This window comes from Gastrolobium bilobum, unplaced genomic scaffold (assembly GCF_033153095.1).
Source record: "Gastrolobium bilobum isolate Gb01-03AN ecotype WA unplaced genomic scaffold, APGP_CSIRO_Gbil_v1 utg3519, whole genome shotgun sequence".
Taxonomy (NCBI): Eukaryota; Viridiplantae; Streptophyta; class Magnoliopsida; order Fabales; family Fabaceae; genus Gastrolobium; species Gastrolobium bilobum.
The window spans coordinates 34,985-107,073 of record NW_026895556.1 but is presented as its reverse complement, the minus strand read 5'-3'; the positions used below and the strand labels follow the sequence as shown (position 1 = coordinate 107,073).

At 38.3% G+C, this 72,089-nt stretch overlaps 1 pseudogene; it reads left to right on the top strand.

Annotated features, from left to right (window-relative positions):
• The first annotated feature begins 33,264 nt into the window (after positions 1–33,264).
• On the top strand, positions 33,265–58,538 carry LOC133316271 (multiple RNA-binding domain-containing protein 1-like; annotated as a pseudogene).
• The last annotated feature ends 13,551 nt before the right edge of the window (positions 58,539–72,089 follow it).

Genomic DNA, 72,089 nt, shown 5'->3' with positions numbered 1-72,089 from the left:
GAATGCCAGCTTTATTTTCTTCGCTGCCAGAAGTGAAACTTTCTGAACGCTGGACGCGTACACGCTTTCCCATCTTGTATTTTTTTAATTACTAATTAAATTGATATTATTATTGTATTCATTCATATATACCCAGAAATTCCCAGCAAATTAACTTGGTCCTGTAATAGAATAATATTGGGTGTCGTTTACTGAAAATAGTGCACTAATAATTGAATTTCAAGTAAAAGAATTATATTTTATGATAATCATGGCATGGGGTTGGAGACTGTCATTGCCAGATAAGCAATGTTGGAAATTTCTGGAGTTGACCAATGCATGAAATACCCATCAACACTTGGTTCAATCCACCTGCGCGCCCACGTGTAGGCCCAAGCAATTTTCATGCTAAATCTTTACATCTTTGTCTTGTTCATCCAAAACTATATCCATTGCTGAATAACAGAATAAGTGATGTATTAATTATTCTCTAAACTGAGATGGTGCTGTGCTAGCTATTTCCCTATTCCATCTGTTGTTTAATTAGTAGTATGAATAGTCTTACTTATACATATTGCTATATGTAGTCACAATAATATCAAATAGTATCAAAATAACCTGATGATCAGTTCGACAAGGAATAAAGAATTTAAGTATATTTGTGTCAAATTAGATTGCTTTAATAGCAGAAAGGCAATCCCTGATATTGGTGTCTCTTACCCTTTTTCTTGAATTTATAGTTTGGGCTAAATTCATATTTGTGTATTTCATTATTCGTATTTGTCATGTATATATGGTGATATGTGCGCTCTTTGGTTTGTCCTTTGTTATCTGATTTGGGAATTTGAAATTTTTACAGGTCACTGTATGCTTCAGATTCCGATACTCCTAAAGCCAGCCACATTAAACTCTATTAGCTGTCTCTGTTGTATCTTTTCGATCCTCTCTTCATTGCAACCAACCCTTCACGAAAACCTATCCTCTTGACTTCCTCTCCTTGCTGTCTCCACATTGAACATACTTCAAAACCCTTGTTTACACTCATCAACCAGATCACATCCCATTTTTCCTAGCTCCATTATTACACTTTTACACTCCACAAAGTTTCTCCCTCTCTCTCACTCACTCACTCTCTCAATATATACAATATATTACTTGGTTCCTTCTCAATATGCAAAGCCAAATTCAAAGTCTTAAACAATAAACCGAGTCACAAAAACCCTGTCTTCATTTCTCCCCAAAGAAACAATATAATGATATCTTCACCCGCATCACCCATCATGATCTACAACAGCATTACATTCCCTCCAAATGGTGACGACTATATAGGCACCGAGAGCTGCATGGACCTTCAAAACGAAACCGAAGTTGATTATCATGACACATCCAAATCCAACGATGCTCCAGCACCAGCTTCAGGAATTCAAGCCAATGCCAAGAGCAGTAGCAAAAAGAAAGAAAAGAGAGTGTTCCCTCCTCCAATACCTTTACTAGCAAGAACACAGAACCTAGCTTCCCACATGCCATGGGTTTTGAAGAGGTACTATTCCAGCGAAGGAAGATTGATCCTCAAGGAAGAGAAGGTGAAGCATCATGAGTACTTTCATGCACACAGAGCCAATGGTAGACTCACCTTGCAGCTTGTTCCACTCGGTGATGACGACAATGAGTTCTTTTGGACCAATGAGGTAGAAGCAGCAGCAGCTAGTCCATATGAAGAGATTAATAACGGTACTCATGATGAGTTTATTGTTACTAATAGGTTTGAAGATGAAGAAAATAAGGCCAGCATTAATGTTGCTGATGAGGTTCCTGTGGAAAATGACAATGGTGTTGTAGTAGGCGATGCCATTAATAGTGGTCTCAAGTGTTTGAATTGCAATAGGGTGAGATCAGCTCCATCATGTATTTTAATTTGGGGTGCCACTGCATCCAATTAGAATTGTTCATGGTTGATTAGCCAATTAATTAAGTTAACCTCTTTTATATATCATATTTAGTTTAATTTCCTTTGTAGAAGCATTTTGTTAAATTTGTCTACTCTATGGATTGTAGTTCTTGGCCTTATAGTTTGGGTTCTTTTCTTAAGCTAAAAAACGAAACTACGCCTGAAGTCTAGCTATTTATATTGTTTATTTGCTCTGCTACTTCTCTTAGGTTTCTTTGTATAAATTTATAATTTTATGCATTATAATAATTCAATTCCATTTAACTTGGTTAGAATGCTACAATTTCTCGTTCCAAAAGTGGAGCACATTTTCGGTGATAAGGAGTAGATACTCCATTTCCCAAAAAGGAAAAAAAAAATATAAAAGAAAATAACTATAAAAATAAAGATAATATAAATATATTATTCTTTTTCATATTTGGTAAAAATTTCTCAAAAGTGTCATCTTTTTATCTGTCTAATGGCAATAACTAATAAAATATTAGATAACTATTTTTTTTGGTTACAGCTATTATATTAATTTTTCAAAAGAAAAGAACGGGAAATTCAATGTAATTATTGCATGGGTTTGACAACTCACTCCAATCAGATTGGAACATGGATGCGTCCAATATATATTTACAAAATAATAGAAAAGCCGAAAGGAATGGATGCCGTTGCGCCTTGAATCCTGAAATAAGATGATTCTTGTTTCTTGTTAAAAGGAAATATAACATGACATTTTACTATATTCAAAATCTCATTCTGCAAACTTATGAAGGGCTACGAGATAGAATTGATTTTAGAAGGATGCTAAAGAAATTTATTTATGTTTAGAATTGATGTTTTAAAAAAATTCGAATTATTAATTTAATATAAATAAAGTAAAAAAAATAATCTCAGAAGCTGTGTGTGTCTTTTTCTTTACTGAAATTTTGAAAACTTTTATGTTGATAATAATATGGAAATATGTTTTTCATGTTATATAAGACAATTTTATTTCATGCAATACATAAAAAGTAAGTGAGGTTCATTTTTTTACTTTCTTTCTCTTTTTCTTAGTGGATCTGTTACGAATGGAAATGCACAACCACGTAGGGAGAGAGTTCCATCATCCAGATTGAGGGACCATTACTGTTAGTTGAATAGGGATGTAAAGTTGTACGTGAATATAGTAAGAAGGGCCACGTGTAGGGTACAAGATGGTAGTGGACACATGTCAGCCATGTAGTTGGAGAACTTAGTTAGTTGTTGTAAAAGATACAAAAGAAAGAGAACAGTGTAACATAATTCATTCATTGAATAATATTGAAGGTTTAAACCCACTTCTTGTTCCTGTTCGTTCAGGTAGAGTGTAACATTGGTGCTTTCATTCTTGATCTCACGATGAGGGTTCAGGAAGTTGCAGATGAAGTAGCGTCACTACATCAACGCTTTGAGGAATCTCAGAATCAAATTGCACTATTGGTGGCTCAGATGCAGCAAATGAATGAATCAATGGTGGCTTTGCAATTGCGTCCGAGAAGTTCACAGGAGAATCAACAAGAACCAGTGATGCATACCACGTCTTCAGAAGGGGGAAATTCACATAATGATAGAGGAAACAAAGAGGTGGTGGATCCAAGATCGTTGTTGAAGTTTGTGAAGATGGAAATTCCATTATTTGACAGTACTAACCCAGATAACTGGATTTTCAAAACAGAGCTTTTCTTCGATTTGCAGAGAATTCCATCAGAGTTGAAGGTCCAATTAGCCGGTTTGAGGATGGATGGCTCGACTTCATCGTGTTTCCAATGGAAGTATCGGAGTGGAACGATTCGTTCATGGACGGAATTTGCTACAGCCTTGCGTCAACGTTTTGGAGTCTTACCACAAAAGCATGTGACGGGTAATCTCTCCAAAGTATCTCAAAAAGGTTCGTTGAAGGATTATTTCTTTGAGTTTGAAAAATTAATGAACCAGACGCAGAACCTAAGTGAAGAGTTATTACTGAGTTTCTTTGTGTCTGGCCTTATATCGGATTTGAGGAGGGCACTAGAAACACATGATCCAAAGTCTTTACAACAGGCTATGGAACTAGAACCAGTGTATGACTCACACTTTTCAGAGTTAAAGGTATCGTTGAATTCGGGAACAAGGAAAGTACAATATCGTGCTTTTCAAGCTAATGAGACAAATATTGGACAAGTTACGGGGTCAGCCACTTATATTGCATCCAATGCAGTATCAACAACAACTAATACGTCTTCAGTAGGGCCAAAAATTCCATTCAAAAAATTGTCGAATGAGGAAATGAGCTGTAAGAGGGAGTTGGGTTTATGTTTCACTTGTGATGAAAAATGGACCTCTAAATATAGGTGTTCGAGTAAAATGTTACTCATGGTGGGTGAAGATCCAGATGGAGATGGGGACGAGGAAGAAGATATTGTTTGGAATTCACAAAGCTTGGTGAAGGAGGATGCAACCTTACATTCCTTGTCAGAAGGATCACTTACTAAGGCTTTCAAATTTGTAACTCAAATACATGGGAAAGAGATACCTATTTTGGTAGATACTGGAAGCACGCATAATTTTCTAAAAACAGAATTAGCAATTGAGCTAGGGTTAAATATGACTCGTATTAAACGAGTGAGAGTGTTCTTTGGAAATGAGGAGTTTATGTTGTGTGACCATAAATGCAGAAAGGTACACATGTGGCTACAAGGAGAGGAGTTTACAGTCGATTTATGGGTGTTGAACCTTGAGAAGCTGGAAATGATTTTAGGGATATGTTGGTTGGAGCAATTGGGAAGGGTGACACATGATTACAATCAAATGGTAATAGAATTCAAATGGAAAAACAAAGAAATTCGACTGACACTATGAAAACAAAAGAAGACAAAGAATTGATCCAGAACGGCCAAGCTGAGTGTTGGGCAATGCAACATGAGCCAAAATAGTCACCTACCATTGAGGTAAGTGCAGATTTATTACTTTTAAAGTCTTCTGTTAATGAATTGTTGTGGAAATTCTCTTGCAATACCAATCTGTCTTTGTTATTCCAAGAGAACTGCCATCTTTTAGAGACACAATACATGCTATTCATTTAGAGCAGGGAGTGGAGCCAGTCAATGTGAGACCCTATAGATATGGGCATCACCAAAAAGAGGAAATTGAAAAACAAGTTTCTGAACTACTCGAATCTGGATTCATTAAGCCAAGCAACAGTCCTTATTCATCTCCAATTCTACTAGTAAAGAAGCAAGACAAGTCATGGCGCATGTGTGTAGATTATCGAGCATTGAACAAAATCACAATTCGAGATAGGTTCCCAATGCCTACAATAGATGAATTGATGGATGAATTGGGTGGGTCAGCTGTATTTTCCAAATTCGATTTGAGAGCTGGATACCATCAAATCAGGATGCTTCCACAAGATGTGCCTAAAACTGCATTTAGAATATATGAGGGGCATTATAAATACTTGGTCATGCCATTTGGTTTGACAAATTCCCCAAGCACCTTCCAGGCAGTAATGAATCAGATTTTCAAACCATTTCTGAGAAGATTTATCATCGTGTTCTTTGATGATATCTTGGTTTATAGCAGAGCGATGGATGAACATGCACAACATCTTAGTGTGACAATACAGTGCCTACACCAGCATAAGTTTTTTGTTAAGCTAAGCAAGTGTGCCTTTGGGGTGGGAGAAATAGAATATTTGAAACACAAGGTGTCACAACAAGGAGTCCACACAGATGAGAAGAAGATCGAAGCCATGTTGTCTTGGCCATTGCCTAAAACAGTCAAGCAACTGAGGGGATTCTTGGGGCTCACAGGATACTACAGGCATTTTGTGAGACAATACGCAACCATAGCAGCTCCTTTGACAGATCTCCTAAAACAAGGAGCATTTGTGTGGTCTGAAGAGGCTCAAACTGCCTTTGATCGTTTAAAACAGGCGATGGTTAACACTCCAATACTCAGCTAACCAGATTTTCAGGTCCAATTTGTGCTAGAGACCGATGCTTCCAATACGGGTATAGGGGCTGTGTTGCTACAGGAGGAGAAGCCAATAGCTTTTTTCAGCAAACTGCTAGGTCCCAGGTTGGTTGTGGCATCAACTTATGTCAAAGAATTATATGCCATAGCTGAATCAGTGAAACAGTGGAGGAAATATTTGTTAGGAGTTCATTTCACAATAAGAACAGACCACAAAAGTATCAAGGAATTATTGGGACAGACTGTGCAAACGTTAGAACAACAGAAATATGTGTGCAAATTAATAGGATACTCATTCACGATAGAATACAAACCTGGGAAATTAAATGTTGTGGCTGATGGTCTTTCCAGAAGTTTGGAAGAAGGAACATAAATGAATGTTGTAAGAGTGGAACCTTCATTTGAGTTGATCAATCAGGTGCAATGCAAGAATGAAGAAGACAGTTGCTTGAAGTCTATACATCAGAAATTAAAGGACGATCCTTGTTCCTTACCGTTGATATCAGTTAAGGATGGAATTCTGTTTCATAAACAGAGAATCCTGCTCAGCTCACAATCCAAGTTTATTCCACTTATCATCTGTGAGGCTCATGATTCTCAAGTTGGGGGAGATGCTGGAGTTCTTCGAACATTGCTGCGAATATCTTCATCTTTTTATTCGGATAAGATGCGAAAACAGGTCAAGGATTATGTCAATCAATGTCAAATCTGTCAACAGATGAAAACTATGACTCAAGCTCTATATGGTCTGTTGCAACCATAGCTGATGCCAAAGGGTGTATTCGAAGATTTGACATTAGATTTTTTTTTGGGGCTACCTCTATCCAATGGACTCACCACGATTCTGGTTACAGTTGATAGGCTTACCAAGTATGCCTATTTTGGTGGATTACCAACCTCTTTTACAGCAGCTAAAGTAGCCCAATTATTTTGCGAATTGGTAGTCCGCAATCAAGGTTTTCCAAAATCTCTAATTTCTGACAGGGACACGATCTTTCTCAGTCAATTCTGGAGAGATATGTTCAAGTTTAGTGGAACAACACTAAAACAAGTACATCTTACCATCCACAAACGAATGGACAGACAGAAGTCACAAACAGATATGTTGAGCAATACTTGAGAATTTTTTGTCATGAACAACCACAGTCATGGTCCAAGATGCTTTGTTGGGCAAAATTCCATTATAACACAGCAACACATTTGGTTATTGGGGTATCACCATTCCAAGCATTATTTGGCAAGAGTCCCACACTAATTCCATTTTATCCTAGAGGTATGGTGAGAGTGGAAGCAGTTGATTTCATGCTAGAACAACGTAATAGACTGCTCTCTAGTCTTAAGAAGAATCTGCAACAAGCCCGCAACAGAATGAAAACTCAATCTGATAGACATAGGCGTGAGAAAAATTTTCAGGAAGGAGACTTTGTAGGGGTGAAGTTACAACCATATCGTAGTGTTTCAGTGGAACGCAAGAGCTGCCACAAACTTGCAAAAAGGTTTTTTGGACCTTTCAAAATCATCAAAGTCATTAGCGATGTGGTCTATCAACTACAGCTACCAAAAGGAAGCAAGATCCACTCCACGTTTCATGTGTCGATGCTGAAGCCATGGTTCGGCCCTCCACCAAATAATCTAATTTTCATGCCATCGTTTACAGTAGATAACAAACCCGTTCAAGTACCTGTAGCAATTTTGAATACCAAAGTGACATCAAATAGAGGTCAGCAGCTAAGGGAGTTCTTAGTACAATGGTCAGAATCGCCTCCAGAGGTTGCATCGTGGGAGTAAGAAGAAGAATTAAAGAAGGTATATCCACAACTTAACCTTGAGGACAAGGTTTTGGTCGAAGAGAGGGGGTGTGTTACGAATGGAGATGCATAACCACGTAGGGAGATAGTTCCATCATCCAGATTGAGGAACCATTACTGTTAGTTGAATAGGGATGTAAAGTTGTACGTGAATATAGTAAGAAGGGCCACGTGTAGGGTACAAGATGGTAGTGGACACATGTCAGCCATGTAGTTGGAGAAGTTAGTTAGTTGTTGTAAAAGATATAAAAGAACGAGAACAATGTAACAAAATTCATTCATCGAATAATATTGAAAGTTTAAACCCATTTATTGTTCCCGTTCGTTCTCTCTAACCTGCCGCTCAGGTAGAGTGTAGCAGGATCTCATCCATTTTTTATGTATTGCATGAGACAAATTATCTCAGGTAACTTGAAAAATATATTCCCCATAATAATATTATTGTAATTGGAAAATGTAACAAGAATTAGAAGAGATACAAAAAGAAGAGAATAGATTATAATGAGCAGAGAATAAAAGCAAGCGACAAGAATGAGAGATTGATTAAGGAAAAAGAGAACTGGAGAATAATTGGGAAGAAATAACTTTCCTCTTGTTGTTCTTTTCATTCAACCAACTAATCTTTTATAACAATAATTTACAATAAAATGGTAATTATAGTAAATAAAATAATCCTAATTGATGCCTAATCCTAATGGATTATAATATAATCCTATTTGATATCAATCTTATCATTTTATTATTTGATATCAATAAAAATTATTTAATATCAATCTAATAATTATGAAATATAATTGTTACATAAAATTTCCTCAATAATTATCTTTTTAAGGGTTTAAACTTTGGTCTTTCTTTTAAGAGTGTGGCTTGCTTACTATCGCACCTAATTTTTTTATACTCATAAAAATATTTATTAATTTGTAATAATAGAAAATTGAAATAATTAATAGTAGTTTTTTTTATATAAAACCCCCCATCAATTTAGTACCAAATAACAAATAAAACTTACCAAGAAATTATAAATTTAAACTTTATAATAATATTAATTATTTAATATCAATCACTTTGAATGTTAATACAAAAATAGAAATAAAAACAAAAACGATCACCTTATTGCTTTATATACTGATTTTCATGCTCAATACCAAAGGTCTCTGTTTGTTTTTGTTTTTGTTTTTCTTCTAATTTTGTTGTACTACGGCTACTGTTTGCTGGCTTGCTCTTTCCCCCACATAAAGGTGCACCAAAAGTCCATGTTACGGAATGTCCCTTCTATAGAGGAAGACCAAACACACGAGAACGGTGCAAGACATACAAAATCAAAAATGGCAAGATGCCAAGTGGAACACATGTATATGTATATAACATAAAAATACTATCAACAACACACCACATTTACTTTATTGCGAGCCACTTTTAACAAATAGCCATATCTTTCCCTTTAATTCCTTTCAAATCCGCAATTCCTTCCGAATTTCATGGATTTATTGAATTAGAAATTAACCTATTCATATTTTATTTAACTTATTGCCAACTATAGCTAATCTATATGCAGTATAGAGTGAGGAATGGGTTAGGGTGGATTATGGCTTTCCTTCAAGATAATACAAACTTTTAGTACTTGTAAGCACCATTTCTGATTTTTCTTAATTATGAGTATCATCTCTGTATTTGTTATTGCACCAATGAGAATATTAACCAAAAAAAACAAAAGCTGAAGAGAGTCTTTGAAATTCCAAAGACCAAAATGATAAGCAAAACTCGTCAATTCATCATAGAGGCGTTGAAAAATCGGTTAAATTATCAAAATCCTCATTGTTCTATCCCGAAACATCTGCACCAAAAACCCCAACGGAATCTTTTGTCCTCCACCAACAACCTTCAAAAAAATCAGCGGTAAAAGAGGCAAACTGCAGGAACCCAAATGAGTCTCGCAGTACTTAATGCAAACCTCCTTGGCCTGCATAACCGCTGCTGATATCATAGCTTTCTGCTCGCCCTCTATTATCTCATCAGTGTCCTTTAGGATCTCGTTCTCGTATTTAGTATGTTGCCAGCAATCGGTGACATACTAGAAGATGATTTCCTCATCGACATCCACGTAGATTTTATAGGCGAGATCCATCTTAAGGGAGCATCTCAAGCGGTAGACCGTCTTCCATTCGCTAACCATCTGATCAATAACGAGTTCAATGATAAAAATCTGAAAGATTTTTTCAATGATATTTTCAACAATGGGTGAAAGGTAGGGTTTTAAAACAGAAAGAGAGAAAATGGGAGAGGTTCAGGAGACCGGGTGAAAGCTGGGGTTTTAAGAGTGAAAAGAAGAAAGGTTCAGCATATAGAGCGAAAGCTAGGGTTTTAAAAGAGTAAGACAAAAAAGAGGAAAGGTCCAGCAGACCTAGTGAAAACTAGGGTTTGAAGAGAGAAAAAGTTCAGCAGACCTAGTGAAAGCTAGGGTTTTAAGAGAGAAAAGAGGAAAGGTTCAGCATACCGGGTGAAAGCTAGGGTTTTAAAATAGTAAGAGAGAAAAGAGGAAAGGTCCAACAGATTATAAGCTCACCCGTCAATAATTGGGTTATTGCGAAAAAAGACATGAGGAAGAAGGGCAGTGATGCGAAAAAAGGGACCCAAAATGTTGTCGTTTTGAAGAGCAAGCCCATTATACACGGGTAGATGTCTAGGAATCCAAAGTTTATGCTCTGGAAGGGACTTTGCACCAATACGAAAATTAATCAAAAACAAAAAAGCTGAAGAGAGTCTTCAAAATTCTAAAGATCAAAATGATAAGCAAAACTCGTCAATTCATCATAAAAGCGTTCAAAAATCGGGGTTAAATTATCAAAATCCCCACTGTCCATAAACATCTGCACCAGAAATCCCAGCGAAATCTTTTGTCCTCCACCTACAACCTTCAAAAAAATCAGCGGTAAAAGAGACAAACTGCAGGAACCCAGATAAGTCTTGTAGTACTTAACACAAACCTCCTTCGCCTGCGTAACCACTACTGATATCATAGCTTTCTTCTCGCCCTCTATTATCTCCTTAGTGTCCTCTAGGATCTCGTTCTCGTCTTCAGCATGCTGCCAGCAATCAGTGAGATACTGGAAGATGAATTCCTCGCCAGCATCCACATAGATTTTATAGGTGAGATCCATCTCAAGGGAGCGTCTCAAGCGGTAGAACGTCTTCCCTTCTCTAACCATCTGAACAACAACGGGTTCGGTGATAGAAATCTGAAAGATTTTTTCAACGATTTTTTCAGCCATGGGTGAAAGGTAGGATTTTAAGACAAAAAGAGAGAAAAGGGGAAAGATCCAGCAGACCGGGTGAAAGCTAGGGTTTTAAAATTAAAAGAGATAAAAGAGGAAAGGTGCAGCAGACCGGGTGAAAGCTAGGGTTTTAGAAAAGTAAGACAGAAAATAGGAAAGGTCCATCAGACCTTGTGAAAACTAGGGTCTTAAGAGAGAAAAGGTTCAGCAGACCTGGTGAAAGCTAGGGTTTTAAGAAAGAAAAGATAAAAAGGTTCGGCAGACCTCATGCAAACTAAGGTTTTAAGAGAGAAAATGGGAAAGGCTCAGCAAACCGAGTGAAAGCTAGGGTTTTAAAGGAGTAAGACAGAAAAGAAGAAATGTCCAGCAGATTATAAGCTCACTGTCAATAATTGGGTTGTTGCGAAAAAAGGCATGAGAAAGAAGGGGAGTGATGCGAATAAAGGGACCCAAAATGCTATTATTTTAAAGAGCAGGCCCATTATACGCGGGTAAAAGTCTAGGAATCCAAAGTTTATGCTCCGCAAGGGACTTTGCACCAATGGAAATTTTTACCAAAAACAGTAAAAGATGAAAAGAGTCTTCGAAATTTCAAATATCAAAATGATAAGCAAAACTCGTCAATTCATCATAAAGGCGTTCAAAAATCGGGGTTAAATTATCAAAATCCTCACTGTCCCAAAACATCCGCACCAGAAACCTCGACAGAATCTTTTATCCTCCATCTACAACCATCGAAAAAATCAGCGATAAAAGAGGCAAACTATAGGAACCCAAATGAGTCTGGCAGCACTTAACGCAAACCTCCTTGTCCTGAGTAACCACTGTCGATATCATAGCTTTCTGCTCGCCCTCTATTCTCTCCTCAGTGTCTTCTAGGATCTCATTCTCGTCTTCAGCATGCTGCCAGCAGTCAGTGAGATACTAGAAGATGAAATCCTTGTCAGCATCCACATAGATTTTATATGCGAGATCCATTTCAAGGGAGTGGCTCAACAGATAGACCGTCTTCCCATCGCTAACCATCAGATCAACAACAGGTTCAGTGATAGAAATCCGAAAGATTTTTTCAGCCATGGGTGAAAGGTAGGGTTTTAAAACTGAAAGAGAGAAAAGAGGAAAGGTCCAGCAGACCGGGTAAAAGCTAAGATTTTAATACAGAAAGAGATAAAAAAGGAAAGGTTCAGCAGACCAGGTGAAAGCTCGAGTTTTAAAAAAGTAAGACAGAAAAGAGGAAAGGCCCAACAGACCTTGTGAAAGCTAGGGTTTTACAACTTACAACTTAAGCATTTGGAATAAATTGGTTCTTGTCAAATGGCTACTTCCAGAAATCCTTGTGCTAAACTGAAGTGAAGGAACATTCAGAGATTAAGTGATGGATCTTACTAGTCATCACATTTTAAATGATAGAAAAAAGAGAAATAGATTCTAAAGGCTGAGTGCTTCCAAAATGGTAAAACATTTATCAGATTTCATTACTGTTGTAAAGAAGACCACACCTCTGAAATTGGAAGCTTGATTTCTTCTTGGCCTGAGCAGAGTAAAAAAAAATAAGAATATGGAAAATACATGTTCATACAGGATGACTATAAAAAAAGATGCAGTAAGAATCATCTACCTCATATAGCTGCATGATTTCCTTTTGCAGACCAGAAAAACTTGCCTCATCGATGTGATCATCCGCTGGAGGAAGCGAATTCTCATTTCTTACCCTTTCCAACTGCAATAATTTGATCACATTGGATCAGACACAAAACAAGGAAAGTAGCAACTCAAAAAAGGAATATGTAAATACTATCTATATTCCCTTATGTATGATATTAGAGGAGGGAAGTACAACTTTTTATGAGTAAAGAAAAAAAAAGGAATTAGTAGAAACTGGAATAAATGAATCATAGAAAACAAAATACCTCCTTGTTCAAGGGGTCCATGCTACATTTCAAACTTTCAGTTAAAGCCATTCACTTCTTGTCTTCATTCTGTTGCAAGTCCTCTTCATTACCAGCATTTTGGTATCCATTTATACCTAAAAATGCAAGAGGATTCTATGCAATGATTATGGGACCCATTGTTAAGGATTACCACTCAAGATAGACTAGGTAAAATAGAGTTTCCTTTCATAGTTAAGATATTGTAAGGGAATCAAAGAAGATGAGGCTGTATTGTAGGGAGAGATTCAGGGAATCTTTAGCTCCACTACCACATGCTGAGTCAGCACCACATATTCACCATTTAGTTAGTACGAGAAACAGTGAGAATATGGTTGATTTGGTGGAATGATGGGAAGCTTCTAGAGCTACAATTCTCTTGCATTAAAAGGGATCATGGAAAGGAATTCATCATCTTCGGGACTAAGACTTAGGCATTTGGAAGAGACCAGGGGCTCTTGAATTCTCTTGGAATATCTTTTCCTTATTCTCGTTATTTTACAATTTTCTTCTTCATTTTTGTTGCTGAAATCTGGCTTTGTTTTGAGCTGTATACCGGTTGAATCAACCATTATCAATATAATTTTCCATGTCTTTTTCTTTTTTAACCTATAATTCTGGTTGGACCTAATCAGATACCTTCATTAGAAATTTGGCACCACCAACATTTTCTGTATTTTAAATTTTTTATATTCTTAATCAATACAAACTCATAGAAATAAGGCAATTTTCCACTCTTGAATCCGAACAAGTAGATCTACTACAAAAAGAAAGTTCCCCGTATTTATAGTCATATGATTATGATGCCAATAATATTTGCAATTTATTAGACAAAAAACTGTCAAAATTCTGCAGATTATCATTCATAGAAGCCAGCCATTAAATTTAGTTCTTATAGATTTTTTCTCTTCTTGCAAAACATATATTTCATCACGGAGATGACCATTGAGGCTCTCTTTTCAAGAAATTCTTCCATATGTACCGCAAACCATGTATTGACTCTCATAACCTCTCACCTATGTCAGAAGAGCTTTCAACTCGTTAATTTTTTCAGTAAGAATATTGTTTTCACATAACAAGAAATTTTAAGCTGCTTCTAAATTTGATTAATGGTGAACTTCTTCTCATTGCACCTATTTTTGGCTGAATAATAACTTAAAATAAGTGTATTGTTGTCAGCTAAAGCACCTTAGATATTGTAACATGGTGACCTTGCTTCAAACAGGAAAAGAAACAAAACAATAAATGTGATATCACTGATCTCTCTAGCAACTTGAAAATTTTTCAACAGATATGCAAGAGTTAGATACCATTTCCATGTAAATAGAAATGTACAACCTAAGAACTCAAACTTATGCACAACTATACAAGTGTTTAAACAAAGAACTAACGAACACAAGATGATATTACACCAGGCAAATACAAAGTTCAGAAATACTCACTTGCAGTGATATTTTCCAAGCCAAAAATAATAAGAATTTAGTTATAAAATAGCATTTTCTGTATATTAATTGCTTTTATTATTTAGTTTTTCCATTTCAGTTTAATTTTCATTTTTTTTATAATTTTTACAGGTTAAAGTACGAAGAAATAGGAAATTGGAAAAAGAAGGAACAGAAAACCGCGCTATCCGCGTGGAAGTTGGCGCTACCCGCGCGGGAATGCTTGCACCATACAAACTCCAAAGATTTGGCGCGGTTGCAGCGCCAACTCCGGGCGACCCGCGCGAACTTTAGCGGGGAGTCAAATTCGGAACGTTTAAAGGACGTTGCAAGAAGAAAAAAAGAGGAATTTTGGGGATGACAGAAGGACAAGGATTCCAGTTGGAGGAGTACATCAAGGGAGCAATTCATCGTTCTTAGTGGATCATCGTAATTTTATTTTGATTTCTCTTTTATAATTGTATGTCAGCTATGTCTATGGCTGACTAATTTCTTTTTTTGTAGTTAGGGTCACAAACCTTATGTGAACCCTTTTTACAATGGATTGATTTATTTTCGCTCGTTTATTTTGATATATTTTATTTTTACCCAGTGCGTATTGTTTATTATTTCTGTTAGACTTGATCAACCTAATAGGAGGTAATAATTTGGGAATTAGGGCTCGCAATAGGAATATTTGGGGTTCTGATTTTGAAAGGGGGTAAAGTAACAATTTATGCATGCTCTAGGGATAGACTTGTGTGAATTGCATTCGTTTAATTTATTGTGGTTAATGCTTAATTTCAAGCGGGGCTGCTAAGGAATTAGGGTTCCAAATAGATTAAAGGGTTAGATTACCAAGGAATTGAGATTTAACTAATTATTTCTAGATGATAAATTGTCTGAGTTATTAAAATGAATGAACATTTTTAATCAATCCAAAGTTTAAAGCGGGGATCATATGGTGCGTGTACCTTAGCTGCAATGTCTTTTATTATTCTCTCAAAAATCCAAATTTAACCATTGCTTATTAAATTAAAAATTATATTTTAAATTTTTATCTTTATTTTATCATCAATTCACTATTTTCCAAAAACAACTGAGTTTTTCAACTTAAGGGGACTGGTTATTGTGGTTCTTGATTTATAATTCCTGTGGAGACGATACTTTACTTACTCATTATATTACTTGTGCGATCGGTACCTTGTCGGTGAGCATCACACAACTATACAAGTGTTTAAACAAAGAACTAACGAACACAAGATGATATTACACCAGGCAAATACAAAGTTAGAAATCCTCACTTGTAGTGTCGTTGCAGCCTAGCATTCATCAAGAGGCAAAGTGATAGTTGCAGGCTTCAAAGCATCAAGAAAATCAGCCAGATTAATATTAACCTCGCCAAGGATGGTAGATCGTTGAAAACCCTAAATGTCAATTAGGCCAAAATTGAAGTTAGTACCGTTCTAACAAGACACTAGCCACGTGTCTGTTATTGGAAAACATACACAGTGCCTAGGTATTTCTGATGCGGAAAGCAACAAGGGACAAGACAGTTATTCTATGGAAAAACATGAAACTAATCATTTTGAATAACAAACTTATTGAATAAAAAATGAACAATTTAACAGTATCTTTGATCATTTTTTCCCACACAATTAGAGAATGTAATCAAGATACCGGAGCACAAATTATGTATAAATTATACAACAAAAAAAGGCTTATACAATGTGGCATTCAACATTAATATCAACAACACCTTGTTTCTCTGTATACGAGAATCTTCAAAGATGACTTATTACTATTGATTCGATGATCCCTATAGTAATTATTGGGGACGGACAAATAGGTTCAGCCATACATAGTGGCATCTAAATTGGAGACACGGATTGATAATTGATTGAAGGCACTTTGGAGACCTTACACTGCTGTTGCCTTTTGTCTGCATATTTTATTGGGATTATTTGTACTTGTAGTCCACTTGTCATTTTACAAATCTCTATGTTCACTTAGTGTTTTACAAGTCTATGATGGATTGGGTGCCTTTGGTTTTGCTAGGATTTCCTCTTCCTTTTGCTATAAATTCTAGTGCACTTAGGGTGCACATGACAACCTTCCCGGAATCATTTTTTTTTTAATTTAGGTTCCCGGGAACAGAAATGGATAGAAAACTCGTTTGGTAAAATCAGTTTATTTTTTTGTTCCCAGGATGAACCGGATTAATTTTTGAGCTGGGGAACAGAAAAAAGAATCGAAAATTTTCTGCTTTTTTGTTCCCGGGCACAAAATGAGAAACACTTATCTCTCTTAATCAATCTCTATCTCTACCATAATCACCACCACCACCATCATACCAGCACGACCACCGCCACCATTGTCGTCACCGTCGTCGTACCACTAGTGCTGTCGTGACCACCCCCACCACCATGATGTCACCGCCACCATCACCACCACCTCCACCCATCACTACCACCAAGCCACCATCACCACCGCCATAATTACCACCGTCGCAACCACCAACACTATCACCATCACCACCATCATCACCATTACGGCCATCATCCACCACCACCATCATTGCAACCACTGCCGCCACCATCGCCACCATCACCATCATTGCTGCAGCCACCACCGCCGCCGCCACCAACCACCACCACCATCGTAACAGCCACTACCACCAACATCGCCAACATTACACCACCATTGCCACTTACCATTATCACCACCGCCACTGCCACCACCACCACCATCTCCATGATACCATCACAACCACCACCACCATGCCACCGCTACCATTGTTGCCGCCACCAACCACCATCTCCACCATCATTGTCACAACTATTGTCGTTACCTCCACCACCGCTGCCATCACCACCACTATCATTGCTGCAGCCGCCGCCGCCACCATCGTTACCACCACCATTACACCACGACCACCACCACTGCCACCTACCGCCACCGCCATCTCCATGATGCCATCACAACCACCACCACTATGCCACCGCTACCATTGTCGCCCCCACCAATGCCACCAACCACCATCCCCACCACCACCATTGCCACCTACCGCCACCGCTACCATCACCACCAATATCATTGCTGCAGCCACCACCACCGTCACTGCCACCACCACCATCACCACCACTTTCACCTACCACCACCATCTCCATGATGTCATCACAACCACCGCCACCTATGCCACCAACCACTATCCCCACTACCATTGTTGCAGCCACTGTAGTCACCTCCTCCACCACCATCCTCACTATAAGAACTCGCACCGTTAATTAAGGAATGTAATTAATTATTTATGAGTTTAATGAGATAATTCTATAATTGACTCTAATAATTATGAGAAGGCTTAATTAATTATAGAAAGTAATCAATAATGCTGAAAGTCGCTTTTCTGACGAAAAGTGCAGATACCGGTTCTGCTCACGGTATAAGTGCGTATTGATGAAGTATCCCGAAAAATTATAATAAGTGCATGAATATTCCTAGAATAATATATAGGACTGTGATTTCAAGATTCAAGTTAAAATAATGAGAATTGGTACTATAACTGATATTGTATATGTAAAAGCGTGTACCGGAAAGATGCTGCGAAAAATAATATAAAAATATGATAAATCCTAGAAAAATGGCTAGTTTCAGGATCTAAAGTTTGAGATTAAAATGCTAGGCGTAGCTATATTGGTTAATACTGCGTGATTAATCATTAATCGCCTATATGTATACTAAGGGCACATAACCCTAGGCTGATACTCAGCCTCCATACGTGACCCTTGTGCCTCCCATTTCTGACTTGGTGTCTCCTCCTCTTGCCACCACCATTTTCTCTTTGGAAAGCCACTATATGATCACCTTTTCTCTTGGTTCTTCCTTGTAAACACCTTGTGGCTTGTGTTGGGTGAGTGAGAGGTATATTTTCTGAGTTGTAGTCTCTGTTTGGTGAGGTCCTTGGGGCTGTCTTCTTGTTGGAGGGTGAGAGAGCCATTCCCTTGGTTGTGGAAGCTTCAAGAGGTGACCTTTGTGAAGAAAGGGCCAACCTTGCTACACATTTTCGTGTACCTTGTTGCCAGCACCTTGGAGCTGACTTGAGAGCTCCAAGAGCATCATTCCTTGCTGTTTTAAGCTTTGGGTAAGTTGTTGAACCTTTGATCATAAGTTTTAATGGGTAAAAGTGGAGTCTTGGCATGTTTTATAAGATAAACAAGTAACCAATGTGATAACTGGCCTATAGGGGTTTAAATATGCATGCTTTAACGTTTAGAAGTGTTAAAAATAGAACATTGGAAGTGATATCTCGCAAAATACAAAAACTGCATTCTGTCGCAAAATATCTGGATATGATATCCGGATATTGATATCCGGATATGGGATCTTGTGATATCCGGATATGGGATATCCGGATATGTCCCCGACAAATATTCGGATATTCTGGGAATTTCGAGACAGTGTCTGTACTGTTCATACAGAACTGTGTTTGGGGGTTTGTGGACCCTAGATTGGTTAAGTTAAACTTATGTAATGATTATTGTAAGTCAGAATCAAAGTGATTAAGGGCTTATGGCTTTGTGAGAAGCCTAAAGACATGAAACGTGAAGGAAAGGCATTGTCTTATGTTGTATGCCTATAGAGTATGATTATTGATATGATTGTTGGTCTTAAACAGATTGTGATTCTTGTTGGATAGTTAGCTTAAGAGGTAAGCTTTTATGTCCTCGGTTTAGCCATTGTTGGTTCCACCATGTCCCATAGGGGGATGGTTATATGCATGATGTGTTTTCATGCTTTGATATTTAAAATGCTATTGAGTTATTAAGTGCAGATGTCTATGATATGTATGTGGTGTTCGCCTAGAAGTGATGTAATCTTGTGGGCAGGTTCGGCATGAGCGTGTACTGTGTGGGTAATAGACGTATTCCTACATTTCTCTGACCAGTAGATTATTTATAACACACATGACATGATTATCTGCTGCATTGCACTAATTTTTGGAACTTATATTATTATATGTTTTTAGAACTTATATTGCACATGTAAGTGAACTTAGGGTGGAAGATCCTTGAGGACCCCTTGTTTTACTGAGATTTATGTTTAGAGATCTCACCCCACGTTTGGGGCGCTTATTTCAGGTCCAGGTAACCCAGGGGTTGAGACCTCTAGCGGCAGGAGGCCGGAGCTTAGTTGATGATTATACGCTGTATGATGACATGACTGGATTGGTTGCTGTTTATGTTTACTGTACTTTTGTTGATTATTGAGTTGAGACTATTGTTGGGCTTTGTGCCTTATTTGGTGAGCATGGGGATTGTCCATGCCACTTTGATTTCTGTTATGTTTAAGTTTGTCTGAGTTGTATAAACTATCAGGATGTTGTGCGGTCTACGTGTTGTAATTCCGTGACTAGAGACACTTTTATGTTATTTAATTTATGAGGTATTTCAGTTAGATGTTTTATTGCAATTTACAAAAGGTGATGTTTTGGAAAATGATTAAGTAATCAAGTTGATAATTGATAATGACGTCATAATTGAAAAGAAAAAGATATTTCGCATATTTAATTAAGCGTAGCTTAATACGATGATATGATAACAAACCGGGTATACACGAGGTGTTATATTTTATGGTATCAGAGCACTTTCTAGGGAAAAGCATGTATGTATTGCAATGATTAGGATGCCTGGTTGTGTCTTGACTTGTGTGTTTGCTCTGTTGGGTTTTGCTATGATGATGCATATGTGACCACATTGCATGGGCCTGATTAACTCATAATTTGTGTAACTTGTGCAGAGTCATGGTAATGCCCAGGAGAACTCGCGAGACTGCTGAGGGTCAACCCAACCCGATCCTGACTGCATTAGCTGAGATGTAGGATGCCACTAGATTGGCCAACGTGGCAATGTTGGACGACGTTCAAGAGGCGAACCAGAAGGCCACAGAGGATGTTCTCGAGGCGAACCGGCTGGCGAACATGACCATGATGAGGGTCATGCTGGAGGAGATGAGGGCTGGTCCTGCTGTTGGCCAGTATCCTCCGCCACCACCTCCACCGCCACCACCGCCATCGCCTCCACCTAGTGTTTAGGACGAGAGCCTGAGTCACGTTGATAGTGTCACTCATGTCACTGGGGTGATGGAGCCCTATCTTGAGCCTGTTGAGGACCGTGACGTGATTGACCGCCGGCTTAATGCTTTCCGCAAGCATAAGCCACCTGCTTTTGATGGGTCTTATGATCCTATTGCTGCTGCAAGATGGCTTCAGGCATTGGACAAGATCTTTCGAGTGATGCAGTGCACCAACCCGCAAAAGTTGATGTTTGCGACATACATGCTAGAGGGCGATGCCCATGAGTGGTGGACGAACACCTCTCACGCATATGAGATGCAGGGTCATGTTATGACATGGCCATTCTTCGAGGACTGTTTTCTTGGAAGGTACTTCCCGTATGATGCTCAGGAGAGGAAGCAGGGGGAGTTTGACCACCTGGTGCAAGGCTCATTGTCTGTAGACGAGTACTTGGCTAAGTTTAATGAGCTGGCTAAGTTTGCACACTTCCGTATCGCCATGCCTACTCCGATGTTTTTGGCTGCTAAGTTCCGCAGGGGACTTAATGAGGAGATTCCTGATCGCATTGCTGGGGCTGCATCCAGAAACTTTGGCACCTTGGTTCAGCAGTGCCGAGGCATTGAGGACATCTGCGTTGTGAGCAAGGACAAGAAGGCCAAGATTGTTGAGGTTAAAGGAACGGGTAGTTCCACTTCCTGAAGGGACAGGAAGTTTGGTCCGAAAAGAAAGGGAAAGCAGTTTGCGGCTAGGCAGGCGCCTGGCCAGTTCAAGAAGGTTTCTTCGCAGCAGGGAGGTTTTGCTAGGCCTCTTTCCACTCCTAGATACTCGGGGTGCAGAAAAGAGCATGCAGGACGTTGTGCTATGGGGCAGTTGATCTATTTCCAGTGTGGCAAGGAGGGTCACTTTTCAAGAGATTATCCATCGTCGACGGCGAGAGCTGCAGCTGTTCAGGCAGTTTCGTTGCAGATGGTTCCCTTGGCACCTTCAGCGGCACCTGCAGTGCCACCTGCTACTGGGCGTGTCTACACTTTGGATAGGTAGCAGTCGGTTAGAGCTCCGAACCTTGTCAGAGGTACTGTGTCTATTGGTGATTCTTCTGTTGATGTATTGTTTGATTTCGGGGCTACACATTCATTTATTGCAACCCCGATTGCTGTGGGGCTTGAGTTGCCCATTGCTGTGCTTTCTCCACCGTTGCGGGTGACTCTCACCACCGGAGAAAAGTGTGATACCTCCAATGTACATCGAAATGTTGTGTTTAAGTGGGATGGCCGTGACTTCTCGGTAGATTTGATAGGATTACCAATGGCTAATTTGGAAATCATCCTTAGCATGGATTGGTTGTCCAAGAATTGTGTTATGATTGACTGTTTTGCCAAGCGCGTGGTGATGTCTCTGTGTGATTCCATAGCCAGTTCCTCGCTATATATTTCTTTATTGCAGGCTAAGAGAACCTTGAGAGCAGGGGCATTTGGGTATGTCATGTTGGGAGGTTTGGTGAGTGGGACAAAGGAGGATATCACTAGCATTCCTGTGATGGGGGAATTCCTTGAGGTGTTTCCTGAGGAGATTCCTGTGTTTCTGCCATAGCGGAAGATAGAGTTCTCCATTGATTTGTTGCCTGGTGTGGGGCTTATTTTATTAGTTCCATATCGGATGTCGCCACCAGAGTTGGCGGAGCTGAAGAAGCACATTGAGGATCTTTCAGCGAAAGACTTCATTCAACCGAGCGTGTCTCCATGGGGAGCACCAGTCATCTTTGTGAAGAAGAAAGACGGGACTATGCGATTATGCACCGACTACAGGAAGTTGAACAAGGTGACGATCAAGAACAAGTATCCCCTTCCTCGCATTGATGATCTGTTGGATCAACTCAGGGGTGCTTGCGTGTATTCGAAGATTGATCTCCGGTTCGCATACCATCAGATTCGAGTGAAGCCGGAGGATGTCCCTAAAACCGCGTTTTGTTCGAGATACGGTCATTTTGAGTATCTGGTGATTCCGTCTTGACTCACCAATGCGCCCGCAGTGTTTATGGATTACATGAACAGGATTTTCCAGCCGTACCTGGACCAGTTTGTGATCATCTTCATTGACGACATTCTGATTTACTCCAAGACTGAGGAGGAGCATGCGGAGCATCTGAGGATTGTTTTGCAAGTGTTGAAGGAGAAAAAGCTTTATGCTAAGCCTTCGAAATGCGAGTTCTGACTCAAGTCAGTCAAGTTTCTGGGGCATGTTATTTCTGCAGAAGGAGTTGCAATGGATCCGAACAAGATCGAAGCCGTGCTAGATTGGGAGAGACCCAAGACGGTTACTGAAGTTAGGAGTTTCTTGGTTTTGGCAGGTTACTACAGGAGGTTCATCAAGGGATTCTCCACGATGCTTCTTCCATTGACTCGCCTTACCTGGAAGAAGACTCCATTTGTATGGACTCACGAGTGTGAGGAGTGCTTTCAGGTGTTGAAGGAGAGATTGACTACTTCACTAGTGTTGATCCTTTCTGATCCTGAGGAGCAGTTTGAGCTTTACTGTGATGCTTCTGGAAAGGGGATGGGCTGTGTTTTGATGCAGACTGGTAGAGTTGTTGCCTACGCTTCGAGGCAGTTGAAGCCTCATGAGGAGAATTACCTGACTCATGATTTGGAGTTGGCTGCGATTGTGTTTGCTTTCAAGATTTGGAGGCATTATCTGTTTGGTATGCAGTTTGCCGTGTTCAGTGACCACAAGAGCTTGAAGTATCTGTTTGATCATAAAGGGCTGAATGTAACACCCCGTATATATCCGATAGTGTTAACATACTATCGTATTAAGCTGCGCTTAATAAAAAAATTGCGGAATATCTTTTTCTTTTCAATTATGATGTCATTATCATTACCAACTTGCTTAATATTCAATTAATAAAAACAATGCCTGTATGTAAATTGCAAAACATAACTAACTGAAATACCTCATACATTAATATAACATAAATTTGTCTCTAGTCCCGAAACTACAACACTTAGCTCGGACCAACTAGCAGTTTATACAACTCAACTCAAAACAATAACAACATAGTGGCATGGACAATCCCCATGCTCACCCAAATAAGGCAACAATGCCCAACATCAGTCTCAACATCAACGACAATAATAACAAGGCGGAAAACATAACAGCAGCATCCAACATATCAGCATATCATCAACTAAGCTCCGGCCTCTTGCCGCTAGAGGCATCAGCCCCCATACTACCTGAACCTGAAATAAGCGTCCCCAAACGTGGGGTGAGATCTCTAAACAAGAAATCTCAGTAAGACAAGGGGTCCTCAAGGATCTTCCACCCCAAGCTCACTTACATGTGCAATATAAGTTCCAAAACAGTTCAACAAATATCATTTCTAAAACAGTGCAATGCAGCAGAATATCATATCATGTGTGTCTAAGTATAATCTACTGGCCAGTGACGTAGGAATATGCCTATTCCCCAATTATAGCACAAGGAATATCGCTTGCACCTCATCCCGGTCTCACCGTCTAGTATGTACTACATACGCAGGCTTACCGTATAGATGGAACACTACATACATATCATAAACATTTGCACTTAACAGCTCAAAAGCATTTCATATATATATCAAAGCATGTAACACAGCATGCATATAACCATCCTCTCATAGGGTACGGTGGAACTATACAATGGCTAAACCGAGGACACGAAAGCTTACCTTGCAAGCTAACACCCCAAGCCAAGAGTCCAACCAACGCTCACAGCCCAAACACCACAGAATCACGATCTGTTTCGGACCAGCAATCATATCAATGCATATCTCAAAAGCATAAACATAAAGACAACGTTTCTCTTTTACGGTTTACGTCTTAAGGCTTCTCACCAAGCCATAAGCCCTTAATCCAATGATTCTGACTTAACCAATTGATACAGAAGTTCAACTTCCTTAAACTAGGGTCCACAAACCCCCAACATCAAATCTGGATGAACAGTACACTACTGTCCCTCGAAATCCCAAAATATCCGGATATTTCTCAGAGGCATATCCGGATATGCAATATCCGGATATCTCACTGTCTATATCCGGATATCAATATCCGGATATCCAGATCCCCATATCCGGATACCACTATCTGGATACTCGTATCCGTATATCAATATCCGGATATTCACAACCAAATATCCGGATATTTCGCGACAGAACCCAGATTCTGCATTTTGCGAAATATCAAACCAAAGGTCCAACTTTTACCGATTAAAGACACTTAAACATGCATTTCTAAGTGTGTTAAGCATTACCCAACGTTATGTTATCATCTTTTAACCATTACATGCCTCAAGGTTCATTTTTAAGCATAAAAACTCAAGATCAAGGGTTGAACCACTCACCCAAGCTTCAAACAGAAAAGAGGGATGCTCTTGGAGCTCACAAACAGCTCCTCCAATTCTGACCTCACCAAGAAAACGAAAATGCCACAAAGCTTGGCCCTTTCTTCACCAAAGAAGCTACTAGGAGCTTCTACAACAAGAACAAGGCTTCGACCACTCAAGATAAAGAAACTCAGCCCACTCTTCAACCAACAGTGGCTGGAAACGCAGAGAAAGATCAACTCCCACCCTCACAAGGTTGCTCTCAAGTGTTTACCAAGGGAAAGGAGAGTAAAGTCAAGCAAAAGATATCACTTTGGCTCAAAGAAGGATGAAGGAGAGGTGGTGGCTGATGAAGGCAGCAGCTCCAGCAACAAGGGTCACGTAGGATGGCACAAATGACCTAGGATCATGTGTCTTATAGCTATTTATAGTCACTTACGTTTTAATCATACAGTATTAACTTTAATTGCTACGCTTAGCATTTTAATCCCAAACTCAGGATTCTTAACCTACTCAATTTTACAAGAATTATAATAATTTTCTTATAATTTTCGGAGTACCTTTCCGGTACGCGCTTTTCCATAGCCAGTATCAGTTCTGGCATCAGTTCTCATTATTTTGACTTGAAACTCGTTTTACAAGTCCTACATATTATTCCCATAATATATAATCACTTTTCATAATTTTCTGAGATACTTTTTCGGTACGCATTTATACCGACTAGTAGAACCGGTATCTGCGCTTTTCTTCCGAAAAGCGACTTTCAGCATTATTACTCACTTAAAATAATTATTAGGGTTAATTATGGAATTATTTCATTAAAACACATAATTAACTGATTAATTACCTTAATTAACGGTGCGGGTTCTTACACTGAACATGTGACAATGGAGATGGATGGAGTTTCTGAAGGACTACGACTTTGAGTTGAAGTACCATCCTGCCAACGCCAATGTGGTAGCTGATGCTCTGAGCCGGAAATCCGTGAGTCTATCCAGTTTGACGATGGGTGACTTCGATATCATAGAGAAGTTTCGAGATCTAAAGGTGACTTCCTTGTTTGGGGGTGCACTTCTCGAGATGGAGACTGTGAGAGTCAAGAATGAGCTAATTGAGAAAATCCAAGATGCGCAAGTGCAGAGAGAGTGCCTTGACTACGTGAAGAACCAAGACGGTGTGTCTTGGAATGAGGATGGACTTTTGTTGTTTCAAAAGCGGATCGTGATTCCTCGAGGTCCGTTGACCGAAGAGGTGATGGCAGAGGCCCATAAGGACTAGTTTACTGTCCACCCTGGTGCGACAAAGATGTATCAAGACTTGAAGAGAAATTTCTGGTGGCCAGGAATGAAGAAAGACATTGTTGTTTTTGTGTCTAAGTGTTTAATTTGCCAGAAGGTGAAGATTAAACACCAGAAGCCGTCTGGTAAGCTTCAACCTCTTGAGATTCCAAAATGAAAATGGGAGAGCATTTCCATGGACTTCGTGGTGGGTTTGTCGAAGACTCGGGTTGGATGTGACTCTATATGGGTCATTGTGGAAAAATTGACAAAGTCTGCCCACTTTCTTCCGGTAAAGGTGAGCTTCACTACAGAGCAGTTGGCCAAACTGTATGTTCGCGAGATTGTGAGGCTTAACGGGGTGCCCGAGAGTATCATCAGTGATAGGGACCCAAAGTTCACATCTCGGTTCTGGGAGGCGTTGCAGGAAGCTTTTGGGACTCAGTTGAGACTGATTACATCCTATCACCCTCAGACTGATGGACAGACTGAGTGAACCATCCAGACCTAGGAGGACATGTTGAGGGCTTGCACGTTGGAGCAGGGTTCAGCATGGGATAGGTACCTGTCATTGGTTGAGTTTTCTTATAACAACAGTTTCCATGCTAGCTTGTGCATGGCACCCTACGAGGCGTTATATGGTAGGAGGTGTGTACTCCTACCTGCTGGTCTGAGGTTGGGGATCGTGAGTTGTTTGGCTTGGACTTTGTCCAAGATACCACCCTGCAGATCCAGATGATCAAGGAAAAGCTGAAGCAGACACAGAATCGCCAGAAGAGTTACTACGATGTCAAGCATCGTCCATTGGAATTCAGTGAGGGTGAGCACGTGTTTGTGAGACTTTCACCCGTCACCGGTGTTTGTCGGGCACTCAGAGTAAGGAAGCTGAGCCCGCGATTTATTGGGCCATACCAGATACTTGGTAGAGTAGGACCTGTTGCCTACCGGCTTGCCTTGCCTCCGAACTTGGCCAACATCCACGACGTGTTTCACGTGTCTCAGCTTCGCAAGTATGTAGCGGATCCTACGCACGTGGTGCAACCGGATGATGTGGAGGTTCGGAAGAACCTAAAGACTCCCGTCGGACCACTCAAGATTCTCGATTGTGGCGAGAAGCAGCTAAGGAGCAAGATCATTCTGATGGTCAAAGTGCAATGGACAGGAAGAACTCCTGAGGAGTGTACCTGGGAGTGAGAGGACGAGCTTCTCATGTACTATCCCGATTTCCAAGAAAGGTATATTCTGATTTTGAGGACAAAATCCTAAAAATGTGGGGTGAATGTAAGAACCTGCACCGTTAATTAAAGAATTTAATTAATTATTTATGAGTTTAATGAGATAATTCCATAATTGACTCTAATAATTATGAGAATGCTTAATTAATTATAGAAAGTAATCAATAATGCTGAAAGTCGCTTTTCTGATGAAAAATGCAGATACCGGTTCTGCTCACGGTATAAGTGCGTACCGATGAAGTATCCCGAAAAATTATAATAAGTGCATGAATATTCTTAAAATAATATATAGGACTATGATTTCTAGTTTCAAGTTAAAATAATGAGAACTGGTGCCAGAATTGATACTGGCTATATAAAAATGCGTACCGAAAAGGTGCTGCGAAAAATAATATAAAAATATGATAAATCCTAAAAAAATGGCTAGGTTCAGGATCTAAAGTTTGAGATTAAAATGCTAAGCGTAACTATATTGGTTAATACTGTGTGATTAATCATTAATCGCCTATATATATACTAAGGGCACATAACCCTAGGCTGATACTCAGCCTCCATACGTGACCCTTGTGCCTCCCATTTCTGACTTGGTGTCTCCTCCTCTTGCCACCACCATTTTCTCTTTGGAAAGACACTATATGATCACCTTTCCTCTTGGTTCTTCCTTGTAAACACCTTGTGGCTTGTGTTGGGTGAGTGAGAGGTATATTTTCTGAGTTGTAGTCTCTGTTTGGTGAGGTCCTTGGGGCTGTCTTCTTGTTGGAGGGTGAGAGAGCCATTCCCTTGGTTGTGGAAGCTTCAAGAGGTGACCTTTGTGAAGAAAGGGCCAACCTTGCTACACATTTTCGTATACCTTGTTGTCAGCACCTTGGAGCTGACTTGAGAGCTCCAAGAGCATCATTCCTTGCTGTTTTAAGCTTTGGGTAAGTTGTTGAACCTTTGATCATGAGTTTTAACGGGTAAAAGTTGAGTCTTGGCATGTTTTATAAGATAAACAAGTAACCAACATGATAATTGGCCTAGAGGGGTTTAAAGATGCATGCTTTAGCGTTTAGAAGTGTTAAAAATGTAACCTTGTAAGTGATATCTCGCGAAATGCAAAAACTGCATTCTGTTGCGAAATATCCGGATATGTCCTCGACAAATATCCGGATATTCTGGGAATTTCGAGACAATGTCTGTACTATTCGTACAGAACTGTGTTTGAGGGTTTGTGGACCCTAGATTGGTTAAGTTAAACTTTTGTAATAATTATTGTAAGTCAAAATCAAAGTGATTAAGGGCTTATGGCTTTGTGAGAAGCCTAAAGACATGAAACGTGAAGGAAAGACATTGTCTTATGTTGTATGCCTGTAGAGTGTGATTATTTATATGATTGCTGGTCTTAAACAGATTGTGATTCTGCTGTTTGTGGACCTTGAGCTTGATTGGACTCTTGTTGGATAGTTAGCTTAAGAGGTAAGCTTTCGTGTCCTCGGTTTAGCCATTGTTGGTTCCACCATGTCCCATGGGGGGATGGTTATATGCATAATGTGTTTTCATGCTTTGATATTTGAAATGTTATTGAGTTGTTAAGTGCAAATATCTATGATATGTATGTGGTGTTCGCCTAGAAGGGATATAATCATGTGGGCAGGTACGGCATGGGCGCGTACTGTGTGGGTAATAGACGTATTCCTGCATTTCTCTGGCTAGTAGATTATTTATAACACACATGACATGATTATCTGCTACATTGCACTGATTTTTGGAACTTATACTTTTATCTATTTTTAAAACTTATATTGCACATATAAGTGAGCTTGGGGTGGAAGATCCTTGAAGATCCCTTGTCTTACTGAGATTTCTGTTTAAAGATCTCACACCACGTTTAGGGCGCTTATTTCAGGTTCAGGTAACCTAGGGGTTGAGACCTCTAGCGGCAGGAGGCCGGAGCTTAGTTGATGATTATACGCTGTATGATGGCATGACTGGATTGGTTGCTGTTTATGTTTACTGTACTTTTGTTGATTATTGAGTTGAGACTGTTGTTGGGCTTTGTGCCTTATTTGATGAGCATGGGGATTGTCCATGCCACTTTGATCTCTGTTATATTTAAGTTTGTCTGAGTTGTGTAAACTATCAGGATGTTGTCCGGTCTACGTGTTGTAGTTCCGTGACTAGAGACACATTTATGTTATTTATTTTATGAGGTATTTCAGTTAGATGTTTTATTGCAATTTACATACAAGCGATGTTTTGGAAAATGATTAAGTAATCAAGTTGGTAATGGATAATGACGTCATAATTGAAAAGAAAAAGATATTCCACATATTTAATTAAGCGTAGCTTAATACGATGATATGATAACAAACCATGTATACACAGGGTGTTACACTCACCACTACCACCGTCGCCACCACCATTACCACCGCCATCGCTGCAACCACTGCTGTCACTGCCACCTCCATCGCCGTACCGCTGCCACCACCACCACAACCACACCATATACAAAGGAAAGTGAAGATCCGAAATTTTTTTATATTTAATAGGAATTATTTTTTATTATATTATTTGTTGTGTTATCTAACGCAATTGTCATTCTCGGAAAAAAAGTGGAACATGTTATCCAACACATTTTTTTCTCTGAAACTATTCCAAGGAACATAAATAGAAAAGAAGTGTTTCTTTTCAGAAATAGTGCTAGGGAATAGAATGGTTGTCATGCACACCCTTAGCGTTTCACAAAACCCTAACCCTAATCCCAAAACACAAGTCTCAACCCTAACCCTAATCCCAAAACACAAGTCCTAACCCTAACCCTAATGTGTAACACTAATCCTAAATCCAGAACACAAGTCCTTTCCCTAACCTTAATTCAAAATCTAACCCTAACCTTAACCCTAATTCCTTATCCATAAACCCTAACCATAACCATAAACCAAAACACGAGTCCTGACCTTAAACATAACCCTACGACACAATCCCTAGCCCTAAGTCACAACCCTTAGGCACAAACCCTACATGTAAGACTTAAATACCTGCTGCAAATATTAACTTTAGGCAAATTATTCCTTGAAGTTTTGATTATTGTAATTTATCTACCTAAACTTTAAATATTTAACAATTCACAACTTTTTCCAATTATTTTGTTTATATGATTAATGTCAAACACGTTAGTATGTTTATCTCTTTTATAGCCATATACTTCCTAATATTAAGAGGCAAAGATGCATTAAACTTAATTTTAAATAAAAAAATATAAATTACTATTTAAAGTTCAATTGGGTAAATTATAAAAGCTAAAAACTTGAAGGAGTAATTTACTAAAAGTTTAAAAATAAAATGAGTAATTTATAATTTAGCTAAAGTCTTTAACATGTAAAAAATATTTTAAAGTTTTTCTCATTTATTATCTTTTTTCCCTTTAAATCATGTTATTCTATGACTTGGCATGATTGAGCAAGTGATTTTATCTAGATTTATTTTAATTGACTTGCCCAACGAGCTTTTAAAATCAGTTGATGCCCTTGCCGTGCTAACAGTTTGTAACGGCAGAATTTTGGTTCCAATTTTCAAAACAAAGATGTACAGAATTGCACAAATAAGAGAGAGATTCGTATTTCAAAAGGGTACAGGATCAAAAATAAAAAAATTATACCATATTTTTTCCTGCCCTTTTCTACACTTGTTCCACACGAATTTTGACTAACCTAGCTTGTTATTTGTTGAACCTTTCAAATAAGAGCAATTGTGCTGACATTGTATTGCCCTTCTTCTTTTTTTACCAAAAAGTGGTAGCTCAATTGGCACAAAGAAGCTGAATAGGTGAGAGTAAGAGTATGTGTTTGATTCTCTCCAATATCACATTTGGGAGGTGTTTAAAGCCTTAATCATGAATCCATCCCAAATCGTACTAGTCGCTGTTAGAAGTATTTTTCAAAAGAAAGAGTTATCGTTCTCTGGGAACGGGAAATTCGGTTTCTATCAGTTATTCTTTTTCAATGAAAATTGGATTTTCTGAATTGTAAACTATATTAAGAATAGCAAGAACACGTTTATAAGAGTAAAAATGAATATTAAAAATTCCAGAATCCTGACTTCAATGACTTTTCCCTGAAAATCGCATGTCTGCGTTTTAACTGCTGTAGCACCTAAAATTGATGGAATCTGACTTTTTGTAGAACCACACTAAACTTTCCCAAATTTAGTTTGTGAAATGATTCACATTAATCCCTTAATTTTGAATCATTTTACTGATGACTTGAAATCAGATTCTTTCCTAGATTATTCCTAATCTAGAAAACTTGAATTAATGAAATCATGAACTTGAATTTCCCAAGTTCATGCAAGAATCTTTAAGTCCATTCCCATGGAACTTAAACCAAAAAAAATTCACTACTCAAACATCAAGAACATGCACAACAGTTCAGATTATTAATGGGTACTTATCATCTCCATCAGAATTCCAGAAAAAAGATTTAGCAATGCATGTTGAAAATTAAAACTAAAATAAAATTTGAATTAAAAGTAAACATGATCTTTATTCTCAAAGGAAAGAAATAGTAAAAGTAGAAGTAACAGACCGAGAAGGTTCTTCATGAATTCAAAATGTAATACTATGAAAAGCTTAAAAACAGAGAAATAAAACTATGAACTGCACTGAAAGTTGATCTTCTTGAATCCCTTCAAGAGTGGTGTTCTTCCTTGTGCATTCGTCTCCAAGAAAACTAAGAAAATTAAGCGCTCAAAATGAAAATCTGATTACAATGAAAAACTAAAACTTAGTTCTCTTAAAACTAAAAAACTCTCCCTAAAATATGCGTTCCCCCTCTTTATTAAAAGAGACTTCTGACTTTTCTTCAAAGCTTCTACAGATGCTGTCCCTTAGATCCAAGGAGTATCTCTCAAACTTGATGAAACTAACATTCATTTTGGAAAAAAAAACCAATCTACTGTTTTCATTTCTCTTCCAAGTATTTATACAAGTGCTGTTTTACATCAGAAAAAAGTAAGATAAAAGCGCGGGAAAGTCTAACAAGAACCTAATTCTGTTTTGCCAGTCCACGTGGCATAATCTTAACAGCATTAGCAACACTAGTTTGATTACTATCAGATGTGGGACTTCTTTGTTCCAAGAGTATCCAACGGATGCTATTTTTCCATCTCATCTCATCTTCCTTCTTTTCTTGCCAAGTGTCCTTTTCTGTGGTAAAAAGGTGAAAAATATTAGTGAAAAGTTAAAATTCCTTTTTCTACCTTTTTTTTTACCACTTGGGCTTACTTCATTAATTTCAGCCCACTTTTACCTGCACTTAGACAAAATCAGCCCAAAAACTATAGAAAAATTACAACTAAATTAAGTAAAAATTAAGACTAACCGTCGCGAAACGATGAACCAATTGAAATATTTAAAAAGAAAAGTATCGCCTTTTTTTTTTTTTTTCCTTTTGAAGAGAATCAATGGCTGTTTTATTATTTGTATGTAAGTTTTTGTGTAATTTATTTTTTCTTTCAAATAAGAGGAATGGATGTGACACAAACAAATTATTTATACAGATTTCACGCATTAGTCCCTGATTTGCAGTGTTTATGGAATTAAACTTCTATTCCGTGAATGGAAAATACGCACTTATTATTTTCATTTATCTTTATCTATAGTTACAAAAAAAGTATTTAAATTTACTCAAATCAAACTGATCAATTATTGATATATTCTTATTTTATATGAAATAATTATATAAGCATTATATCACAAAATCAATTTATATCTAAAATAATGGTGGGTTAATTATCAATTAATTTATTTTATACAATTTATTTGATCAAGTCTCTCTCCAACTATTAAAGGCCAAAGTTGCACATGTATTTTGATTGTGTCATGATATAGCTATTCGAATTCATTGCTCGCTCTCGGATAACCTTTCCAAATCACAACACAAGCAGATAGTTCATTTAACAAAAACAAAACAAAAGAAGTATCGGTTGATTTTTTTTTAAATCCATTTTTGGGCTTGAGCCCAATCCATGTGACCCGAGAATTGTATCGACTACTCGAACTGCATGTAGTTTTAAAAAAGCCGGTTGTTTATTTTGAAACCTAGCCCCCTTCCTTCTTTCCCTGTTTCACAGAGGCGCTGCTTTCAGTGGGTGAGTTGCAGTCTCAATGGAATTTTGAAACCTAGCTCTCTTCTTTTTATATTAGAATTGGTGAATACTGTATATATGAAACAACTCTGATTTATTCACTTATGGATTTATATCAATGGAATTTCTGATGATCAATTTTTGTACTCTATAATAATGATTGATTCTCTTATCGTAGTCTCACATATTGTATTGAAGCGCAGTTGCCCAAACATAGCACGTGTAGGCATGTAAGTGCAAACTTGTCATTCGTTTATCTGTCTTTAATCTTAAACACACAATGAATCATAACCAATATAATAAATAATTTGGTAATGCGTGGGGAATATGTGTGAAGGTCGAGGATATGTGTGAAGAATCTCCCAAAATATGTGAGGGAGGATCGACTACGGGAGTTCTTTTCTCAGAAGGGAGAAATCACTGACGTCAAACTTATACGTACCAAGTACTCTTTCTTTCCTGAAAACATAATATCCCTAATCTCACTCTTCCTCGACATTCATATAAATAAATTATAACTGTTTTATTTTATGTTGATTTGCTTGTTACCTCAGAGACGGTAAGAGTCGCCAATTTGCTTTTATTGGATTTCGTAGAGAGCATGAAGCTCAGGAAGCTATTGGATATTTCAAATCGTCTTACATTGACACATGTAAAATAACTTGTGAGGTCTGTTAACTTATACAACTCTTTTTCTTTTCTTCTGTTATGTTACTCTATTTTCAATCATATTTGAAATTTCTATTACTGAAACTGAAAGCCACACAACTTGCTTTACTAAATTCTCATCGACCAAGCAGGTGGCTCAAAAACTTGGTGATGCAAATCTTCCTCAGCCATGGAGTCGATATTCAACCCAGAAAGACAATAAAGTGACCACCCCATCTTATGTGAACAAACATAAGATGCCAAGGATAATAAAGACAATAAGGAGTCGATATGTGAAGAAACATGTTGGAGCTAAAGGACAAGGAGAAAATTCCAAGGAAGTTGTTGATATTGATGACCCACAACTTCAAGATTTTCTTCAGGTCATGGAGCCTCGGGCTAAGTCTAAACTGTGGGCAAATGATACATCAGTTGTATCCACTGTTGGCAACCATCAATCAATGTCAAATAAGGATAACATGGGTACATCTGCTGCGATCCACCGCATCTTACTTCAAAGTGGGTCATTAGAAGATGGCTTTACAAATAATCCTGAACCCAACAAGTCACGGGATCTTGAACATGATGAAGTCATTTCTGATATGGATTATTTGAAGAGTAGAGTGACAGAGAAGTGGTCTGATTCTGGAAGCAGTGATGATGAAGATGATAATGACAACAATGATTCGGTATGCATTGATGATCACGGCAAAAACAATCATAGTCATGTTAAGGAAGATGAAGAAAATTATGATAATAAATCTTCCAAAAGAACCCGAAGAAATGATGCTCAAGAGTTAGACCTAGAGGGCCAAGAAGATACTTCTGGAGAGGATGTTGACCATGAAAAGGCTCAAGTGAATGCAACTGAGCAAGGGGGCCAAGTTTCAAATTCAGAAGATGAGAAAGGATTTTTTGAGTCCTGGCGACTGTTTGTCCATAATCTGCCATATACGACCACGTACGTACATACTTACATACATACATATATATATATATGTATATATCTTCTCTCTTTTGTGTGATATTATTACGCAAACTTTTCTAATTAAATTGTTTTTCAATGAAAGAATGTCTTTAGCGAGGTGAATTATCTATCAGTGCTCTTATGGTTTCCTTTGACCTTAATATTGTTTATTTTCATAGTCAGTTTTAATTATTATATTGTTATTTTGTTACAGTGAGGAGGAACTGGAAGAGCATTTCAGTCAGTGTGGTAGTGTATCACAGGTTCATCTAGTTGTTGATAAAGATACTAAACAATCCAAAGGAATAGCATATATTCTTTTTTCACTTCCAGAATTTGCAACTAGGTAACAATTTGGTGGCTAAAATTTGTGTTTTACCTTTATTTGTGTCAACTTTTGTGGTGTTGCAAGTCTTGTTCTTTTACTTTATGGTTGAGCTGTTTAAGTTTAGGGTATGCTTTTACAGCATCATGTCATTTCATTCTATAAAGAATCTCCGAGTTGCAGATGTAGGCATAATCTTTGGACCATTTTACTTTCTAGACTTCCCCACAACCACTTCCATATGGGGTTGGTTCTTTGGTGGTTTTGGGTCTGTCGTCTTAATTCTTTTTATTAGCTTTAGAGGCTTTGGTAGAACTGAGGAGGGAAAGGGTTCATGGTGATGTGTCATCTATGCTTCTTTTTTCTTGATTTGACCTTAGTGAAATGTTATGTCGATAAGGCCCAGCCCCTAAAGGTTTACAAGAAGGATAAAAATAAGAGGTTGTGACTCTTAAAAGCTGATTCAGCTCAGCCACGTCAGCAATTGGAGAATTCTCAAATTAACCTCTAACAGAATGAAGAGCAGGTCATGTGGATGCAATTAGTTAAATTGGGGAGTGGTGCGGAAAGGTCTATCAGGAATTTGGACGTGGAATTGGATCTGGGAGAGAGTAGAGCCTCTCCTAATTGCTCTACACTTTAATAATTTCATTTTCCGATTTGTTTCATTTTGTAGTAACTTGATAATTTCCTTTTCGCTGCAATTGTCTCTGTTCACTGTCATTTGGGTTGTAATGTTCTTTGAAACTCCATGAATATATTGAAATTTCTTGTTCTCTGTTATTAGTTTTGTATTTGTGCTATAAGACACTATCAATTTGGTATTAGGGCTCCTAGATCGGAGCTCTGTGGAATGGTGGCCACGCGAAGTATGGATAATTGTATTGAAGCGGTGGAGGAAGGGCTGCGTCAAAGCAATGCTAGACAAGAGGAAGTAATCAGGAGGTTCTACATATGAAGTTGGTCAAGCGGAGATGATCTGGCGTCTTGATGCCATGGCTTAGACGATGTAGAAATAGGTGAACGTGGTAGGTCGCGAAATAGAGGAAGTGGGAACAAAAGTCGTGATTTTGAATATTCTGATCAGGGGAACCCACACAGGTGAAACCCACCACTTCCACCTCAACGCAGATTAGATATTCCAATGTTTGCTGGCGGGGATGCATTTGGGTGGCTGGGTAAGGTGGAAAGATATTTTGTGGTGTACGGCATTGCTGAAGAAGAAAAGTTAGTTGCTGTGCTAATTGTCTAGAAGATGACCTGCTGCACTGGTACCAATGGTGGGAGGTCAATAATCCAAACTCCACCTGGTCTAAATTTTGCCGAGAGTTGCTTAGCAGGTTTCAACCAGAAGCCACAGACAATCCCTTCCGAGCTTTGTATACATTATACACTGAAGCAAGTGGGAACATTAGCCGAATTTGGAAGCAAATTTGTGAAGGTAATTGGAGCTTTGCGATTTGAAGATGTAGAGCTTCTAAAGGGAGCATGGTTGAATGAGGTCAAGCCTAGTATCAGGGAAGAATTACTCATGATCCCAACAATTAGTTTGTCAAAGATGATGAAATATTCTTTGAAAATTGAGAAAAGGAACCTAGCATGGATGGAGGAGGGTTTTGGGGCTTGGGGCGTGGATCTTCTCATGGGCCAACTAAAGGGACTCAAGCCCAACGAACCAACACTAATTCTGGTGAAAACAAAACAGTGGACCATTACAATGAAGGTCATTTTAACCCTATTCGAACGGGTTCTCTTAACCCATCACCTGTTTCACAAAACTCCTAAAATATGGGTTAATCTAATACACGAAACACCAGCGAAATCCCTAGAATAGCAACGAAAAGAGGGACAACTCAGACCATGAATTTGGGGGCGAGTGTTGAACAAGCTCGCGAAAGTCAGGCTAGTAATGGTAGATGCCTCACACAAGCAGAGCTGCGAGATCGACAAAGGCGTGGATTGTGATTCAAGTGTGATGAACACTGGAGCCCAAACCATAGGTGTACTGTGCGCTAGCTGCATCTGTTGGTGGTGGATGAAGATGATGACGGAGTGACGGAACCATGCAGAAACGAACGTTGTTGACGAAAATCAGCGTGAAACAGAAGGAAACTCGGAGATGGCTTTGCGAGATGGAGTGACGGAACCATGCAGAAACGAACGCTGTTGACGAAAATCAGCGTGAAACAGAAGGAAACTCGGAGATGGCTTTGCAACTCTGTATGCAAAGCCGGTTAGGGCTCACTTCAAGCCAAACACCCAAGGTGGGGAGAAATTTGTGGTCAGAAAGTTATCATAATGATAGATTGTGGGGCTTTAAATACTTTTGTGAAAAAAAAAATTGTCGAGGAATTGGGGCTGACAGTGACTGATACCCTTGCATACAAGTCGAGGTCGGTGATGGACAAAAGATTAGCTGTTAGGGAGTGTGCAAGGGGGTCGAAATCAGCATACAAGGAACGCAGATCAAACAGGGTCTCTACCTATTCGAGTTGGGGGGTGTAGACATAGTGCTGGGGGCTGGAATGGTTGACTCTGTTAGGAGAAATTAGAGCAGATTTCAAATAAATGATTCTTGGGTTTGGAGTTAAGGGACGCTATCGGGTTTGGAGTTAAGGGGGTGAGAAGCTGTAATAAAAGGAGATCCATCTCTTTTCAGGTCTGTTGTATCATTACAGTCAATTGTTAAGGTGTTGAATGACGAGGGACAAGGATTTTATTTGAAGACAGAAGAGAGCAACTAGGGGGGGTTAGTAGCTGACTGGGACGAGCTAGAGCAGTTATTGGAAGAGTTTGAGGACTTATTTAAGGAGCCAAGGAGGTAACCTACAAAGAGAGCACAGTATCATGCCATCAATCTTAAGCCAGGAAGTCAGGTGCCAAACATTCGTCCATACAGGTATCCTCACTATCAGAAGGCAGAAATTGAAGGGTTAGTAGCTGAGCTTCTTAGTAATGGCATGATTAGACATAGCACTTGTCCATATTCAAGTCCCATTATACTTGTTAAAAATAGGATAGTCATTGGAGGGTGTGCGTAGATTATAGGGCTCTGAACAAAATGATTATTCCAGATAAATTCCCCATGCCAATAATAGATGAGTTAATGGATGAGTTGGGAGGTTCAAGGGTGTATTCGAAGCTGGAGTTAAAATCTGGGTATCACCAAATTTGGATGAGGAGGAGGACATTCATAAAACTGATTTCACGACACACGAAGGGCATTATGAGTACTTGGTAATGCCCTTCGGTTTAACCAATGCCCCGTCCTCTTTTCAGGCCCTTGTGAATGAGGTCCCTAGGCCATTCTTGAGGAAGTTTGCTCTTTTTTTTTGGATGATATATTAATATATAGTAGCAGCTGTGAAGAACACTTGGAGCACTTGAGAGTTGTCTTTCAAAGTTTAAGACAGAACCAATTGGTAGCTAACACAAAAAAATTTAGTTTTGGAATAGACAAGGTGGAGTATTTGCGACACATAATTTCAATGGAAAGAGTATGGTGCTGACCCAGAAAAAATCAAAGCCATGATTGACTGGCAAGTTCCAAAAGACATAAAGGGGTTAAGAGGTTTTCTTGGTTTAACCGGGTATTATCGAAAGTTTTTTAAAGATTATGGGAAGTTAGCTAAACCATTCATTGATCTCCTTAAAAAGGATGGATTTAAGTGGAATTTGGAGGCTGAGCAAGCTTTTAATTTGCCGAAACAACATATGAGTACAGTCCCAGTTTTAGCCTTACCGGATATCACAAAAACCTTCGCAGTGTTAACTAATGCTTTAGGCAAAGGGGTTGGGGAATTTTTGATGCAGGACAATCGACTCGTGGCTTAAATTAGCCAAGGTTTTTCCCCTAGAGCGCAAAACAAATCTATATATGAAAAAGAATTGATGGCTATTATGTTTGTGGTGCAAAAATGGAGGCATTATCTAATGGGATGTCATTTCATTGTGAAAATAGATCAAAAGAGCTTAAAATTCTTAACTGAGCAACGTGTGTTGGGGGAAGATAAACAAAAATGGATTTCGAAATTATTAGGGTTTGATTTTTAAATTCATTATCAACCAGGAAAGGAGAACCAAAGTTTGCTGATGCATTATCCCATCAAATGCAGTTTGTTGCCATCTCATGAGTTCAATTACTGGATTTAATTGAATTAGAGAGGGAGGTGCAGCAGGATAGCAAACTGAAAACCATAATTCAAGTTCGGATTGTTAGTCTTGATGCACACGATGGATTTGAGGTGAAAGAGGGGAGACTTTTTTACAGGGGTAGATTGGTGTTGCGTAAGGGATCCGGGTTTATTCCACTCCTTCTCAAGGATTATCATGATTCTTGCTTAGGGGGACATTCTGGCTATCTACGCACACACAAAAGGTTGGCTGGTTTGGTTTATTGGGAAGGAATGAAGTGCCATATTAAATGGTATGTGGCTTCATGTGAAGTGTGCCAATAATGCAAAACTCAGAACCTAAGCCCGGTGGGATTATTATAGCCCTTGCCCATTCCTAATAGCATGTTGTCTGACATTTCAATAGATTTTGTGGGTGGACTTCCGAAGGCAATCTGAAATTTCAATGGATTTTGTGGGTGGACTTCCGAAGGCAATGTGAGTAGATACTATATTTGCGGTAGTGGATTGCCTCACAAAGTATGCCCATTTTTTCTCAATTAAGCACCCATACACAACTAAGGAAATTGCTGTCTTGTTCATTAGTGACGTGGTGAAACTTCATGGTTTTCCTCTAACCATTGTTTCAGATAGAGATAGGGTTTTCCGAAGTTCTTTTTTGGGCTGAATTATTCAAGAGTGTGGGAACAAAACTCAACCATAGTACAACTTATCACCCCCCAATCAAATAGGCAAACAAAAGTAGTAAATAGATGTTTGGAGGCATACCTAAGATGTTTATGTAGCTAAAAGCCTAGGCAGTGGCCTAAATGGGTCCATTGGGCTGAATTTTGGTATAACACAACTTACAAAGACTCTATGGCAATGAAACCTTTCAAGACACTATATGGGAGGGATCCCCTAACCCTACTTTGTTGTGGAAGTTTTGTTCGTTTGGTTGATGCGGTGTCCCAATCTTTAGCTGAACGTTCTGCACGACTTGCAGCAAAACCTGTTGCAGGCTTAAGAACGTATGAAATGCTAATCAGCATAGAAGAGAGGTAAATTTCAATGGAGGAGACTTAGTATACCTGAAGTTGCAACCTTATCGTCTAAAATCCATTGCTAGGAGGTTAGATGAGAAATTGCGTCCGAGGAATTATGGTCCGTACCCAATTTTGGAATGTATTGGTGCAACAGCTTATACAATTCAACTACCATAGGGTTGCAAGGTGCACCCAGTTTTTATGTGTCACTCCTATAAAAAGCTATCACCACAGTGCCTCATGCCCAGCCTTTACCTCTGATTCTAAATGAGGAGTGGGAACTGCAGGTGGAACCCAAATCTGTACTGCAATGGAGGTATTTTGATAAAGGTGTTCAGCTCCCTTATGTTGAAAACAATCGCGAAGATTTTGAGGTCATCAATCTTCAAGTTCCACCTTGAGGACAAGGTGTTTAAAATAGGAGGGAGTATTGATAAGGCCCAGCCCCTAAAGGTTTACAAGAAAGATAAAAATAGAGGGTGTGACTCTCAAAAGCTGGTTCAGCTCAGCCACGTCAGCAATTGGAGAATTCCCAAATTAACCTCTAAAAGAATAAAGAGCAGGTCACGTGGATGCAATTAGTTAAATTGGGGAGAGTGGTGCTGAAAGGTCTATCGGGAATTTGGACCTGGGAGAGAATAGAGCCTCTCCTAATTACTCTACAACTTTATCCTTTCATTTTTCGATTTGTTTCATTTTGTAGTCACCTGTTAATTTCCTTTTCTCTGTAATTGTATCTGTTCACTGTCATTTGGGTTGTAATGTTCTTTGAAACTCCATGAATATATAGAAATTTCCTGTTCTCTATTATTAGTTTTGTATTTGTGCTGTAATACTCTATCATATGTATTCAAGGATTCTTCACAGCCCTTAGTCCTTAGGGTAGGAGCTTGGACAGTTTTATTTTTACGACCACCTTTTAGCGTTCACTCCGTTGTCTATTTAAGTGTGTCTTAGCAGTTATGCAAATGATTGGGCTCCACCTTTGTCTTTTCTGTGTTTCTGCTAAGAGGACATCTAGTCCAAGTATGTTTGTTTGTGTTATTGTTTCCTTTACATAATACTTGTTTTAATAAAAAAAATACCATATTTTGTATTTTAGTGCTCGAAATCCTGAAATCTGGATTTTGCAATTAGGTTTTGACATGAAATAATAGTTAATACCGGGTTAGTTTGAGTTGTTCAGAAGTTCTAAAAGATTCTAGTAAACTCTTGGAATTTTGATCGAGAGGTTTTTTGCAATGAATAAAAAGTTGGTTGGAAATATATGATCCCCATCCCCTCCCAACTGAATTGTATCTTCAGCATCAATAGAATTCAGAAAGCTGCTACATTTTAGTGTTGTTTGCTTCATGTTTATGCACTCATGCCACTTCTAACACTAATACTGTTTCAATTTAGTTTAGCTGGTACTTGTCATCAGCTGACAAAGTGTTAGTAAAATTGTTTAGCTGATAATTTACATGACAGTGTGATCATTGCTTATCAGGGCACTAGAATTAGACAATTCAATCTTTCAAGGAAGATGGTTGCATGTTAAGCCAGCCAAACAAAGACCTTCAAACTATGATGGGTATGTAAAATATTGCATTACGAACAGTTTTGAGATTGTGATGTCATTCATTTTATGTTATCATGACAGTTTATGGTTTGCCTGCTGTAGGAACAATGTTTCAAAGGACCAAAGCACTAAAACTCTCAAACAGCGGAGAGAGGAAGAGAGGAAGTTGGCTGAAGATAGTGGAGATACCAAAGCATGGAATAGTTTGCTCATGCGCCCTGATACAGTATGTTTGTTGAAACTCAACAAATTGCAATCGATGTAAAAAACAGTACATTAAAATTCTGAATTATCCTTATCGTTATCTTTATTTTTTTTAACAAAAATCACAACTTGTTCTGGTTAGTTTTCAGTTTTTCACCATTCTTATGCTGTCCTTTATGTGTTTTGCTGCTTTAGTTCATAAACAAATTTTCACTTGTTCCTCCCGGAACAAGTTAGTCTTTGTTGTAGTTGTTGTGTGTGTTGGGTTGGGTTGGGTTGGGTTGGGGGGGGGGGGGGGTTCGTTGGCGAGCTTTTTAGGTTTTTCCTTGTTTGTGCAATTTTCCCAATTCACTGGTTGGAGAGGACTGCTCTCATTTTTAGGATTGCCTCCAAATAAAGGAATCATAATTTGACTAATAAAGGAAACAAATAATCACATAATCTGACTATTAAAGGAAACAAATATTTACAGATATCTTCCATTTTTACAACATCTTGTTTTCCTGTGATGAAATTAACGTCACTGTGTTGCTGATTTTACTTCCCAAAAATGCTTTTGGGTGATTCTCTCTTTTGGTCTTAGGTTGCTTGTTTCCTTATACATATTTTTAATTATATCATGATGTTAATAGGTTGTGGAAAACATTGCCCGGAAATATGGTGTCAGTAAAAGTGATTTACTTGACGGAGAAGCTGATGATCTTGCTGTATGTATTGCTCTGGGAGAAACTCAAGTGATTTCAGAGACAAAAAAGGCATTTACAAATGCCGGAGTGAATGTGGAGTCTTTGGAGGAACTTGCTAATGGAAAAGTTGACGGCTTAAAAAGAAGTGACCATGTGCTTTTAGTGAAGAACTTGCATTACAGTTCCACAAAAAATGAACTTGCAAAGAAGTTTGGGAAATTCGGTAATTTGGATAAAATAATTCTCCCTCCCACGAAGACATTGGCCCTGGTGTGTTTTTCCTCTCATATTTTATGAAGGTTATTATGGGCCTCTGTTTTTTTTTTTTTTTTGGGATATTTGATAGCTTATTAATCTTATGTATACCCTAGTTTTTTTTTCCTTATTTCTAATACATTTTTCATTTATTTTTGTCTGCATTCAATTTCTAATAATGTTTCTTCCTTCGGGGTATGTTGTTATAAAACAGCCTTGTGTTCTAAAATATCCAAAAGAGAAAACAAATATACAATCTTGTGCATAAAGTTTACACACCTTTTACTTTTTGAATACATCATTATTACTATTACTATTATTGTTTTATTTATATTTTATATTCCAAGTTTTTTGGAGGGCGAGGGCGAGTCTTGGAGTAGTGGTCAGATTGTTATTTGTAATTCAAAAGTCACGGTTTTGAAATTAGGAAATAGTCTCTTTGCAAAAATACTAGGATAAGGCCGCATACAATCTACCCTCACTTCTACCCTTGCAAATTTGGGGCTCCTTTTGCACCGGGGTTTGTTATTCTTTGTTTTATGGACCTTTGGTCCTAGATGTTCTGCTTTGCAGCATGTGCTGTGGATGACGATATTTCACTGTATAATGGGAAATTGAATATACTTAATGGCATTTTTTTGCTTACTTTTCTTGTTAAGTTGAATGGTGAATTTTGCCTTCAGCAGTGAGGTATTTGAAAAGTTTTTGTTCTTAGTATTACTCATTGATTGTATAATGATATTTATGCAAAGCTTTGAATTATTTGGAGATGATATTTCAGGTTGTTTTCCTTGAACCAAAGGAAGCTCAAACAGCTTTTGAACGTTTACGTTACAAGCGTTACAAGTAAGATTGTATTTTTTTTCAGCAGCGTTAAATATTTTATTTTGCTTCTATCTTTCGACGATCAACCCTTTAGGCTACCCTCCATGAATGAATTTGTTGTTTCCTTCTCTCTTTAGTATGCATCTTGATCTTCATGGAAAAAAGAAGAAGAAGAAAGAAATAAAGAGTTTATTGTGCTTGCAATATGTATTAGGCAGGTCTGAAGTGTACTAGCTGCAATGCTGCAACTTCCCCTTTGTGTTATTTGTAAAAGGGGAAATGATAAAATGACAAGAATAGTTTTGTCAAATCTCTCTCTCTCTGACACACACAAAGAGGTGAGTCCCGGAGGTATATAAGAGTATAGACAAAAAGAGATGGAAAATTAACCCAGAATGAAGCCTATAACTTTTTGGCGTTTACTTGTATTACTGTAGTAATTGCACTGAAGCTTGGAATTTGTCGGTTGGAAGGGAAGGGAACGTAACTCTTTGTGATGCTACTTGCACCTACAACCATGGTTTAGATTTTTAACCTTCCCAAAGGGATGAATAATCTTGGTTTAAGCTGTTACCCCCCTCCCCCTCCCCATTCTATATATAAATAAATCTGCTGCCCATGCTAACAATAGATGTTGCAAAGCCTCTTGTTCCTTGATTTAATGAAGGTTATTTATTTGTGCTTGCAATATGTATTAGGCAGGTCTGAAGTGTACTAGCTGCAATGCTGCAACTTCCCCTTTGTGTTATTTGTAAAAGGGGAAATGATAAAATGACAAGAATAGTTTTGTCAAAACTCTCTCTCTCTCTCTCTCTCTCTCTCTCTCTCTCTCTCTCTCTCTGACACACACAAAGAGGGGAGTGCCGGAGGTATATAGAGTATAGACAAAAATATAAAATGGAAAATTAACCCAGAATGAAGCCTATAACTTTTTGGCGTTTACATGTATTATTGGAATTTGTTGGTTGGGAGGGAAGGAAATGTAACTCTTTGTGATGCTACTTGCACCTACAACCATGGTTTAGATTTTTAACCCTCCCAAAGGGATGAATAATCTTGGTGTAAGCTGTTACCCCCCCTCCCCATTCTATATATAAATAAATCTGCTGGCGATGCTAACAATAGGTGCTGCAAAGCCTCTTCTTCCTTGATTTAATGAAGGTTATTTATTTGTTTCATATTCTATTCAACGTAGGGATGCTCCATTATACTTGGAGTGGGCTCCTTCCAATGTTCTTAGCCCAAGTGCAACATCTAAAAATAATGAAATGAATAGTGCAATTGATGCCAAGCGGCTGATATTGGAGCAACACGTTGAAAGAATATCAGATGTGGACAATGATCCAGACAGGGTAGAGGTATGGCCTATTAAATTGTTTTCTTTCATCATTCATTTACTGTAGTTTTGTACAGTCTTGTCTGATCCTCTGTAAAAATTCTTTTGGGAGAATTGATACAAGATTGCAAAAGATAAAAGAAGAATATGGTCAAATGATAAATATAAGCATAGAAATGTATCAGCGGAAGTTCTAGATGCAAGTGACAATAAAACAAGGATATATATGAGATATTAATTTTACATTTTACTACCTTGGAAGTCTTTTACGTTGGCAAATTATCTAATGCTCATAGGATCAAGGCTCCTACTCATTTCTGTTTTGGCTCCTTGAATACTTTCTTTCTATCTATGCCAATAAGTACAGTACCCCAAAATGTAATATCATTTTCTATATTGAATTATTGATTATCAACTTTGAAGGATGGTATTCCCTGTAAGGGGAGGTATGTGCCTTCCTTGTATATGTTCTATGGTGCTACTTGAATACACAGTTGCTGACTCTTTTGTTGGTATGTGTAGTCAATGTCATTGAGCATTTTATATTTAATAAAATAAGGCTGTCATTTTAGTTGCCCCACCTCTTCCCCTTCTACACCTATATACTCTATTAAGCAACCATATAACGGTAAAAGACTCCCTAAATCTTCTTCCCCTTAAGCTATATTTATGAGATGAACTCTTATGATTTTCCGTTGAGGAGTACCCTTCGTAGTGATGCGTTGCATCCGGCCCTGGGTGTACCGATAAATGAGCTAGGGTATTTGGTGACAAGTAGGTCAGGGTCCCAACAAGTGGATGGGCAAGCGTGGTGGGCAAGTACCGCCCAGAGGTTTAGGATACGATTGTAAAGATGGAACATAGGAACCTTAACCGGGTAAATTGAGGGAGTTAATAGATGTTTTTGCGAGAAGGAAAGTGAATATTGTTTGCGTGCAATAAACTAAGTGAGTTGGAGAAAAGGCCAAGGAAGTGGATGTTACCGGTTTCAAGTTGTGGTACACATGTATAAACAAGAGTCAAAATGGTGTTGGAATTATGATCGATAGAAGTTTAAGAGATAATGTTGACATCAAAAGGAAAAGCGACATGATTATTGTGGTCAAGCTTATAGTGGGTGATTTAATTTTGAATATCCTCATTTTGTATGCTCCCCAAGTTGGATTGCAATCAAGTGATAAGAGCCAATTTTGGGAAGATTTGGAGGAGGTTATAAGAGGGATACCACGAGAGGAGAAGATTTTCTTAAAAGGAGATCTAAATGGTCATGTCGGCAAAAACAGTGGAGGTTCTGATAGAATTCATGGAGGTTTTGGCTATGGATGAGAAATGAGACTGGAGAAGATATTTTGAACGTTGCACTAGGCTACAATTTGATAGTAGCGAATACCTTTTTTCAAATGAAATATAGAATGAGATGACTATGTGTATCCAAAATGTGGGAATGAGGGTGTTGGGAGAAAGCAAAAGAAATGGATTTCATACAATGAAAACGTGGTGGTGGAATGGAGAGGTGTAGGAGGCAATTAAACAGCAGAAGGAATGCTTTGGATCTTTGCATAAAAGTCCCAATGCTGAGAACTTGCAAAAGTTTAGATTGGTGAGAAAAAATGCAAAGAAAGCAGTGTGAGAAGCTAGAGGCAAGATTTTCGCCGATTTGTATAAAAATCTTGGTTGTAAGGATGGTGAAAAAGGTATATATTAACTCGCAAAAATGAGGGATAAGAAAAGTAAAGACCTCACCCAAGTTAGATGCATAAAGGATGTATTGTAATATAAAAAGAATTGTTTTTCTGTATATTGATACAATGAATAAATTACATAAGGAGTATTTATACAAGAAAGAATAGCTAAGAATGACTCAGCGGTGAGTAATCAATCCTATCAATGAGTCATCAATTCTATCTACTAATTAATAGGAAATAAAAACTAAAATATTTGAAATCTGATTTCCTACAGGTTGAAAATAAAAAAACTTTTGGTAAGAGATAAAGATATAAATGAAAGGTGGATGAACTACTTTAACAAGCTGTTTAATAGGGATGGCGATAAAAGCGAGGCGGATTTGGAGGACGCTTATGATGATTTGAATGGAAGATTTATGCGCAAATTCATTACACATGAAGTTAAGGAGGCTTTAAAGAGGATGAAGACTAATAAAGCCTTGGGACCATGTGGTGTTGCTATTGAAGTGTGGAGAGGCCTGGGGGATGTGGCAATAAAATGGTTGACCAATCTTTTCAATAAGATTCTTCAGACAAACAAGATGCCTGATACATGGAGGAAAAATATGCTTTTGCCTATTTACAAAAACAAGGGAAATATTCAGAATTGTTCTAACTATAGAGACATTAAGCTAATGAGCCATACTATGAAGTTGTGGGAGAGGGTTATTGAACATCGCTTGAGGAAAGATACCAAGGTTTCTATAAATCAATTTGGATTTATGTCAGAAAGATGTACCGTGGAAACCATTTTCTTAATGTGACAATTAATGTAAAGATATTGAGAAAAGAAGGACTTAGGTATGGTGTTCATAGATATTGAGAAAACATATGATAGGGTCCCAAGAAAAGTTTTATGGTGGGTTCTTGAGAAAAAAAAAGTACCATCAAAGTATTTATAGACAATAAAGGATATGTATGATGGGGTTACTACATGTGTGAAAGCTTGTAATGGAACATCAAGTTATTTTCTTTTCACAATAGGTGTACATCAAGGTTCGGCTCTAAGTCCTTATCTCTTTGCTTTAGTTATGGATGAACTAACAAAAGATATTCAAGAGAAATTGCCATGGTGTATGCTTTTTGCAGATGATATTGTGCTTATTGATGAGAACAAAGATAATGTTAATAGAAAACTTGAATTGTGGAGAAGCACATTGGAATCTAAAGGATTCATGTTAAGTCGGAGTAAAATTAAGTATATGAAGTGTGAGTTTTCTCTTGGAAGAGATGTAGATCAAGTTCCCGTGCATCTACATGGTCAAGAGGTACCCAAGAAAGATGCTTTTAGATACCTGAGATCAATTTTGCAAAAAGGTGGAGAGATTGATGAGGATGTAAATTATAGAATCAGAGCTAGGGTTGGCAAAACGGGCCAACCCGTCTCGACCCGACCCAACCCGCATTCAACCTGAAAAAATCGAGCCGAGTTAGGGTTGGCTCGAAAAAAAATAAACGGGCCAGAAAACCCGCTCGACCTGACCCAACCCGCATTCAACCCGAAAAAATCGAGCTGGGTTAGGGTTGGCTAAAAAAAAACTCGCGAGCTGACTCGAAAAAATGAATCGCGGGTTAGCTCGAAAAAATGCTTGCGGGTTGGCTCACGGGTTAGCTTGAAAAAATATGGAATAAAAACATTAAAAAAAAATTGGAACCCACGGTGTGTGACTGTGTGTTGCGGAAGAAAATTAAAAAAATTAATGGTTAGTTGTTTATTCAAAATAATATTTGAGAACGTAAAAGCCTAAATTCCAACCTCTCATATGATACTTGATATATTGCTCTCTAACAACATCAAAGAAAAAAATAAAAATAAAATTGGGGGGACAAAGAAATTCTAGAAAGCAAATAAATAAATTATTTGGTTCATAGCCTGATACTACTTTCTGAGAAGAAGACATCCAGGGGAACAAGAAAGTTCAATTTTTGAATTTTTTCCTCAAAAAACACAACGGAAAGAGAATGATAAAGTTTTTGGGCTGCAAATACACTTTGTCTCGAGAACAAAACCACAGATCGGGTATATCCAAATGTAGAAAAGAAGTAGAAAGGGCAAAAAAAAATCTTAAGTCGTCGCCTGGTGGAAGAGAGAACTGACGGTGTGTTGCGGAAGACTGGAAGAGGAAGGAAACCGGTGGAAGAGAGAAGTAGAGAACTGACGGTGGAAGAGAGAACTGAGTGAGGGAAATGGTGTGGGTGGGGGACCTAGGGCTGGGGTGAGTCTGTAATGTGTGATCTGTCCGCGTGACTCTTTTTGTTATATTTTATTTTTTTAATTAAAAAAAAAAGACTAACCCGCGAGCTGGCCCGTTTAACCCCCGGGTTGGCACATTTTTTTTTTGAGCTGGACCGGTTCAGGCTGGCTCGGGTTGGCAGCTTATTTTTGCCAACCCAACCCGGCTTGTTTTTTGCGGGTTAAGAGCCAACCCGACGGGTTGGCTCATTTTTGCCACCCCTAATCAGAGCATGGTGGATGAAATGACATAGTGCATTTGGGTTTTTGTGTGACTGCAAAATTTTCCTTAAGCTTAAAGGAAAATTCTATAGAACAGTAATAAGGCTTGCAATGTTATATGGAGTTGAATGTTGGCCAACATATGGGCAACATGAGCATAAAATAGGAGTAGCATAAATGAGGATGTTAAGGTGGATGTGTCGTTATACTAGGATGGATAAGATAAGAAATGAAGATATTCGACGAAAGTTAGGAGTAGTACCGGTGGCTAAAAAGATGAGAGAACATAGATTGAGGATATTTGGGCATGTAATGAAAAGGCCCCTAGATGCTCCCGTAAGAGCAAAGGTTTCTTTCTAAGAGCTCGACATAAAGAAAGGTAGAGGTAGACAAAAATTTACTTTGGAGAAGGTAGTAAAACAAGACATAATTGAGTGAGAATATAAATTGGCGGATGGTGTGCCTTAGGACGGAATGGAGAAAAGCTATAAGTATGGTGGAGGGTTAGACCCGTTGTTATTCTTATGTTTCATATGGTTCCTTTTTTGTCCTTTTTCAATCTTTTCATCTCTTTTATTTGGTTCATCTACCACCGACTTCAATTGGTTTGAGATAAAAGTATTGTTGATATTGAAACAATGTATATATATATATATATATAGGGCATAATCTTTTGATACTGGTGTCAAATTTAAAGTTTGACACCTCATCTGAAAGCCGCTAGATCAAAAAAGATCAGTGGTGTCACATGCTTACAAATCAGAGTCGTTGATCTTTTTTGATCTAACGTCTCTCAGATGAGGTGTCAAACTTTAAATTTGACACTGGTGTCGAAGAATCCTATCCCTATATATATATATATATATATGCTTGAGTATAAAATAATTTGTTGTGTATTAAGCTAATACAAAGGGTTACAATATATAGAGACTCTAATGGGCTTAAGTGAGAAGCCCAGATCTAATCCAAAAAGAATATTTACAGATAGGAAGGAATCTATTCAAATCTAGTCATTTCTAATATTTCCTATATTCTAACACTCCCTCTCAAGTATATATTGTGAGCACCAAGCTTGCTACAAATGTATTCAACCCGAGGACCTCTAAGAGCTTTAGTGAAGACATACGCTAGTTGATCATTAGAGTTGACAAAAGCTTTTTTGATTTCTCCTGACTGAATCTTTTCTCGAATGAAGTGACAATCAATCTCTATATGTTTGGTTCTCTCGTGAAATACAGGATTAGAGGATATATGTAGCGCAGCTTGATTATCACAAATGAGTGTCATGGGTTGTTTCTGTTCACAAAGATGAAGCTCCTGAATCAATTGCTTTAACCAGAATAACTCACAGGTAGTAATTGCCATTGCACGGTACTCAACTTCTGCACTAGATCGAGCAACAAAAGGTTGTTTCTTGCTCTTCCAAGAAATTAAGTTTCCTCCAAAGAAGACACAATAGCCAGAAGTAGAGCGCCTGTCTGAGGGTGATCCTGCCTAATCAGCATCTGAATAACCACAAATTTCTGTATTTCCCTGATCCGAATACAACAAACCTTTTCCTGGTGCTCTTTTGATGTATCGGACGATCCTCTTAGCAACATCCCAAGGGGAATCAAGGAACTGACTAGCCGTACTAACAGCGAAAGAAATGTCTGGCCTAGTCACAGTATGATAATTGAGCTTCCCAATTAGCCTCCGATAACGACCATGATCAGATAACGGCTTCCCCTGTCCGTGCAATAACTTGACATTGGGATCCATGGGTGTATCAATTGGTTTACACCCCAACATACCAGTCTCTTCTAGTATATCCAAGGCATATTTCCTTTGACAGATAGAAATGCCTTGTCTAGATTGTGCCACCTCAATTCCCAAGAAGTAACGTAGCTTCCCAAGGTCCTTTGTTTGAAATTGACTGAATAAATGCTGTTTTAGCTGACGAATTCCAGCTTGATCACTTTCGGTGAGAATGATGTCATCAACATAAACATACAAATAGATGCACTTATCAAGAGATGTGATCCTATAAAATACATAATGGTCAGCTTTACTGCGGATTAAGCCAAACACCTGAACAGCAGAACTGAAGTGACTGAACCATACCTGAGGAGATTGCTTGAGACCATATAAGGATTTGCGAAGACGACACACCTTCCCAGACTCCCCCTGAGCAACAAAACCAGGCGGTTGCTCCATGTAAACTTCTTCTTGTAAATCACCATGAAGAAAGGCGTTTTTGATGTCAAGTTGAAGGAGTGGCCAGTGACGAACAGCAGCAATAGCAAGAAACAAGCGAACCGATGCTATCTTAGCGACCAGAGAGAATGTGTCGTTATAATCAAGGCCGAAGATTTGAGTAAAACCCTTTGCAACTAAGTGTGCCTTGAGACGATCAACATGGCCATCAGGTCCGACTTTCACAGTAAAAACCCAGCGACAACCAACTATAGACTTTTCTGGAAGAGCAAAAACAAGGTTCCAAGTGCCATTGGAATGAAGTGCAGTCATCTCATCAAGCATCGCTTGGCGCCACCCTGGATGGGAAAGTGCTTCACCTGTGGTCTTAGGAATAGAAACAGAAGAAAGACTAGAAACAAAGGTGAAATGAGGAGAAGAAAGACAGTCATAACTCAAAAAGGTATAAAGAGGATAAGGGTTACGAGTAGTATGTGTACCTTTTCTTTGAGCAATGGGAAGAGCCTCTGGTGAAGGAGCCGAAGGGGAAGAATCAACAGCAGGGGGAGATGAGTCAGCAAGAGTCGAGTCGACAAGAGGCACAGTTTTACGACGTTGATAGGTGAGAAATGGATGGTCCTCAGGTATGGAAGCAACCACAAGTCAAGAAAAGGAACAGGAAGAACATGATCAACCTGTGACAATTGAGATGGGATATAATTAAAGGGTTGTTGATTAAGAAAAGTGACATCAGCGGAAACAAAGTAACGCTTAAGATCAGGAGAATAACAATGATAACCCTTTTGAAGACGAGAATAACCATGAAAAATACACTTAAAGGCTTTTGATGTTAACTTGTGCTTACCAGGAGTAAGATCATGAATAAAACAGGTACAACCAAAGACATGTGGGGATAGAAGATAGAGAGGAACATTTGGAAGCAACAAGTTATAAGGAATGTCATTATTAAGCACAGATGAAGGCATACGGTTGATGAGAAAACAAGAGGCAAGGACTGCATCGACCCAGAAGTGAAGAGGAACATGCATGTGAATAAGAAGAGTCCGTGCAGTCTCAATGAGATGCCTATTTTTACGTTCAACAACTCCATTTTGTTGTGGAGTGTGAGGACAAGTAGTTTGGTGTAAAGTAGCCTGTGTGTCTAAGAAATTTGAAAAGTCAACAGAAACATATTCCTTAGCATTATCACTACGTAAAATACAAATAGAAGCACCAAATTGAGTTTGAATTTCAGCAGAAATTTTTTGATAAATAGAAAATAACTCCGAACGGTTTTTCATTAAATAAATCCAAGTACAAAGTGAAAAATCATCAATAAAGGTAACAATATCGAAACCCTGTAACAGACACACTACGACTTGGACCCCAAATATCTGAATGAATAATTGAAAAAGGAGCATTAGCTCGTTTATTGACTCGATTGGCAAAGGAGGAGCGTATATGCTTCCCTTGCTGACATGACTGACAATCTAAAGTCTGAAGACCAGATAAAAGAGGAACCATCTTTTGCAATTTTAAAAGACTAAGATGACCGAGGCGACTGTGAATGAGTTGTGGAGATTCTGTGAGAGAACAAGCAACTGAAGGAGTCGGCACAACCAGGTAGAACAGACCTCGTGACTCACGGCCTACTCCAAACATCTTCCCCGTACCTGGATCCTGCACAAAAACAGAATGGTTTGAGAAGGTAACAATACAATTAAGAGAGTTGATCAATTTACTAACAGAGATTAAGTTATAAGGGATGTCAGGAATGTAATAAACTGATGTCCAGGTCAACGAGGAGGTTGGACAAATTTGTCCAATCCCATGAACAGGGGCTTTAGTGCCATCAGTAAGAGTAAAAGAGGATAAATTATCAGAATATGTAAGAGATGAAAAGAGTTCCTTATTATCACAAAGGTGTCAGTAGCACCTGAGTCAAATATCCAAGGACCAAGTGATGCAGAATGAGAAACACAAGCAACAGGATTACCAGTTTCTGAAGCAGAGGCCTGAGACTGAGGAGAGGCCTTCCTGAGAAGGGTCTGGAGTGCTGCATAGTCTTCAGAGGAGAGAGAGACTGTAGCAGTTGAAGCAGTATCCGATTGAGCTATATTAGCAGCATGAGAAGGTCGCAGGTGAGGATACTTTGTGTAGCAACGTTCCTCATAATGACCGAGTTGCTGACAATAATGACAACGAGGTCGCTGACCACGTCCTCCAGGGCCACGTTTCCTGGCCTCTTCCACGACCACGACCACATCCAATGTTCCCGCGAAAGTCAGTACGGGAAACTAGAGCAGTGGAATCAACAACAGCGGACGATGCAGGAGCAAATTTCTTATTAAGATTTAGAAGACGTTGATACGTCATTGATAGATCAGGATCCCCACTAGTCAAGATAGTATCCCGGACATTATCATATTCTTCGGGGAGACCAGAAAGCGTGGCAACCATAAAAAGACGTTCCACCTGTTTCCGATATGCAGAAGCATCAGTAGGGTAGGGCAACATATCCAAATATGCCTGCATCAGAGATCGACTTTTGCCAACATATGTCTCCATCTGAGTGTCAGATGATTTGCGCAGATCCATAAACTAAGACATGATGGAATAGAGCTGCTGAACATCATTCGTGTAGAGGTGTTTTGCTTCCTCCCACACGTCATTGCAGGTTTGAAAAAAATAGAAAATATCCAAGACGATTGGATCAATAGACTGCCAAAGGATACTCAGAAGTTGGTTGTCAATCCTTTCCCAATCAGATTTTTCTTCCTTCGGAACATCAGTAGATTTAGTTGTGAGATGGTTTCCATGTCCCTGTCCAAAGAACCAAACTCTAACAGAGGTAGCCCAATTCTTGTAATTAACAGAACCCTTCAGCTTTGAAGAGGTAATGAGCCCAAAATTGATGGAGATGACATTAGGGGAACTTTTGGCAGGACGAGAGGGAGGGAGAACTGGTCTCCGAGAAAGTAGGAGAAGATGCTTCCATTATAATAAATCACAAGGATAAACAACCAAGCGAATAGAAACTAACCTGATCGCAAATCAAGAAGAGGTACGCACAAAAATTGAGACCCACAAAGAACCAACCACAGATCTGGAAAGAGGAGGACGCGAGCTTCTCTGTCCAAGAACGATCGGAAAAAGCTGCCGGAACAGTGCACACGCACCGGTTGAAGGTGGCGCGTGAGCACCACGCGCAGAGGAGACGGGCGGCGCGTGGCTGACGCGACGGTGGTCGGACCTCCACAGAACTGGTCGCCGGGAGGAGAGGAGGTGGTCTGGGCTGATCGCAGGTGGTCTGTTCCGGTGGCGTTCGTAGGTGCTGATGCGTTCGTAAATCACTCAAAAGGGGCTTACAGCTAGGGGTGTTAACGGGCAGAGCCGAGCCGAACTTTGGTCTTAAAAGGCTAAGCCTGTATTTAAATGTGTCAGCTTGGCCAAGTCTGTTACCTGTCACGAATATAATTTCAGTCTGTGTGCTGTCTTATTTACAAAAAATAAAAGCCTTGTTTAGCCTGTTTAAAAAAGATAAGACAACAAAAATTTATTCAAACAAAATATACAATCAACAGCACTAGTAAAATAGCATAATATAAAATAAAATCATTCAAAAAGTCTGTTTAATTAATAAAATGGGATAAAATGAATTGAAGAGAGAGAGAGACGACTATCACAAGTAGTATAAAATATATTAAAAAAAATAAAAAATTAATATATTAGGCAAGGTGCTGATGCGTTTTTATTAAACGAAAATCACTTCACGAGCCGAGCCAAAGGGGCTTACACCCCTACTTACTGCCTTAGATGGCTTGCCAGAAGGACGCACGACAAAGAAAAGAGGACTCCTAAGTAGTGAGCTTAGGTTTTGAAGCGAAAACAAGGTTTTAAGCGAAAGCAAGGGTCCCCGGAACAAAAGAGCTCTGGTACCAACTTGAATATAAAATAATGTGTTGTGTATTAAGCTAATACACAACACATTTCCTATATTTAAGTGAGAAGTTAATATACAGGGACCCTAATGGGCTTAAGTGAGAAGAGGACTCCTAAGCAGTGGGCTTAGGTTTTAAAGCGAAAACAAGGTTTTAAGCGAAAAAGAATATTTACAGATAGGAAATAATCTATTCAAATCTAATCATATCTAATATTTCCTCTTTTCTAACATATATACATATAGGGAGAGTAGTTTTTCCTATTACAGGAGGAAGTCTATTCTCCTGCTAAGTGGTAATAAAAAATTGCAACACTTTTTTCTTTTATAAAAAAAAAAAGCAAAGGTCCTATAATTGGATCTCTTTGTAGGAATGGGATCAATTCTCCTCTAACAGGAGAATTGATTACCCTATATATATATATATACACACACAAAATTAGAAACCCCCAAGGGTAGCTCAGTTGGCAACTGAGCTTCCAAGGGTTTGCTTGGGTCTGGGGTTCAAACCTTGTCTCAAGCAAATTCTTGGAAAATCTTTGGGGGCCAGAGAACGTGCCTCTCTCCTCGAAGGAAGGATTAGTCTCATCCTTCATCCGGTGGCGAAACTCAATGCACCCGCTGTTCCCATGAGGGGGGTAGCCTTCGGGCCGTACTCCGAGGACAAGGTGATCGGAGAAAAAAATAAAAAATAAAATTAGAAGAGTAGTTTTCTATCAGATTATTTTGTTTACAAGCCAATATTAATTTTGAAATTAGTGGCTGCTAACTAATTCATAATGCTTGTTCTTCTATTGTTGATTAACCTATCATGCTTCAGCCTCGGTCCCTGTTTGTCAAGAACCTGAGTTTCAAGACAACAGATGCGAGTCTGAGGGAACATTTTACTGAACACATGAAAGGAGGAAGAATTTTGAGTTTCAAGGTAAATGGGCTTCAGCGCTAACACCTTACTCTTTATGACTTTGCTGTTTTTTTATAGTTTTATTTTGCTGTCCTAAATAGGTGCAGAAGCACTTGAAAAATGGGGAAAAAAATGGGAAAAAAATTTCTACGGGATTTGGATTTCTTGAGTTTGACTCCACCGAGACAGCTACAAATGTTTGTAGAGATTTACAGGTATACACACATTTGAATCAAACTATGCATGTTATATGCATTTTAAGATCTTAATTCTAGCTCTGTTTTTATTTTATATTTTTTATTTGTGTTTAGGGGACTGTTTTGGATGGGCATGCTCTTATTTTACAACTTTGTCATGTCAAGAATGACGGGCAAGTACGAAAGACAGTTGAGAAGGATAAGAGTTCTACAAAATTGCTTGTAAGAAATGTTGCTTTTGAGGCAACTAAGAAGGACCTGAGACAGTTGTTTAGCCCGTTTGGCCAGGTGATTACTATTAAAAATGATAGTTTGCACCAATCGCTAAGGAAGTCCTGTCCAAGTTATAACTGAAAGCATATATTACAAGTAGTGACTAGTGACACATTCTAAGGGAAGTATACTAACTTAAATCTGTGGTCGATCCATCCAATGGAAATGTTTTGAAATTATATCTGAGTGTTGAGTTGAATGAATGCAGTGCATATTATGCCATATGGTTGTTGCTGAACCACTTTTAAGGTGTTTGCAATCAGGAACCTCTATATCGACACATCCAAATGATTTTGAGTGCCATACTGATGTTTAGATGGCAAAGTGCAATTGTATTAATAATGGCTCCAGAATGATGGGCCTGGAATTCCAAATGATTTGTACACTTGCCTCGAATGTGAAATCCAAATGATTTTGGTTACATCTTACATTATCGAAATGAGATTTGAAAATTAAAACTGAAACTAAATTAATGAACCTGATGGATTATATAAATTAAACCACTTACCACTTTCCATTAAACCTCGACTAATGCGGGTAGGGAATAGCAATTCTTGTTGTATACACTCTTACCTTTTATATTTGAAAAATGACTGTTTCCTAAATTCAAACTTGTGACCTTTCAATCACAATGGAACAATTTTATCATTGTTCTAGGCTTGCCATCTTTGTCCCTTTGGATTATATCTAAAATTAAAATAATCTTAAATGAGTTGTATGACCTTGAGCTATTTCATTCTTTATTTATTAACTTATTTTAGCTAAATTTCTAGTGGTTTCTTCTTTTCTAAAATGTTAAGTTCTTGCCCTCTAATAATTGATGTACCTATATATATTTTTTATTTTACTTTACTTTCATTTTTTATTATTTTTAATCTTTTTGTTTGGTTTTGTTTTGGGGGGAGTTGTATGCCTCAGCTGTCACGAAACTATTGGTCCATTTCAGCCAAAATATGTAGGTTTAGTTCTCTTTGTGCAAATATGCTGTGCTTGCTTTTCACTCATGTTTGATGGCTCAAAACCGCGCAGATTAAAAGCTTAAGGTTGCCAAAGAAGTTTGGAAGTCATAGAGGCTTTGCTTTCGTAGATTATGTTACTCAGCAGGAGGCACAAACTGCTCTTGATGCACTCTCAAAAACCCACCTGTATGGCAGGCGTCTGGTAAGTGAAACTAAATTATGGATTTGAGAAATTCTATTTAGTGAATCCCCTTTGCAGCCCTTCCTCCCTCTTGTTTTTATGTGGTTTCGAAAGGTCTGTTAATATTTGAAATTAATGGTCCTTATTATTTTCAGGTGATAGAGCGCGCGAAAGAAGGTGATAGTTTGGAAGAACTAAGGGGTCGCACAGCTGCTCAATTTAGTGAACAAAATAGATTTCAAAATTCTACTAAATTATCGAAGAAAAGGAAGCTCTCTGGATGAAGAAAAGGTGAAGCTTCGAAGGATTGCTGATTAGTACGCCACCAAAGATTTAAATATCCTAAAATTCAGGGATGACAATTTTATTGTAGATCGTAAGTTATATATAGATATATATATATATATATATATATATATATAAGCAATGGTGCTCCTTAAATGTATTTAAATCGTCCGAAAGTTGAAGCAAAAGGATATTGTCATAAGTCATTTCAGTTTACCTTACTGTTTCTTTGTTGACATAGTCTGGGTGGAGATATTAAGATCCTTAATATCTGATGGGAAAACTTGGATGGAGCTGACATGAATCGTTTAGCACTCTTTACAGGAGGTAACTATATGTGATTCTTAGCGATGATCTTTAAGTGACATATGCACGTTGTTTGATTGGTTCTCATTGAGCAGAAAAACTGGAGCAGTGATGCTTTTTATTTACTGTTTAGTTTTTATTAAGTTGAGTGTGTTCACAATTACTAACTTAATTAATTTATTTGATTTATAAAGGATATTGTTTTAAAAGTAAAAAAGTTTATTTACTTTGTATGGATTTGAAAATTTGATCAAATATAACAAAAAAATTGTGCGGATTTGATTCTCGTTTTCATTATTTGAATTGAAGATAATGGGATCATATTATATAGTGCCCGGTCTGGATCCTGTGAGGAGGTCTTGTTGACCGGTTCAAAACCCAGTGCTTATGTGCAAACCTGTATGTAGTTTTAACTAGTAAGTTACTTTTTCACGAGTATAGAAGAGCGAAAGAAAATTATGTGGTTCTAAGACTGGCATTTATGTTTGCGCAAGATAAGGAAGTTGTGCAACATCACTTTAGTGTACTGTTTATGAATTTTAGAAAATATCGAACCATGTTTATATTCTAATACATAAATTATTTCTTAAAAATAAATAGCTAGATTTAATATATTTAAAATGTATATTAGTCAAATTTCCCTCCAAATCCATAATCCATGTTTACTAACAAATAGCTGCATAAGCTCCGAACTATCTAGCTCATGCTAGCTTAACTTGAATGACTGAATCAGTCTGAATAAATACTTGTATAAAAATTGTTGTTTGGTGACATTGTCCCATCTCAACATATTGTTACAACGCATCACTTTCCCTTTATGTTAATTTTTTTTATTTGCTTTATTAAATGCACTAAATCTAAACTACCTTGTATGAAGAAATGATGATTTATTTATTTATTTCTTAAAACATGATGAGGATGCAGTTTTTTTTTTTTTTTTTGGTAAAGATGAGGATGCAGTTTTACTACCATTAAACATTGTATTATTATTATTTTATTTTTTTCATATCATCCAGCAAACTACTCCCAATTGCATCCTCCAATTCTCTTTATGAGAGTTGTTTCTAACCAACTCTTCATGTCTCCATTGAAGAAGTTCTCATATTCACTCCTACTAACTAAGGTCTACTAAACTTGACGGGCCCAAAACATTCTCTGAAAACATGGAAGCAATCTTCCAAGGGATATCGCATATGGGACAAGATGCGTTATTACTCATATGACTATATGCTTCTTGTGCAATTTGTAATCAAATAATAATTACACAAATATGTAAGTGCACGTATCACAAGTAACAAAGGGATGTGAGTCCAGATATCATTTCCACAGATGATTTTTAAAGCCAGATTACTCGAGTAAAGAAATGGAAAAATGGGATGAAATTAACAAATTAACCCTTGACTAAATGTTGGAGATTATATGTAACGTATATTGTTTGAATTCTTTGTAACCGTAGGTTTGAATTCTTTGTAACGTATATTGTTTGAATTCAATTCTTTGTAACCGTAGGACTGTTTAGATAGGGTATTTATTTGTTTTAGTCTGTTACGTTGTTACCATTTATTGTATGTTCGCCTATTTAAAGGCTACCAATGAATGAGATAAACACACAGTTGAAATATCAAGTTTATCTTGGTATCAGAGCTATCCTAGTATACACGTTTCCGTATTCCCTTTCAGTGCGAAAGCTGGTTCATTTAACATGGCACCAGGTGGTGGCAGCAAGTCCAAAACAACTGATCCTAGTTCGCCATTTTACTTGGCTGGATCCGACAGTCCAGGTCTTGTTAACGACTGTCATGCTGCGTGGTGAGGCCAACTATGACAACTGGGCCAAGCTCATGAAAAACGCATTGAAGGCGAAAAACAAATTGGGTTTTGTGACCGGTTCAGTCAAGAAACCAGGAGAGGATGATGCCGAAGAGTGGCGCGCCTGGGATATGTGCAATTCGATGCTCAATGTTTGGAGCACTGTCCATGTTGCTGATGGTCATTCCAGCACAGTTGTCTTTGCCGATGATAATTCCGGCACTGTTTAGAAGTTCCTCTTGAGGGGGAGCACTGTCCATGTTGCTGATGGTCATTCCAGCACAATTGTCGTTGCCGATGATAATTCCGGCACTGTTTAGAAGTTCCTCTTGAGGGGGAGCACCGTCCATGTTGCTGATGGTCATTCCAGCACAATTGTCTTTGCCGTTGATAATTCCGGCACTGTTTAGAAGTTCCTTTTGAGGGGGAGCACCGTCCATGTTGATGATGGTCATTCCAGCACAATTGTCTTTGCCGATGATCATTTCGGCATCTTCCATGTTGATGTTCATTTCGACGAGCAGCTACAGCAGAGATTGTGTGGCTCAAGTCGTTTCTGACCTCTCTTGGGGTCACTCACTCAAGTCCTATTTCTTAGTTTTCTTCCCAAGTTGGGCATTTCATCCTTACATACTCCAAATTGAGGGGGAGTGTTGGAGATTATATGTAACGTATATTGTTTGAATTCTTTGTAACCGTAGGTTTGAATTCTTTGTAACATATATTGTTTGAATTCAATTCTTTGTAACCGTAGGACTGTTTAGATAGAGTATTTATTTGTTTTAGTCCGTTACGTTGTTACCATTTATTGTATGTTCGCCTATTTAAAGGCTACCAATGAATGAGATAAACACACAGTTGAAATATCAAGTTTATCTCTAAATATAAATAAGACTTTCTTTCCAGCTTTCTTTTGGCATGTTTTTTGAGAAGGGATATTTGTGTCCATTGCTTTTTTTTCCTATTGGTTTGATGGGGTAATATTCTGAAATGATAATTTTTTTCAATTTTACACACAAACTAAGATTGCTATGCAAATTTGAATGATAGGCAAAATTTTTAAAACCTCATACCAAACATGGTCAACTAAGAAACACATATAAACTTTCCCAGTCATCCTAAAAGAAACCTCGTACCAAACACCCAGTCACTTAGTGTTTTACAAGTCTATGATGGATTGGGTGCCTTTGGTTTTGCTAGGATTTCCTCTTCCTTTTGCAAAAAATTCTAGTGCACTTATCATTTCACAAAACCCTAACCCTAATCCCAAAACACAGGTCCTAACCCTAATGTCTAACACTAATCCTAAATCCAAAACAGAAGTCCTTTCACTAACCTTAATTCAAAATCTACCCCTAAACCCTAACCCTAATTCATAATTCATAAACCCTAGCCCTAACCCTAACCATAAACCAAAACATGAGTCCTAACCTTAAACCTCACCCTACGACACAATCCCTAGCCCTAAGTCACACCCTTAGGGGGGTGTAATAGATTAGGATTTTAAAAGACTTTTTTGAAATAAAAAATCTTATAGATTTTAAAAGACTATTTGGCTGCTCTTTAGTTAAAACCGCGTATTATAACATGCTTGGTTTCCCTCTCATGCCGTTGAAAAATTCTTGGACTACCATATGGAAATGGCATGGGCCTCAACGTGTTAAATCTTGTATGTGGATCATAATGCATGGCCGCCTTCTTACTAAAGACCGCACATCTAGATGGAGTGGGGAATCTGGTCATTGTAAAATATGTCCTGGTGAGTTGGAAACAAACCTCCATGTTCTAAGAGATTGTAAGCATGCTAGAAGTGTTTGGAATTCTCTGGTTTCAGCTAATCGGCAAAGCTTATTCTACAGCTTGGATCTTAGAGATTGGGTTGAAAATAATATCTCAAAAGCTTGGAATCAAAGTAATTCAGATGATTGGCGTGATGTCTTTTTTATCTCTTGTTGGTTCATTTGGGGATGGAGGAACAAAAGTGTCCATGATACTAACTTCAAGCATCCAACCCATGGAACGCACATAATTGCTATGTATATAGAGGAAGTTCGTAACTGCATGGGTAGGAAGGCTATGGCTACTACTAGCATTCATCCAACTCGTATGAGTTTATGGAAACCTCCAAGGTTAAATTGGGTGAAGATTAATATTGATGGGGCAGTTGAAAGGAATACTGAGGTGGCTGCTTGTGGTGGGATTATCAGATCTGATGATGGCTCTTGGTTGGGAGGCTTTGAGTATCATATTGGTGCTTGCACTCCTTTAATGGCGGAGCTTTGGGGAACTCTAAAAGGTCTGGAATTGGTTTGGCAACTGGGATTTAAGAAGGTGGAACTAGAAGGAGATGCTTCTGAAGTATTCTCTTTGCTTGCTGATTGCAATGCAGCTTGTCAGCCTCGTATAGTGGCTAAGATACAAGCACTCATCGGTCAGGATTGGGAGGTAACGCTTTCTCATATTCCAAGAGAAGCTAATTCCTGTGCTGATTGGTTAGCCAAGTCTGCTCTTCACAAAGATACTGGATTCTGGAGTCATAGAGTTATGCCGTTTCACCTTGCTCAGTTATTTGATCACGATCTTCAGGGAATCTCATCTTGTAGGGATATAGACCCTGGATAGTTATTTTTTGTTTCTGGTTGTTAGTTTGTTTTTGTTTGGGGCTTCGCCCCTTAATGTTATCAAAAAAAAAAAAAAAAAAGAAGACTATTTGGAATTGGAGGGACTTTAAACATTTTTTAAAAAGACTTTTTTACAATCAAGATTTCATAAGATTGGATTTTAATAGAATTTATAAGATTTGAAAGGACAATATGGATTTATAAGATTTTAAAAAACCATATGAATTTTTAACAAACATTCAAAATTACAAGAGTCAATAATAAAAAGGAAAGGTTATACTTACAACCTATTTTTGTTTACAACCATATCTTAACCGTTGATTTCCGTCAATCAACGATTACTATTCATTGCAAATTAAATATTAATTAATGAGTTTGATTTGAGAAAATAATAACCGTTGATTGCTGGAAATCAACGTTTAAGATAAGACTGTAAAAGGTTGTAAACAAAAATAAGTTATAAGTATAATCTTCCCCATAAAAAAATAACAGAGAAATGCAGTGAAATTAATAAAAAATGTAAAATCTAATCTAATTTTTTCAACCAATAAAACATAATATAATTTTTAACAAACATTTAAAATTACTAAACAGCGGCTTTTCACATATCTAAAAGTTATACTATGTTGGACAATTGGCCTCAAACTCAATAGGGGGCATGAATTGAGTTTTAAAAATATTTTCGCAAAATGCCTCACTTTCTTTCTTGAAAAAGATTTTCTTGAGTTAATATGATTGTTACACAAGCAAAGCTTAAAGAATAGAAATTAATACAAGCAAGTAGTATGCAGAGTGTAAATTTAAATAAGCTCAAGTATTCAAATAATGCTTATGTAAAGAGATAAAGAGTTAGAGAGATTGCAAACACGATATATCCTGGTTCGGTCACCACCACCGTGACCTACGTCCAAATTGAAGCCGTTCGTTCAACTTTTCACTAATTATCAAGCTTCAAAGGTGCTTGACAAACTGCTACAACCTTTAACAAATTTGGTTCTTGAAACCCTTACACTTCCACTCACTTTCTCAGGCTATGAGCAACCTTTTCACTAGGGTCTCATGATAACACATATTTTGTTACACTTATTTATTACTCTTGGTTGATATTTTTAGGATTTATTTGAATTAAATAAAGGTCTTTTGGGTCAAATTAGAATTCTAGATGTCCGATTGACTACGTTCTTTTTTGAGTTTTGCAGCTAACAGGAAGGGCTACAATCGCTATTTCATCCACTGAAGCCCAATTCGGAAGGGAAGATGGTCGAAACCTGAGCCCAAGATGACGTGTTTTTGCTGGAATTTTATTCTGACGTTTGAACTTGTAAATTAATTAGAACCCGATGTGGTTAGGGCCCAAGGCCAAGTTTTAATGTTTTATTTTATTTTATTCAGTTTTTATTTTATGTATGAGCCGAAGTGGTGAAACTCTAACCCGTTCTGAACGTGGGTTATTTAAGGGAAACATTAGGAAACCCTTCGGCAGTCAGATTTTGGAGTTGAACAATTGTTTTTAGTTTTCTTTAAAATTCAAGATTTTGCACTTTTTCTTTTCATCTTCCTGCTCTTTTCTTATTTTATTTTGAATGATGTTTAACCTCGCGATGCTAGACTAAACACCTCTAATCAATATAAGGTTAAAGCTTCGTTAGTTTATTTCAGAGGATTTGTTTTCAACTTTCTAAATCAATTTTGTTTTTTCCAATTCAGGTTGAATATCATGCGATTGTATATATTCAAACTGAATAATGCGATTGCATTCTGTAAGGGAAAATTGATCATTAGATTTAATGGTCAGATTAATTTACCCGATGAACATAAGTTGAACAGATCAAAACTATTGCGATCGCATAGTTAAGATACTGTATTCAACCAAACGCTAGGCGATAGTCTATAAAAGGTTTCCAATTGAATTTGACGATTCCTAATTCGATTGGGGTTAATCACGAATTGATAATTATATCTTTTTATCCAATGACGAAATAAATTAATGAATCCCGATTCCTTAGATTAATTGCTTTTTAGTTCAGATTTTTTTTAAATCCAATTTCAAATCTGTTTTTATTTAAATTTCAAATCAACAAAATTCCCCTTCCTTTTTATATTTTATTTTACAGAACATTGTTGATTTCTACAGGTTCTTTGGGAGACGACCCGAGTTGCTCTATCACTACAAATCTAAGCTCGATAATTTGCGTGGGTTCGACAGCGCATGTCATCTCACTGCCCTCAACTCAAATAAACAAAATAAGAGTGTTTAGAGATGGATATATACTCTTGAAGTACAGATTATACAAGTTGAAGCTTATGGGTATTGATCAATGACACAAGAATGAAGCTCAAAGGAGTTTTATGATCAATATGAGTAAGAACACGCAATAAATGAGTTTGATTCATTAATGATTACAAAACCAATGGAACAGTAAAACTTGGCTTGCTGCTTCGTAATTAATGAGTTTTTATAGTTGTTGGAACGAAATTAGTTGTTTATAGCCGTTGGAATGCTTACTGCCCAGTAAGTATTCGAATACTTTTCGTGAAGTATTCGAATACTTCATCAGGTACTCGAATACTTTTCTTAAGGTATTCGAATACTTTGTTCTCAACACAAGTATTCAAATACAGTCAAGAAAGTATTCGAATACTTTCTTGACAAATCATAAGCAGTGCAGTTTTTTGAGTTGTAAAGCATTCCTATTTGCCTCTAATCACTTTTAATATAATTCCTTAACTTGTTGAAATGTTTTGAGGTTACGAAATATGTCAAGGGACTTTTTCATAAATATTAAAGCTTTCAAGTGATTGATATCATGGATAATGCATGCATAGAGTTAAATATCCTTTGAGCTCATTTATGCATCATTAATCAGTTACCTTTGCATTTATATCTAAGCTCTCAAGGATATGTTGCAATCTTGATCTTGATCATATGTGTTGAATGATTTGCTTTTGTTCTATTGCTTCCTTGACTTTTGATTGTTGAAAGTTGTATTATTTTTGATGTCGCTTCTAAGCTTGTTTTTGTTATTATCAAAACCCTTGTATAAATGAACTCTTCATTTTAAATACATTGAATAAAAATGAACAATTTAACAGTATCTTTGATCATTTTTTCCCACATAATTAGAGAATGTGATTGTAACACCCCGTGTATACCCGATTTTTTTATCATGTCATCGTATTAATCGTTGCTTAAATAAAAATGTGGAATAACTTTTTTTTTCAATTATGATGTCATTATCAATTACCAAGTTGATTACTTAATCCTTTTAAAAACATTGCCTGTATGTAATTGCAAAATAAACAGCTATCTACACTGAATGACCTCATAGAATAAATATGTGAGTATCTAAGTCACGGATCTACCACACGCATTCCGAACATAATCCTGATACATTAATACAACTCGAATCCAAATAAGACATAGTCAATCAATGTGGCATGGACAACCCCCAAGCTCACCAAATAAGGCAACAAAGCGCAACAGAGTCTCAATCAACAATATAATAGCAAATAAATAACATGTCAGCACCCAACATATCATCATAACAGCAGATATCTAACTCAGCTCCGGCCTCCTGCCGCCTGAGGTCTCAACCCCCGAGTTACCTGAACCTGAAATACGTGCCCCAAACGTGGGGTGAGATCTCTAAACAGAAATCTCAGTAAGGCAAGGGGTCCTCAAGGATTTCTCCACCCCAAGCTCACTTACATGTGCAATATAAGTTCAAAAGCAGTAAAACAATATAAGTTCCAAAATCAGTGCAATGCAGCAGAATAATCATGTCATGTGTGTCAACTATTCTACTGGCCAGAGAAATGCAGGATTTACATACGCCTATTACCTATAATCAGTGCAAGTCACTACTTGCACCCACCCATAGAATCAGCCAATGGTATGTCTCCTACATACACAGGCTTACCGTCTAGGTGGAACAACACACGCATACTATAAGGCACTTGCACAAACAGCTCAACAACATTTCAAAATCAATACATGAAAACACATCATGCATATAAACCATCCCCCCATGGGGTATGGTGGAACCAACAATGGCTAAACCGAGGACACGAAAGCTTACCTCGCAAGCTAACTATCCAACCAAGAGTTCAACCAAGCTCAAAGTCCACAAACAGCAGAATCACAATCTGTTTTAGACCAGCAATCATATCAACAATCATAGTCTACAAGCATATGGCATAAAGACCACGCTTTCCTTTTACGTTTCATGTCTTTAGGCTTCTCACAAAGCCATAAGCCCTTAATCACTTAGATTTTGACTTAGTTAATTATCACAGAGGTTCCACTTAACCAATCATGGGTCCATAAACCCATAATGCAGTTCTGTCTACATAGTGTAACACCCCGTATATATCCGGTAATGTTATCATATCATCGTATTAAGCTGCGCTTAATTAAAAATACGGAATATCTTTTTCTTTTCAATTATGACGTCATTATACTTAGCCAAATTGATTACTTAATCACTTTCATAAAAACCTCGGCTGTATGTAAATTGCAAATAAACATCTAACTAAAATACCTCATAATATAGATAAAGTGAGTATCTAAAATCACGGATCTACGACACGTAGTCCGGACAATATCCTGATACATTATTACAACTCCGAATAAAACAAGAAAATAATCAAGTCTATGTGGCATGGATAATCCCCATGCTCACCAAATCAACAGCATAACCGACAAAGTCTCAACATGATAATCCATAATCTGAAACTACAAGCATAAGACAGTAAACAAGATCCAACATCCAATCATAACAGCATATCAGCAATGACAGCATAAATCAGCTAAGCTCTGGCCTCCTGCCACTAGAGGTCTCAACCCCCACTTTACCTGAACCTGAAATGGTGCCCCAAACGTGGGGTGAGATCTCTAAACAGAAATCTCAGTAAGACAAGGGGTCCTAAAGGATCTTCCACTCCAAGCTCACTTACATGTGCAATATAAGTTTTAAAAGCAGTAATTCAATATAAGTTCCCAAAACTATGCAGTGCAACAAATATTCATGCCATGTGTGTATAACTATTCTACTGGCCAGAGAAATGCAGGAATACGTCTATTATCTACATGTAGTACAAGGAACACTGCTTGCACCTCTCTCACATCCTTAGCATATTGTATGTACCACATACTCAGGCTTACCGTATAGGTGCAACACCACATGCATATCATAAAGGCACTAGCATATAACATCTCAATAGCATTTCAAAATATCCAAAGCATGTAACACAGCAGGCATATAACCATACCTCCATGGGACATGGTGGAACCACATCATGGCTAAACCGAGGACACGAAAGCTTATCTCTTAAGCTTACTATCCAATCCAAGAGTCCACAAGCTTAAAGTCCAAACACAGCAGTATCACAATCTGTTATGGACCAATAATATATCATTAATCATACTCTACAAGCATACAACTTAAAGACAACGCCTTTCCTTTACGTTTTACGTCTTAAGGCTTCACACAAAGCCACAAGCCCTTAATCACTTGATTCTGACTTAGTTAATTAAAACAGAAGTTCAACTTCCTCAATCTAGGGTCCACAAACTCCCAATAGCCCACTGCATGAACAGTGCTGCTACTGTTCTTCAAAATCCCAGAATATCCGGATATTTGTCGGGGCCATATCCGGATATCAATATCCGCTGCCAATATCCGGATATTCAGATACCCATATCCGGATATCAATATCCGGATACCCATATCCGCATATCAATATCCGGATATTCACAACAAAAAATCCAGATATTTCACGACAGAACCCAGATTCTGCACTTCGCAAAAATACAATCCAAAGGTTCATCTTTTACCGATTACAGAAGCTTAAACATGCATTTCTAAGTGTGTTAAGCATTACCCAACGCTAGTTTATCATCTTTAGCTCATTACATGCGTCAAGGTTCCATTTTTAACCACTTAGACTCATGATCATGGGTTGAACAACTCACCCAAGCTCTATACTGAGAAGCAAGGGCTCATGGAGCTCACCACCAGCTCCAAAGGTTTTGACTTGGTTCAAAAACAAAAATGGTATACCAAGGTTGGTTATTTCTTCACAATAGTGAAACTTTGAAGCTCAAAATGCCACTACAATGGCTCCAACAACACCAACCCCCGAAGTCAGCACCAAAAGCACTCAAGAACAACCCACCAACTCAGAAAAACAAGCCTCTCACTCAACCCAACACAACCACAAGGTGTTTACAAGGAAGAACCAAGAGAAAAGATGATCATTTGGTGGTTTCTCATGAAGAAATGGTGAAGGCAAGGGAAGGAGACACCAAGTCAGCAAGGAGACCCACACTCAGCAGCCACTCACGCACAAAAACTAATAAATCAACCTAGGGTTGTGTGCAAAAGTCCTATACATAGGCCACTTAACAATTAAACACGCAGTATTAACGTTAATTGCTACGCTTAGCATTTTAATCCCAAACTCAGGATTCTTAACCTGCTCAATTTAACAAGAATTATCATATTTTTATTATATTTTTCGAAGCACCTTTCCGGTACGCGCTTTTCCATAGCCTGTATCAGTTCTGGCACCAGTTCTCATTATTTTAACCTGAAACTCGTTTTACAAGTCCTATGTATTATTCTAGTAATATTCATGCACTTATTATAATTTTCTGGAATACTTTATCGGTACGCATTTATACCGACTAGCAGAACCGGTATCTGCACTTTTCGTCAGAAAAGCGACTTTCAGCATTCTTACTCACTTACTATATTTATTTAAGCCTCATAATAATTATTAGGGTCGAATTATTTCCTAATTCTAATATTTAAATAATTAATTTCCTTAATTAACGGTGCGGGTTCTTACAGACAGAACCGTCACTGTCTCGAAATTCCTAGAATATCCGGATATTTGTCGGGGACATATCCGGATATCCATATCCGAATATCACAAGTTCCATATCCGGATATTTTCAACCCCATATCTGGATATCCATATCCAGATATCATATACAGATATTTCGCGACAGAATGCAGTTTTTCCATTACGCGAGATATCACTCTCAATGTTTAACTTTTAACCCATAATGACGTCCAAGCATGCATTTTTATTCACTTTTAGGTTCATGTTCAGGTTGGTTACCTATTTAACTCATTAACATGCCAAGACTCAACCTTTTAACTAAAGAAACTCATGATCAAGGTTCAACAACATACCTCAAGCTCCAAAACAGAGATGAATGATGCTCTTGGAGCTCTCAAGTCAGCTCCAAGGTGCTGACTCCAAGGGTACATGAAAATGACCCTCAAGCAAGGTCTTTTCTTCACAAAGATTGCTTCTTGGAGCTTCTACTACCAAGAAAATGGATCACTCTTCACCAATTCAAGAAGTCAGCCCACAACACCTCAAACTCAGAAGCTCACACTCACTAGGGAGCACTCAGGAGTTCTTCCGGTCCACTGTACTTTGACCATCAGAATGATCTTGCTCCTCAGCTGCTTCTCGCCACAATCGAGAATCTTAAGTGGTCTGACGGGAGTCTTTAGGTTCTCGCGAACCTCCCATCATCAGGTTACACCACGTATGAAGGGTCTTCTATGTACTTCCGAAGCTGAGACACGTGAAAAACGTCGTGGATGTTGGCACGTTCGGAGGCAGGGCAAGCCGGTAGGCAACAGGTCCTACTCTACCAAGGATCTGGTATGACCCAATAAATCGCGGGCTCAGCTTCCTCACTCCGAGTGCCCGTCCAACACCGATGACAGGTGAAAGTCTCACAAACACGTGCTCACCCTCACTGAACTCCAGTGGACGATGCTTGACATCGTAGTAGCTCTTCTGGCGATTCTGTTCCTGCTTCAACTTTTCTCTGATTATCTGGATCTGCTGGGTAGTATCTTGGACAAAGTCCAAGCCAAAAAGCTCCTTGTCTCCAACCTTAGACCAATAGGTAGGAGTCCGACACCTCCTACCATACAGTGCTTCGTAGGGCGCCATGCCCATGCTAGCATGAAAGCTGTTGTTATACGAAAACTCAAGCAACAGAAGGTACCTATCTCATGCCGAGCCTTGCTCCAACGTGTAAGCTCGCAACATGTCCTCCAAGTTCTGGATGGTCCTCTCAGTCTGTCCATCAGTCTGAGGGTGATAGGCGGTACTCAATCTCAACTGCGTACCAAAAGCCTCCTGCAGCGCCTCCCAGAACCGATATGTGAACTTCGGGTCCCTATCACTGATTATACTCTCAGGCACCCCGTGAAACCTCACAATCTCGCGAACATAAAGCTTGGCCAACTGCTCTGTAGTGAAGCTCACCTTCACAGGAAGAAAATGGGCAGACTTCGTCAGTCTGTCCACAATGACCCAAATGTGACCCGCCTGAGTTTTAGGCAATCCCACCACGAAGTCCATGGAAATGCTCTCCCATTTCCATTCCGGACTCTCAAGAGGTTGAAGTATACCAGACGACTTCTGGTGTTCTATCTTCACCTTCTGGCAAATCAAACACTTGGACACATAAACAACAATGTCCTTCTTCATTCCTGGCCACCAGAAAATCCTCTTCAAGTCTTGGTACATCTTAATCGCACCAGGGTGAACAGTAAACTGGCCCTTATGGGCCTCTGCCATAACCTCTTCGGTCAAAGGACCTCGAGGAATCACAACCCTCTTCGGTCAAGGCACTCTCTCTGCACTTACTCCTCTTTGATCTTTTCCATTAGCTCATTTTTGACTCTCATAGTCTCCATCTCGAGAAGTGCACCCCAAACAAGGAAGTCACCGTCAGATCTCGAAACTTCTCAATAACATCGTAATCACCCATCGTCAAACTGGATAGACTCACGGATTTCTGACTCAAAGCATCAGCTAACACATTGGCCTTGCCAGGATGGTACTTCAACACAAAGTCGTAGTCCTTCAAATACTCC